This window comes from Vulpes lagopus, chromosome 16 (assembly GCF_018345385.1).
Source record: "Vulpes lagopus strain Blue_001 chromosome 16, ASM1834538v1, whole genome shotgun sequence".
NCBI lineage: Eukaryota > Metazoa > Chordata > Mammalia > Carnivora > Canidae > Vulpes > Vulpes lagopus.
This window is the reverse complement of record NC_054839.1, coordinates 33,205,068-33,277,156: the sequence shown is the minus strand read 5'-3', so window position 1 is coordinate 33,277,156 and position 72,089 is coordinate 33,205,068. Positions and strand designations below refer to the sequence as shown.

At 36.0% G+C, this 72,089-nt stretch overlaps 1 long non-coding RNA gene across 1 annotated transcript; it reads left to right on the top strand.

Annotated features, from left to right (window-relative positions):
- The first annotated feature begins 21,360 nt into the window (after positions 1-21,360).
- Positions 21,361-60,374, top strand: LOC121476830. Its single transcript, XR_005984044.1, has 5 exons — positions 21,361-21,589; positions 37,429-37,487; positions 50,614-50,745; positions 55,768-55,822; positions 59,582-60,374. It is a non-coding gene; the product is annotated as an uncharacterized LOC121476830 (long non-coding RNA).
- The last annotated feature ends 11,715 nt before the right edge of the window (positions 60,375-72,089 follow it).

Genomic DNA, 72,089 nt, shown 5'->3' with positions numbered 1-72,089 from the left:
GCACCTCACCTCTATCCCTGTAACTAGGAATTAATGCCATAATAGATTGTTTCAACCAAGTTCTGATAAGAAAAACAACTTAGCCTTTTATGATATACTATGGTTTACAAAGTGCCTTCTGAACTATTATCTCACAGCAACTAGATAATATTTAGAACTGGTATCTCTCATAATCGTAAAAATTATTATGTATGGAGAAAAAAGCAAATAAGCATTTTTAAAAACAGTAATGTCATGGTGTCCTAAATATTTATCATATCTTGGTTTATTTGTATTGTCTATAAGAACTCTCAAATCCAATTTACAATTCTTGAATGAAATAATACTGATGTTTTCTATTTTTAAAAATATTTCACAGCATATTTTTCCTTTGCCTTCACTTCATTTAGCTTTAAGAAAAATCAAGAGCTAAGCACAATTATCTGAAGTCATCCAATGGCTGAGCAATCATTCACCCCAAATCCTTGACTGCCATTTTATAACAGCAAGCTTTGTCCTTACATTTGTTTTATTTATTATTTTTTTAAATTTTTTTTAAATTTATTTATGATAGTCACAGAGAGAGAGAGAGGCAGAGACACAGGCAGAGCAGGCTCCAGGCACGGGGAGCCCGATGTGGGACTCGATCCCCAGTCTCCAGGATCGCGCCTTGGGCCAAAGGCAGGCGCTAAACCGCTGCGCCACCCAGGGATCCCCCTTACATTTGTTTTAAAATATGACACTCAATATGCTTTGATCTGGGACCTAACTGAGATCTATAAGTGAAGGTGGAAAGATGCAAAATAACTGAAAAATAATGAAGGTATGGTTGATACTTGGAGTGGGAGAGAAAGGAGGAATGTGCTCCCCACCCTCCATGGTTTCATATGCATCAGTTCTCCCACAGATATTTTTCAAAATATTAAGAAACAGGCTATATCAAAGAGACAAGAGATGTAGGAACTATAATTTAAAAACCCAAACAAAATGTTACAACTTTTGGAAACTTGTTTAACCTCTTGGGCCTCATTTTCCTAACTTGTAAAATAGTGATAATTATGGTATCTATTAGAACAGATAATTATAGTGTCTACTGCAGAGGATTATGGGAACGCTTCAATAAACATTACGTGACTCACTTTTGGATGCTAGCACAAAATAAGAGTTAAATAAATCTTGCCTCTTCTTCTTTTTACGATTAATATTATAATTCATTATTCCTTAATAAAAGCTACAATTAGGCACATGATAAGCTTGATCATTTGCTGCCTAATAATCCAAGTACTGGTATGTTCTGCTGGATTTATCATTGTCAGCCACCCTCTCCCTCAGAATTAGTTTCCTTTAAAGGAATGAAACAATTACAAACATTCAGTAGCCATTTTTTAGGCTTTTTTTTTTTTTTTTTCAAAAGAAACCAACACTTCCATCAGCTGTTTAAATAGATGTCCTGTGAAATTTTTAGGGATCTCATTTTAAGTCTATCATTTATGATTAACATGTTTATAGTCGTTTTAACTCAACAATAATTGAAGACAAGACACTACTCAACTATACAACCTTCTTGTTACTTTAACTGATAAGATAACCACCTTTATGTTTAATGTTTTCATGTTCACGTTAAGAACAAAAAAAAATGAATGCTTTTTTATTTGATGCTATCAGTACAGAGCTGTTTTGTACTATCTTTTGTTGAGTTATCTTCCACCATTGACCTGTTTTACTTTTTAAAAAGGGTAAAGGAGTATTTTTTTGAAATTGTAATTGGAGATTCTGAATTTAAATTCATAATAATAGCAAGCAAGTAATTTCTAAATATTATATGGAGACAATTCTAAGTACTATGTACACAACATAGTGACTAATTATGGAGGTTGTAAATTAAGGGGTCATTTGGTGGAAGCTGGAATGAGAAATCCATTTAGTGGTTGCAGGTCACTAATTGATACCTTTGTAGAAAACTTACTGCCAGGGAGGAACTTGGAGCACGAGCAAATGTCCCTATTTCAAACACTATTCTGAGTGTCTATTAATTTAGTGCTTGGAAAGCTGTGTTAACTTGGACAGGGCTTAAGACCATCATTTTTGGTCACTAGGGCAGCACTGACTTGAAAGCGTTAATTTAATTTCCTAACACGTTCTTCAGGAAGCTGAATGGTTAAACCTGCATTATATTTCATGCCTCAGAGAACAAGAAGGTAAAGCTGATTCAGGTAATTTTTAGGGTACCTGATTAATATTATAATTAAAACAACAACCTGAAGAGCATCTGGCAGTGTTCAGTTTTAAAGAATGCCAAATAATATCACCCCTGTCCTGGTAGCAGCCACACTCTGGGTTTTTTTCTGGTCCTTTGCACATTCACCTCTTCTGAAGCATCTGGCCCAACTCACTGCCTTCTCTGTCCCCAAGCTCTTTTCCTGTGGTATTTTTCACACCTCACTCTTGCACTGCTCTGGTGCAGTTTCTTCTCTGATTGATTCTTCTTAGTCCTCAGCTTCTTCTCTCTGCCATCCCCATCCCCATCCCCATATGCATCCTGAAGATTTGTTGTTGTGGGTATTTTCTCATGACCTATACTTCATTCCAGGGAAAGTGTTATGGGCTGAATGTCTGTGTATCCCTCTCCCTCAATTTCATATGTTGAAGCCCAATGTGATAGTTTTGGAGGTGGGGCACTTGAGAGATAATTAAGTTTAGATGAGGTCATGAGGATGGTGGGATCCTCTCACACGAAGGGATTAGCACCCTTCTGAAAAAAGGAAGACAGAGATTTCTCTCCAGCCATGCAAGAAGAAGTCAAGTAAGCATATAGTGAGGCGGTGGCCATCTGGAAACTGAGAAATAGTCCATCTCATGAGGCAGATATGGGAGTGTAGACTCATTGGTGGAAGAGAATCTGTGCCATCTTGATCATCTTGAATTCCCAGACTCTAAAACTGAGAAATATGTTGTTTAAGCCACCCGGTCTATAGTGTTTTGTTATAACAGTGTGAGCTAAGACAGTAAGTAAATAGCATTTATTTCCAGCTTCAGTATTTCGTCTGATGGGATGACTCCCCAGAGAGAACACCATCCAGACCCCTAGTTCCAGGTGCCTGCTGGGCCACACTGGTACTTTAGAGTCAACAGCCCTAAACGGGTCCTATTAATCCCACTTCTCTACCTGGTTCCTGTAACTTAATTACTGGGCTCCTTGTAACCCAGGTTCAAAGGTCTGGGTGCTGCTGCAAATTTTATTCTTCTGACTTCTTATCCTTTATTCTTATTACCCCATCTAATCAGTTATCAAATACTACTGATTATGTAGGGGACTGATAATGTGCAATGAACATGTAACTTTATATTCTATATCTTTGTAATATCACTTTTGAGCTCACAACTTACTTATTCTGGTATGGTAGCAGGTGAGAGGGAGGTGTTGCCAATACTTGAAATTGTCAATTTAAGGTGTATAATCTTTTCCTGTTTAAAGCAGTCCCCTCAAGTTCACAACAGTGTCTTGCAAAAGTTAGCAGCCTTTCCAGATTTCATTCCTTTTCTCTTTTGTAAGAAGTAGTCTTGATGTGATAGAGCTAGTCTCTAAGAATACCATTTAAAATTCTCTTTTAATGTTTAAGGGCTCAATGTTGCCTTTTTATTTCTCTTTCATTCCTACTATTATAATTCTGATAATTCCTAAGTCAAATGTCTGCCTCTGGCTGTATAGGGGGAAAAGTCATGTAAAAGGAAGGTGAAGAGAAGAAAGCATGTTAACATATCTCATAACATAACCCTGTTGAAATGGCGTGCCTGTGATGCCTCTGGAAGGCATCCTCCTTTCCCTTCCTGCTCCTCTTCTCTTGGGCTTCATTGAAATTCCCCAAACTCTACTGTGGCTCCATCCTCTCCCTTCAAAATTCATCGTTCACACTTGTACCCAGGTAATAGCCACCTTCTGTCACTACCCAAGTGGGTTCCAGAACTTGAATGTTATCTACACAGTACACCCAGGCTCCTGTGCACCAAAGCCAAGCCTTCCACAACCATACCTTATACTCTCATGCTTGAGAAATACCCTTGTCCCAGACTTTCAATAATGGAGAATATTCACTATTTCATAAATGCGCAATCTTCATTCTTACCCTGTACATATTGATGCTGCTGCCCGGAATGAGTCTGCACTCCCATATCTGCCTCATGAAATTCTGTAAATCCTTAACTTTTCTGCTCAAATGGCACTTTCTACATTACTTCCAGATTCCCGGCTCAGAAACTAATTTCTCCCTCTTCTACCCTGCCCATGTTACTTTCTGTAGACTTCTTTTGTGCTCTTTTTCCCATTACACATTGCACTGCAATTAGTAGTGTTTGTATCTCCTTCTTTAAGTTTTGATATTTAACTTCCTTCAGAGTAGAAGTCAGGACATATTTATACTTTGTATCACACAGAGTACCTAGAAATATCAGGTCCTGAATGTGAGCTGAATTGAACAATAAAAATGTTGGAGATAATAAAAGTCAAATAGTTGCATTTTATTATCCCTACTACATTGAATCTATACCCGGGAGACTACATTGTTGGCACATTTTGTATTCCTTAAAATTATGCTTTGGTTGCCAGGAGTTTCTTAGATAAATAGAAAAATATTTATTTTTTTCCCTTAATGGAATAAATATAATTCCTTTATCAGTGAGATTAAGAATGCCATTTCAGATTCCAAAGAAACAACTTTGAAAACCTTGCCAAAATCTATCATGATTTCTTTTTTCTCATTGAGCTTAAAAATTGGTCTCTTGCTTAAAAAGCTAAAAGCAAATAATTTTCCCCCTCAGATAGATTTTGGGAATAAAGTAAAATTCAGATAGCTAGCCAAAACAAACTAGCTGAAAGCACAGAAGAAGTCCCAGACAGAGAGGTTATTTCATTTTAGAGTTCAAGTGGCAGAGCAGTTACTGTATTATGTGAATCCTAAATTGGCATTTGGCAGCAAACAAGAATCGCTTGCAGGAAATAATATCCTTCATTTTCCTAAATGCCAGTCACCTCTGGGATTCAGTCTAAGTCCCTACTTTTATCACTCCATGTGCAGGCCCCTCCCCCTTTCTTTTTCTAGGGCATAATAATGATGCTATGTATTATGCATTATGCCTTAAGGAAACTCAGACTAGCAACACAGGCTATCATTAGCTCTCACCACTTTAGGATTGTCCCCAATAAAGTCTATAATCACCTGGGATGCAGCTGAACCAGGTAAGGTAGGAAAAATGGCTACTATAAAGCTGAAAATTATGATGCTCTTTGAGGAGACACATAAAGCACCCACCTATTTTATCAACTTATTTTTCAAAGCCTCTCTTTAGATGTTCAGTGACTATCTTAAAAGAGTGATTTGCTCTCATCGGGGAAAAAAAAAGTTTCCAAGCCTTCTGGTTGCAAAGATAGGCCCTTTTACTGTAAATCAATGTGTTGCTGTCTTGTTTGCTTTCGTGCAAGAAAGATGGGCACAGCCCAGAACCAATGGTGCTGCTTCCTCGCCTCATTTATCTTGTGGCTTTGTTACCAGAGCAGCCTAGTCTTAACCATGTCACCTCCCCTTTACTGCCATTGTTACAGGGCTCTGAATACAGATACTTAAAGGTATGGAAGGAGGTTATCTTATTTTTCTTAGTTTTCGGGATGTCAGGTGTAAAAGTTGGATTACTTAGAGTTCTGTTTATGGCACTCTGTTTTTATTTGTCCATGCCACACTCCTTCCTTGTTATTTAGTTACATTTTAATGTATTGATTTCCCTTTGGCCCTATTTCTCATACTACTCCTTCCCCTCCTCTAGGCACATTAGACACCATTCAACAGGTTGATTACATAGCTTTCTGTTTTTGGATGTTCTTGTAAAGCATGTATGATTATTTTGTGCACATGAAACTTAACATAAATGATAATGCAGTAAAAATTTTCTTCTGTTAATTTTTCAATCAGAATTATGCTTCTAAGATATTAACGTGTGTACATTCACTTGTTACTTCTAAAGTTGCTTTGTATTCTACTGGTGCCAACTAATCCCCACTGAAAGATACTTTAATTGACTCCAATTCCCTGTCTACACAAGATACTCCGCATTAAAATTGCTACAAGAGCTCATTATGCATGAGGATATATACAAGAGAAATTCCTTAGTACCGAGATCCCTGGGTCATGAGTATGCATATACGTAATTCATCAGCAATTTATCAAAGATTCTGTGTATTTTTACTGAATTAATTATTTGTTGTTTTATAGCTTTATGGTGGATGATGTACTTTTAAATCTATTTTCTAGATTATTTCTAGAATGAAGAAATGCTATTAGTTTTTGTTAGTTTATCTTTGCTGAGCTCTTATTATTTCAAATATTTTGTTCATTATGGTTTCTTTCATTTAAAAATAATGATAGCTTCACTAGTTTATGTGATTCCTTACATCTCATTTATTTTCTTTTTTCTTTTTGTGCTGGCTAGAATCTTCAATACCATGTCAAACAGTAGTACTGAAAGAGAATCTTGTCTCTTCCAGTCTAATGTTTTACATTAAAAATATTTGTAATAGGTTTTTGTTATATAATCTTTATGAACTTTGGAAAATTCTATTTTATTTCATAATTTTCATGGGTTTGTGTTTTTTAGAAATTGTGAATCAGTGTTCAATTTTACTATCTGCATTTTCTGCTGTGATAAATTTGTGATTCACTGTGATAAATATGTATTTTTCTTCTCTAGTTATTATCATGGCAGATTAATAAAATTTCTATTGAACTATCCTTGTATTTTAGGATTAATTAATTCTGATCATATGCATTTCAAATCTGCCTTATAAAATCAGTGTTTTATTTAATGTTTGCATATGTGTTTGTAAGTAAAATGGGGCTATAATTTTATTTTCTTTGATTTCCCTTATCTCCTTTTAGAATCAAGATTTCATTAGTGCCTCACTTAGTGAGGCATCTCCAATTCCTTTTAATTCTTTTTTCCCCTAATTTCTGAAGTAATTTGCATATGATAAGAATCAAATATACCTTAAGACGTTGGCAGAATTATCTACAAAACAATAAGGGTTTGGTGTTTTACACTATCTTTGCCAATCATTTGATTTATTTAATGCTTATTGGCTTATTCAATTTTGCTATTTTTTTTCTTGCTTCAGTCTTTTTTTTAATCCATTTCATCTGCTTTTTAAAATATAGTTGTTTAGGGGCACCTGGGTCACTCAGTGGTTTAGTGTCTGCCTTGGCTCAAGTCGTGATCCCAAAGTCCTGGGATTGAGTCCCACATCAGGCTCCCCACTGGGAGCCTGCTTCTCCCTCTGCCTATGTCTCTGCCTCTCTCTATGTCTCTAATGAATAAATAAATAAAGTCTTTCAAATAAATAAAAAAAATATAATTGTTTACATTATTCTCTCACTAATTTTCTACCTGTTAGTAGTTATTTCAGTATTATCCTATACTTTCATTTGTAAATTTTCATTTTTATATCACTTCTTTAAGAACTTTCTGTTATTACAATATCCAAGAACCAGTCACTGATTTTGCTAATATTCTTTTGTTTGTTCTATATTCTATTAATATGTCATGTTTATTACTATCTGTTTTTTTGGTTGAGTTTACTGTCTTGCTCAATTTCTATCCATTTTTTCTTATTTACTGATAAATTTATTTGGAATTAAACTTTGTTTTAATTAAAGCTTTAACATAATTTTTGCCTCACAATTTGTGTCCTTCAGCATTTTTATTGATATTAAGTTCTAAGTGTTTTTTAATTTCCTTTATAATTTTCTTTTTAATCCAGTGGTAATTAAATGAAATATTATCTAGTTTTCAATTATATAGTTTTGTTGATAATATTTAATATCATTTAATTATAATCAGAGAACATAGTTTGCATGACACTGATCCCTTGGAATACATAGAAGCTTTCTCTACAGTTTAGAACATGGACTTTTTACTTTATTTTCTCCATGAGTGCATAAAATATGTATATTCTATATTCTCTCTTTTTTTTAATTGAACAGGTTTATGTTGTCCAATAGTTTTGTGTATTAATTGATTTGCTCAGATCTTTGATATTGCTGCTTATTTTTTGCCTGCTTGATCTATGGATTTCAGAGTCAATATTAAAATCTAAATTTATAACTAGTCAATTCCCCCCTGAAATTCCCCAATTTATCTCTTTACAGTTTAAAATGATATTATTTACATGCATACCTATAAGGATTATATCTACCTGCTCTGTCTTTTCCTTTATCAGTGTATAATCTCTCTTTCTGTTTCTTAAAACAATTTTCCTTTTAACTATCATGTTTACCACAAAAGATCTCTTTGGTTCCTATTTATTTGACATATTTGCTTCCAAATTTGCATTTTCAACCTTTCTTTGCCTTTTCATTTTCAGTATGTCAACTACAGAAAATACTATAGAATCTTAAAGAAAAAAAAAAAACCCTGTGGTCTTTTAACTAATGATTATAAATCATTTATATAAAAAAATTTATCTTAAGACTCATTATTTGCAATTTTTTGTATTATCTACTGTTGCACATTTTTTCTTCTCTCTTTTCATTGGGTCAATCAAGTTTTCTTTTTAAAGAATTATACATTAAACTTTCATTTTATTGTAATTGCCCTTAAGTCCCACAGTCATGTTTATCCACACATTAATTTTATAAACATATGAATGTTTACATATCCCCACTTATAAAACATACATTTTAGCATAAACTCCCCTACATTTGTTTTCTGTCTGCCCCCATTGCTGTTTTCTAGAGTTTTGATCCTGAGTTTTTAAGAATTTCTATTATCTTATTTTTGTTTTCCTCCACTTTGACAACAATGTTTGCATTGGGATTTGATGGTATTTTACCACCTTAATTTCTGCTGTCTCTTACAACATCCAACATTTATTTCCCTTCTTATTTCATTATTTGCTGCAAGAGTGTTTTTTAAAGTGAGCCTTTTTGTGGCAAATCTTTTGAAGACTACTTTGCCAGATTAGATTTTATCATACCTTCCCATTGAAATGATAATTTGGCTACCTGTCGAGTTCTAGTTTCTTAATTATTACTCTAAAATATTACTACCTTGCCTTTTTAATCTACAATTCTTATTGAAATGCATGATATCAGTATAATTCTTATTCTTGTTTGAGAATCTACTCTTTCTCTTTGGAACTTAAAAAATGTTCACTTTGATATTTTTTAACATCACTGTCTTGGATCTAAGTGTGAGGTGGGTATTTTTTTTTTTTTTTTTGGCACTTTATGAGCACTTCCAAACTCAGGTCTTTCATTCTTTAATCTAGGAATTTCTGAAAACGTTTCATTCTATCCATTCTTTTATTCTCCTAGGGGGTATCTAATTTCTAGATCTGGCAATTTGATATCTTCCATGATTCTTCTAATTTTTTTCACTTTTTTTCTTTGCTCCTGCCATCAGAGGGTTTCTCATTTTGATATATTCCAGCTTGCTAGTTGTTCTACTTGTGGGTTCATCCTAGTATTTTCCCATTAATGGCAAACATGTTTTATCATTTTCCTATTCTCTTTTTTATACTTAATCCTAATACATGGTTCTCTTTTAAAATTAACTTCTCTGATTTATTAATTTATTAATTTATGTATATTTTATTTATTTATTTATATTTTATTTATTTATTCATGACAGACACGGGGGGGGGGGCGGGGGGGGAGGTGCAGAGACACAGGCAGAGGAAGAAGCAGGCTCCATGCAGGGAACCTGATGTGGGACTTGATCCCGGGTCTCCAGGATCAGGCCCTGGGCCGAAGGCAGCACTAAACCGCTGGGCCACTGGGGCTGCCCCTCTCTGTTTTATATATTATATATATTATACATGTTACTATATCATTATATTTTACATGTCTGTTGAATATCTTCCCATATCTTTTAAGTAGATTTACCACACTTCAGTATACTGTACCTTGTATGTTTGAGGAGGGGCAAGGGATGAGTTCCAGCACAGAGAATCCAAATGCCACAGAATCACCTTTAGAGTCTGTTTTGCTCATTTTTGGTCAGGTAATATCTCTTGAAAATGAGTAGCAATATATGGAAGTGCCCTTTGGTTGTGTTCTACCAAACCTGGGTTGTGGGTACTTGGGATGGCTAGGGAAGGGGTTCATATGGAGCTGGTACTGGATGTATGAGGACAGCTGGTCAGTCCGCACCAGTTTGAATCAACTCTATATCCCAGTGGGGCTTCTGAGCCGCCAGGATGTTACACCTCCAGTGATTCGCCCAGGCCAGCAAGACAGATACAAGAGCAGAAAAAGAAGTAAAAGCTGTGATTTCATGTAATGAAATAAACCTCAGACAGTAAAGTATAAAAGGACTTTAGGAATGATGGTCACAGAAAGCTTCTCTGACAAGGTAGCTTTTGAAATGAAGCCACAGGAAAAAAGGGAAAGCCAACAATGTGAATATCATGAAGAAACAAGTTCTGTGCTGCAGGAAAAACAAAAGCGAAGTCCCTGTGATGAGAAGAAACTTTTCACATTTAAGCAATGTTGGAGCACAGTTAGTAAGCAGGAGATTCATAGAACAGTTTTCTATGGGAGCCATTTGGGAGCAAGACAGAGATAGGGTTTTAAGTGTCAGGGTATAAAGTTTGACTTTTTTTTATGGGCACTGAGGGGGACACTTGATGAGATGAGCACTGGGTGTTATACTGTATGTTGGCAAATCGAACTCCAATAAAAAATACACACACAAAAATAAAGTTTGACTTCTATTCAAAGTGCAAAATGGAAGCCATTGAAGGGTTTTAGGTCTGAAGTAGACCATCTGAAGTAGGGCAGCTACCGTGAAGACCAAAGAAAGGGCAGCAATTTAAAATATAATTGACGAATATAGTTTCTAGCAAAAACGTTCATTTGCGTCATCTTTCATGATTTCTTTTTTTCAGCTTCATTTTATCCTTGAAAATTAAATCAATGTCTTCAGCATTTCAAAATGCTGATGTTTAATCTACATGTTCTTTCATTATTGTCTGCCTGTCTTTAAAAATCTTTAAATATCACACCACCTGATGATAAATGATTTACATTGAATTCTCAATTTTTCTCAACTTAATGTATACATTCAGGCATAGAACATAAATATTTTAAGCAAATAAAAGACTGAATTTCTTCAAGTTCAGAATGTTTTCCCTTGGGATCCCTGGGTGGCGCAGTGGTTTGGCGCCTGCCTTTGGCCCAGGGCGCAATCCTGGAGACCCAGATCGAATCCCATGTCGGGCTCCCAGTGCGTGGAGCCTGCTTCTCCCTCTGCCTGTGTCTCTGCCTCTCTCTCTCTCTGTGTGTGTGACTATCATAAATAAATAAAAATTTTTAAAAAAGCTAAAATCTTAAAAAAAAAGAATGTTTTCCCTTAATTCATTATGGACCTCCTTGTAGTTCACATTGTCACATGGTTTTCACCATTGCTCTCAATCCTATACCACCTTTCTCAACTCTACGTCACCTCAAAAAATGGACATAATGCTTCCTTTTGCAGAGCATAGCATAAAAAGCCTTTTTTTTTTTATCATAAAAGAATTATGACACCACAGTGGCATCATAGTTACAGGCACATCAGACATCAGTTCTTCTAAAGTCAGTAACCACACTCTATCGCAGAGAATCCCCAAAGAGTAGTTTCTCAAGATCTGTGGGCTAGACAATGATGAGGGTCATTTTCCATAATGAGTAAAATTAAATGGCCATTCTTGTGTCCTTTCCAAAACAGAGTCATGTTCCATAGAAGTGTACTGCTATTTCTACTAGCAGCAACTAATGGCTAGCAACTTTTAAACACAGTCATTTTGCTAAAATAATTTAAAGTTCTTCACTGGGCACCATGGTACACTGAGTTTTTACAAAAATGTGACTAAACAATATGTTCTTTTATCTCCTGCTTTATGAAACAGGACAATGTTGAACCTTTTAAGAATTCCAGTAAATATATTCTTAAACTATTATTTTAAATAATAAATGCTAATATTAACAATAATGGTTTTTGGACTTTTTTCTAAGTCCTTTACATTATTTAATTCTCATAATTTTATGATGTAGGCATTGTTGTTACATCCAAAGTTTTATGATAAAAATACCCACATTTATAATTTCTAATAATAATAGCTAACTAACATTTACAAAATGCTTACACTGTGCTGGTCACAATGATGATTGTTTAATATAAATTATTTTATCTTTTTCCTGGTAAGTTTATGAATTTGTCTCATGTGTTAAATGGGAAAACTATTCATAGGGGCAAAGTAACTTGACCAAGCCAATTAGCAGATGTATAACTTAAACCCAGGTCAAAAAAGGTGAGTCTTTACAAAATGTTACAGTAAATCATTTCAGTGCCCAAGTGCCAGGAGATCTGATCCTAACCAGAACCCAAGGTATAATTTGCTATCTGGTATTTGGGAATTTTCTGGAATGTGAAGAATCAGTGTGGTCAAAACCCAGAAAAATAGCAGAATGATTTCCTGGTCGTTGTGCTTTTTCCTACCTCTCACAGATCCATTCTCTTCCCTTCCCTGAGCCTGAAGTTTGCCCACCTGGTTTTTCCTTGCGGTTGGTCAATGGAAGAAAGCAGCACAAGATGGAGGAAGGAAGAGAAGAAAATCAAAGCATTTCTTTCTTTCCCTTCCTTTATGATAGGTCCTGGGTAATCACTGTGTCCTCTTGCACTCACAGCTCTGACCTGGCATTTCCACCAAGTCGCCTTTCTCACTGATTTCAGGAAATGATTTTTCTTTCTCTGTCCTTTCAACCCTAATTGGTGCAATTGCATCCCGCCCTTGCTAGTCCCTGGAAGCCTCCTCATCCGTTATTGTTCCCTTTTAACCCTGCTCACCCCTCTGTGTAAGTAGTCCCTTCATTAGGGTCTGTTTATAGGAACTTTCAAGGGTGGGTTCTGTTTCCTACTTGGGCCTTAACCAATTAAAACGAAAAAAAAAAAGGGAACTGGGTTGATGGATAGATTACATTTTCTAGTAACAAAGAGAATGAGGGCAGCATATTTCGACAATGGTTCTTGGGAGTTATGCCAGCAGCCAAAATGAGAAGTGTCTGTGCAGAAAGAACAAAAGAAAAACATTTAGTCAGATATTCCAAGGATTCACTTACTAGCAGTGGCAACCATAAGGCATGGAACTTTCACTTTTACTAAGAAACTGTCAAGCAGGGTCTAGGCACTATAAAAATATGGATCCAAGAAAATGGAAATGTTGGTTAATAAAGATGCTGTGAGATACACCACAGAGACATTCCCTACCCTTTGAGCCAGAGGAAATGATGGATTTTGCAATATAGCTGGGAGAGATGAACTATGGATCTACAAATCCTACTTTACCCCCCTTCCCCCAGGCTAGCAGGAGGGAGTGGGAATCTCCTATAGCATGTTAAGACAGCACTATTGTGTTGCTGTGGTAGGAGAAAAGCAAAACTGTCATTTTTATTTAAACTCTCAGGAGAATTCAATCTAAGTTTTATTGGGGCTTCCTTCCTAAGCAACAAATTTGGGAATTCATATCATTTTGTTTTGAAAAAGGTTTCTTCGATAACTGACTATATTACAGAAAGTGTTTTCTATTCCACTTGAGTTTAATTTTTATATTTCTTCATAGCCTTGTGCAACAAAAGAAAATTGGTTGGTTGGGTACTATAGTACCAGGAGTCAGGTTGTTGACTCCTACGTGATTTTGCTTAAACTTATGGAAACATCCTATTTTCTCCATACCACCCCAGGCAACCTATCTAGCAGATTGCCTAGATATTGCTCCTTTCAAGATACTGCTCAATGACTAACTCTGGCATGAAGTCATTCTGAAGTTCCCCTTCTATATCTCCCTAGGTAAAATTCATCACTTTTTCTGTTGTTGCTACCCTCCACTGTACAAAGTCCCTGTAGAAAAGACAAAACTACTTCTAGCCATCTTAGGTTTGCAGCAAGGACTCTTTAACAAAAAGATTAAGAGAAAAAACAAATAGTTTATTAGAGTGGGTAGTACACGTCAGATGGGTGAAATCTAAACCAAAAGTAATTCAAAATGGTGGCTTATAATTCCAGCTCATATATCACCTTCAACAAAGAACAATACATTTATAGAGAAATGGCAGGACAAAGAAAAGCAGTTTTAGACTTCCAAGGACAGCAAACTATGGGAAGGAAACTAAGAGAGTAAGGTTTGTTTGCAGATCCTCTGGTGCTGGCTCTAGGTTGATAAAGGGTCTGTCTCCAGTAAAAGAATTTCTATCCTGCCCTTAGGCAGAAAGGAGGGAGGTTTTTCTGTTTGCTGCTGTTTAATTGACTTGAGCTCAAAATAATTCTTGTTAAAAGGCATATTTTGGGATGATATATTCTATGTTCCTTTACCCCTTCTACCATTTTGTTGTTGTTGCTATTGTTATTTTAAATAGTCTCTCTCATCCACCAGATTGTAAACTCCTTGAGAGCAGGTTTATATCTTACATATCTGCTTAACATTTAATACAGTGCCTAGTCAGAATTTGCATATAATAATGATCTTTGAGTGAATAAATAAATATCTTTTTAGTCCAATATACAATGTGAAGAGCAAGTACATTTTTGGTTCAACTTTTCTAGAATTTATACACTTTCTCCCTTTTAACATTACAGGAAAATCTAAGAATAATTGAGCGGATTCTCTTAATTGCCCACCTACTATCCATTTTTCCTTTACTTTTAAACAGAATCCTAAATTTTGGAAGGAAGCAATGTATTGTGCTTAAAATATTCCTTTCCCTATTCATGCTTTCTGATCTAGCTAATGTGATGGATATGCAGGTATTCATGGAAAAATTTTTGGTAACTTAGGTAGTAAGTATGAGTATCTCTCTCTCTCTCTCTCTCTTTCTCTCTCTGACACACACACATACATACACAAAATTGGTGTAAAATTTTGCCACTCCATTTTGATCCTTTTTCCTTCTTTTAAACATAGATGTGATGCCCAGAAGTATAATAGCCTTTCTATCTTCTGTGTCCAGAGATAGAAGTAGCCTGGTTCTTTGTTCATCAGTCCTACATAGCTTTCAACTTTATTCCTTGTTATATGAGATTAAAAAAATATCCGTACTTGTCTGAGCCATTGTTTGTCAGATTTCTGTAATATGCAGCTGAATACAATCCTGAACAATTCAGCAATGTAAGTCTCCTGGTACCTTTTATTAACTTTTCACTTGTCATTGATTCTGTGGACAGGAAAATGGCTATGGGCCAAGATGCAGGAGGTTAACACAGACTCCCAGTTACTCTAAAATAATTTCAAGTTTTGAGTCAGTTGCTCCGCTCCCTCCCCCTTTTTTAAATTATACCTTAATGATCTGATTGCTTTTTTAGATAAACTTTATATGTAAGCACCTCTAGTGATGACCGCTTTAACAGCAAGAACCAAGAATGGCCTGAAGAGATAAATGATTCTACTATCTAAGGGCTGTGAGAAAAGAGGTGCTCAGTAGGAGAAAACTAAAAGCATATTCTGCAGCAGACATTCCCTAATGTTGAATGGATCACTTTTAAATAACTCTACATATTTAGACAATTTATTTGGTTACCTAGATAGTAGATATCATGGGTCAATAAGCCATCTGGCCTTCGCATTGGTAGTTCTGGCTCTTAGCTTCAATTCCTCACAAGGATGTTACCAAGATTACCCTATGGCTATGGCACTATTACAGTAACTCATCCTCGGAAAATGATTCAGGAAAACATACTGTCCTGTTCCTCAGTGTGGAAGTTTATGGACTCCATCAAGCAATTATGCCAAGAGCTTACTCACAGAGGCATTCTTAGGTAGACACTGGTTGTCTCTGCAGGAACTCCTATGGACTGTTTCTGTTTGGAAGTAATGTGGTCTTTCCCCTGGTGAGATGGCTTGAGAATCCATACATCTGGTCTCCCTTCCTTTAAACTTGTTTCATACTTATGCTTATGGATCTACCAATTCAGAATACTACCAGCATCAGTTCTCTGCCAAAGAAGAAGCCTAAAATAGTCTGCAGCAATAAAGTGACTCCAGTGTCTAGAGAAGTGTTTATTAATATAATTAGAAAGTGCTATTTAGGCAGGCTTATTTATATCACCTGAAAGTTTGTCCTCTTTCCTGTTTCCTGTGTTGATGGATCTTGTAGAAGAGTGGTTCCTTCTGCCTCTCTCATTTTTGCTTCCTAACGTCTTGAATCTATATTATAGAATGCCAACAGTTGACCAGTGCAAAGTTTAATTTGGGTTAGAAAACTCCAGTCAAAGGGAAGTGCTTCCAACATATTCATTCAGGAATTCTCAGTTCAATCTCACTTGGATAAAGTTGAATAACCAGCTGCATATTTGAATCTTATTAGCCTTGGCCGAGATGTCTTTTCATATGAGTGCCTGACTTCTAACAAAGATGAACGAGAAATGGTCACATAAAATCCATCTTGGTGACTGCAGTAAAGCTGATGACAAGGACATTTTCCATTAAATTGTTGAAATAGTCATTGTGGGCTGCTTATAACGGAATCCATCCTCCTTCCTTTTTTCTAACAGAAGTCAGTTTGTTATGGTATTCAGCTATGCTCCATGGAGTAGAAAATATTAGGGTAGGAGTCCTCCTCCTTTTCCAGGTACTTACTGATATAAGGAAAACACTTCTATTTGGACCAATGGGACATGAAGAGAGGTTTCCTAGAGGATTCTGGAAATGGTCTTATTGTTGATGCTAATCCAAGTTGGGGTTTTTTTTTTTTTTTAGCACCTGTAGCTGAAGGGATTCCAACTGATAAAGTCACTGTTTATTTTCTAATAAATTTCTTCCTCAATATAGTAGCAGGAAACACCTTGTATTTTAGAAAGTTTATATTTAGAAAGTTTCTTTCTAGAGCTACATAGTTTATCTAGTTTTTTTTTTTCCTCCAGGAAGACTAGAACCAACTTTATTGGCAATGACAACAACTATGTTAACATTTGGTACAAGCATATATTCTTTCATTCTTGAACTTGGATTATTCAATTTTTTCTTTTTTATTTAAATGATCATATTTTGTGTTTTTGTAATCCATATTTATGAAATAATAACAATGTATAATCTTATAAAGATTTAATGTATGAGAGAGAATTCTAATTAAAAGACTTTTATTCTCTAAGTAGTTTTTAAACTGTTTTATGGGCTGCCCATCCTGTTCTATAAAGAAAATCTTTCACTGAATGCCAATTTATACAATGAAGTATAATTATTCTGGTCAAAGCTTAGGCAATAGGCCCGGAGTTTCACCCAATGAGCACCACACACCATACCTCCCTACTTACACATAACCTGCTCAATCCTTCTGGAAATTTTAGAAAATCCTTATATTTTCTGTTTCTTTCCTTTGTATTGATGTACCATTTCCCAAAGATATTAGATTGTAATCAAACTCTATGAATCAACTTTTAATGTTCATTTTGAAATCATTACAGATGATCCCTATGTAAGTATCCCCTTAAAATGCCATACTATTTGTGCTCCACATAAAGAGAACTGATGGACCTGAATTTTATAGTTCAAATGGATGCAGAGTCTCTGCTATTAAGGCATTAAAATAGTAGTTATAAATAGATTTTACCTATTGAGCCTATATATGAGCATTCCATGTGAGATTATCAACAAATCTAGACTTTATTTCTATCTTCTTCACCCTGTCCAAAACTCCACTCTGTGGATATCAACCTTTATTTCTAAATTTTAAAGTTTATTCTTTCATTCTTTGCTTTTATTAAAATATTAGAATACATACAAACATGATTGTGTGTGTGTGCGTGTGTGTATACAGCTTCTCTTTGTTAGGTAAGGGCTTACTAGCTGGCATACTTCAGAGACTTTTTTTTTTTCACTGAACAATACATCTTGGAGATTACTTCATAGAAATATATATGTGTCCCATTCTTTTTTACAGATACAAGCTACAAGATTCTCCACTACATGGATATTTAATGGACATTTAGTTTATTTCATCCTTTTGCTTTTACAAATAATCTGGCAATTATTATATATGTATATGGTGTGTATGTGTCTTCTGTATATATCTGTTAAAATTTCCAGTGTATTTATCAGGTAGAAGTAAAATTTCTGGGACAAAGGATAAATGTATATACAATTTTGGTAGATATTGTCAAATTTCCCTCCATGCATCTTTCTGCAGTGTATCAGCAATATATGAGAGTGCTCATTTTCTTACAGCCTTTATGAGAAAATATGTTGTTGAGTTTTGGATATTTGTCAATAAAATTATGTGAAAAATGGTAACTTTAGGTAGTTTCAATACGCATTTTTCTTTTATGAGCAATACTGAGGATAACTTTTTATGGTTTAAGGCTAGTTGCATTTCTTTCATTGTGAACTATTCCTCTAGTTCAGTTTTCTATAGTTGTCAGTGCCTTTCTTGTATATCTTTAGAAACTCTTTATGTACTAGCAATATTAACCTTTTATATGTGATATAAGTTATAAATATTTTCCCATGAATATCACTGCCTTTTATTTTGCTTATTTCTTATCTCTGGATTTTGTGCCAAACTATAAAACACTTTCATAACACATATTACAGAGAAATTTACCCAGGTTTTTTTGTATTGCTTGCATTAACTGATTTCTACAGTGAAATCTTTAATTCATTTGAAGTTTATCCAGGTACTTTTTCGCACCACTTAAAAAAAATTATATCTTTTCCTACTAAAAATGCTGCCTTTATTGTCGGCCAAGTTTACATATAGAGTCGAGTTTATTTCTAAGTTTTCTCTTCTGTTTTGTTGGATGTCTTCACTAATACTAGACTGTGTTTTTATAGCCATTAATTTTATCTTTTCCCTCTACTACCTGTCTTCCAGTATGTAATTGGAAGTAAGAATCCCTTTATGAAGAGTAGCCCTTTTTTTTTTTACACTTTTATACTATTTTGTATACTTCATTTGCCTTCTGCCTCACTTTGATGATTGTTCCATTTATACATTGTCAGAGTATACAGCCATTATATATTATAATTTCTTCCTTATTACCATTGTTAATCGAGCGTATAGGTAAACATGTTTTTAGTATTTATCATGAGTTCTTAAACTGATGTTTCTCCAGTGTTTTTGGTTATTGGAAACTGATTTTCTCGTAGATTCCTCCACAGGGGTTCAAAAGAACATGAACAATATTCACAGCCATATTTTCTATGGCCTTTATATCTGGACAGTCTGGCTGAATATAAAATAAATCCTCAACTTTAATCTCTTTTCTAAAGTGGCTAAATAAATTATACTATTATCATTTGGTATAAGATGATACTATTAGAAATATGATGCAAATCTACTTTTGTTTCCCTTATAAATGATTTGATCTTTCATGGATATCCTTACATTTTAAAAATTTATTTCTTCTTCCTTTAATTTTTGGTAAGACCAGTAATCTTACAGAATATGTTTAGCGTTTGACATTTTAAATATTAATTTTTCCCATCTATATGGTATGTCATTTTAGTATATTGTCTAAATTATATTTTACTTAAGAAAAAGTTTTTCACTAAGAAATTTTGTTTTTTTTAGAAATTTTTTTTAATGTTTCTGTTTCATCGCTTTGGTTTTCTTCTCTGGAGAGACTTCTGTCTACGGCCATACCACCCTGAACATGCCCGATCTCATCTGGGGACACTTCTATTATGCATGCGTTAGATTTCTTTTTTCTGAAATCCTTTAATCTATTTTCTTTATTTTTAAACTTTCTTTTTCTAAAAAAACTTTCTGCTTCTCTTAAGCCATTATCTATTGTGTTCATTTGTTCATTGTCCCTTCTAGTTTAGTCTTCACTTCTGAAACTATTTATTTTCTAATGCTCTACTGAGTTCTATCACATCATTTCTATTTTTTTCCTGATTCTAAGTCGTTTTTTTTTTTTTAAATTGAGGTATAGTTGACACATATAGTTACACTAGTGTTAGGTGTATAGCACAGTGATTTGACAAGTCTGCACATTCTGCTATATTCGCCACAGGTGTAGCTACCATCTGTTACCATATAACACTATCACAATACCATTGACTGGATTCCTTGTGCTGTACCTTTTATACCCATGACTTATTCATTCCCTAGCTGAGAGCCTGTATCTCCCAGTCCCCTTCACCCATGTTGCTCATCCCCTCCCTCACCATCTTACCCTCTTAGTTTGTTCTTTATATTAATGGGTCTGTTTCTGCTGTTTGTCTGTTCATCCTTTGTTTTGTTTTTTAGGTTCCACATGTAAGTGAAATGTTGTTCTTTTATATCTTTATAACTTTCTTAATTTCTTTGAGTTTGATTTAAATTCTTTTCTGATCATATTTTCCCTGTGGCCTGCGATATGGTTAATTTGTGGGAATATCCTCTGTGCCCTGGAAATGAAGATGTATTTTATTAACAGAGGTCAGTGTTTGAATAAAGCTATAAGATCTACTTGATTGGATAAATTGGTAAGGATGTCTCTTTATTCTGCAAAAATAGAATTTCTCTTTTTTTCTTGCTTTATTTTTTTTGTAATAACTTTGTATGGAATTTGACTATGATTCTTTTCTTTTACTCACTTTCCTAAAAAAATATTTTCTAATAATTTATAGGGGTAAGAGATGGGTTCATATATCTGCCTTAGCTTATTTGTGCTGCTATAACAAATACCACAGATTGGGTGCCTACACACAGCAGAAATTTATTGCTGACAGTTCTGGCACCTAGAAATCTAAGATCAGGGTGTCAGCATACTTGAGTAAGGGCCCTCTTCTTGGTTGTAGACTTCTTATGGTATCCTCACATGGGACAGTGGGCTAGGTCTCTTCTATAATAAAAGCACTTCTTCCATTCCTGAAGGCTTTACTCTTAGGACCTAATAACCTCCTGAATGCCTCACCTTCTAATACTATCGCATTGGATATTAAATTTCAACATGGGATTTGGGGTAGAGGGGACATACATTTATTTGGATCATAGCCTTTTTTGACTTTTTAACTTACACAGTTCTTTTTAGTAGTTTTCATGAAGTGTTCAAAAATGTGATCTCTTATTTTCCAAGTTTTTGTCTGTATTCCTTCCCCTTGCATTTGTCTGGACCTTTTAATTGTTATTATTATTTGAACTCTATTCTCAACAGCTTCTTCTGACTAGGGAATGTTTATAGAAGGAAAGTTGGCTGATTATTCTGAGATTTCACAGAACAGAATGATCCAAATTCTCCGGAACCTATGATGAATACTTCTCACTCACAAATTGGATCCTTCATAAGCTCAGCTCAGTTTCAGCTTCTATTTTTAAAAATATTTTATTTGTTTATTCATTACAGACACACAGAGAGAGGCAGAGACATAGGCAGAAGGAGAAACAGGCTCCCTGAGGAGACCCCAGTGTGGAACTCGATCCCAGGACTCTGGGATCATGACCCAAGCCAAAGGCAGATGTTCAACTACTGAGCCACTCAGGTGCCCCCACAGTTTCTATTTTTAAATTGGCTTGCCACACCTTCCAGGGATTCTGTTGGCAATTTGGGGTTTCCCTTTAGGATCCATCAAACCTTTTGTTGCTTCTATTTCTTCCTGCACAGATGCTAATATAAGGTATGTATTTTAGCTGATTTGTCTCCATACATTTTTATTTTGGAATTCACAGTGATAACATATTTCCTACTTTTGATGTAACTGGTGACTATGGTTTTCTTTTAAAATTCTTGTCAGTCTATCTATTTTGCGGGGGTAGGGCAAGAGATTTGGAGACATTATTAACTATACTGTCACTATGTTTTCAGAATTCCTCAAGTAATTTTTCAATCCTGTGAGTTCTCAAATGTTCAGTATTTCAGTCAGTGTAAATTTCTGGCCTCAAGTAGAGAGCTTTTCTTATCAGAGCAAATTGGGTATATCTACCCAAATACATGTATTTCATGTCAGACTTCACTGAAAAGCCATAGGGCACCCAATACATGTCAATATTTTATTTCTTACCCACTTTCCTTAATGCTATACTCTTGATTAGTATATAATCTTCTTATAATAACTCATTATTAAAAAGCTTACAAATATATATTTTTTTCCGATGGAATATTTCTGGTTACAAGCTTTCCAGCCTGTTAACATCTGTGTCCTTTCTGCTGACTACTAGATCACAGAGCTGAAACCCCATACTGTGGCTTCTCTAAGAAACAGTCCCACTCTTTATACTAAATTAGTGCTAGTTAGAAGGAAGTTTTAAGGCTATAGCAGTAGGGAAAGGGGGCAGAAAATTTAAAAATTCATGTACACACGAGGGAAAGAAACTAGATGTAAAAACCAGTTCCAACACTGACAAGCTCTGTAAACTTAGTTTTTAAATTTACAATAAAGATACACTATAACTTATAGTATTACTCTGATGAGCATATTAGTTAATATACTTAGAATCTAGACTGAAGTCTTGCATCATTTTATGAAGCATGCAGTTAATGAAGGTGATAATGATTACTGTGTGACACTTCAGAATTCATATTATGTTGAAAGAGGTGTTTTTATGAGAAATTACCAGATAGTTAACTGAGTTTAAGATAACATTTTAAATGATCTGTTTATTCACTAACTCACAAACTTGGTTCATATTTTGTAACTTCACAAAGATTTTAAAAGCTTTCATATTATTTGCTTTTCAGATTTAAGCACTGCTTTTAGTCAAAAGAACTGTTGTCATATATTGACCTTTCTGCTCATTAGCATGTTTACATAGTGACATTATTAACAGAAAGATCTCTGCAAACAGTAAACATCAACAAACATAAATCCTAAGTTGATGGCTACATGAATGCTTTCTGAATATAGAAAATGACTTAGAGCTTTGCAAAGGCAATTGCATTGTAAGCAGTTTTAGTAAAAAGATAGCGAATAATGATGGAAAGATATTCCATGCTCATGGATTGGAAGAATTAATGTTGCTAAAATGTCCATGCCTTTCAAAGCAATCTATAGATTCAATGAAATCCCTACCAAAACACCAACAGTATTTTTCACAGAAATAGAATAAATAATATTAAAATTTATATGAAATCATAAAAGACCTCAAACAGTCAAAGCAATCTTCAGAAAAAAAAAAACAAAAACAAAATGGAAGATTTCACAATCCCATATTTCAAGATAAGCTACAAAGCCATAGTAATCAAAACAGTATGTTATTGGCATGAAAACTACATAAACCAATGTAAAAGTACAGAGAGCCCAGAAATAAACCCACAATAATATGGTCAATTGATCCATAACAAAAGAGGGAAGAATATAACAATGATATATTAATATAACAATGGATAGTTTCTTCAACAAATGGTGTTGGGAATATTGCACAGCTTCATGCACAAGAATGAAACTGGGCCCCTTTCTCACACAACACACAAAGATAAACACGAAATGGACCTAGATAAGAGACATGAAATCATAAAACTCCTAGAAAAAAGCATTGGCAGTAATTTCTTTGACATCAATTCTTACAACATCTTTCTAGATGTGTCTCCTGAGGCAAGGCAAGCAAAAGCAAAGATAAACTATTAGATTTACATCAAAATAAAAAGCATTTGCACAGTGAAGGAAAACTGACAGGATGAAAAGGCAACCAACTGAATGGGAGAAGATAATTACAAGTGATATATCCAGCAAGGGGTTAATATCCAAAATATATACAGAATTTATACAACTCAACATAAAAAAAAAAAAAAATCTCCCAAATAATCTAATTAAAACATAGGAAGGAGACCTGAATAGATATTTTCCCAAAGAAGACATTCAGACGGCCAACAGACACATAAAAAAGATGGTCATCATCACTAATCATTCAGGAAATACGAATCAAAACCACGGTGAGATATCACCTGTCAGAATGGCTAGACAAGAAAAGATAAGAAATAACATGTTGACAAGAATGTGGAGAAATAGGAGAAATGAAAATTGGTGCAGCCACAGCAGAAAATAGAGTAGAGTTTCCTCAAAAAATTAAAAATAGAAATATCATACAATCTAGTAATTCCACTACTGGATATTTACCCAAAGAAAATAAAAACATTAATTTGAAAAGGTATATGCACCCCTATGTTTATTGCAGCACTAACAATAGCTAATTTATGGAAGCAACCCAGGTATCCATTGATAGATAAATGGATACAGAAAATGTGGCATATATATGCAATAGATATTTCTCAGCCATAAGAAAGAATAAGATATTGCCATTTGTGACATGGGTGAATCTGGAAGGTATTATGCTAAGAGAAATAATTCAGACAGAGAAAGACAATACCATATAATTTCACATATATGTGGAATCTAAAAAACAAACAAATAAAAAAAAAAGTAGAAGCAGACTCATAAACACAAAGAACAAACTGATGGTTGCCAGAGAGGAGTGATGTGGGGATATGGGCAAAATGGGTGAAGGAGAGTAGGAGATACAGTCTCCCAGTTGTGGAATGAATAAGTCATGGGGATAAAAGGTACAGCATAGGGAATATAGTCAATGATTTTGTAATAGCATTATATGGTGACAGATGGTACTACATACACTTTTAGTGAGCATAGCATAGCATATGGACTTGTCGAATCACTATGTTGTACACCTGAAACTAATGTGACATGGTGTGTAAACTATACTTGAATAAAGAAAAAAGTGGGTCAAGTAAAAGATAGCTAATAATGTAATGTTGATTTTCTAGTTTCGGATAAATAAGAATACAGAATATGATTATTGTATATTTTGTAAAGCTCATAAAAAAGACTTTTTATTTTTCTCTGCAAAGAAAAATTAACAAATCAAGTATTGCTAAGTAATTAATATGTGCCAAAATTTGTGCTAAAAATGTACATATGGAAATAATCAAAACATTCTGCAATGGTTAAGTTGTTCTGAAATATGTAGTCAGCTATTTATTTATTTATTTATTAGTCATTTATTTATTGACTAGCAAGGTTCAATAACATAGATCAAAATGTAAGTTAATCAGAAGTATTGGTAATAATCTAATGTTTTGTGTCCATTTTCAGTGTAAAAATCACTAGAGCAAACAAATGATCTTCATATTTATCTACAACTCTCATAGACTACATATTTCATACACAATATACTACATATATATAAGATATATATATTGAAGAGACCTGTTGTACTTGGGACAGAATTTGTGAAATGACTGCCTTCCCATACCTTTGGTCAGAAGTGCCAAAGAATCCGTGTTTTAGAGGATTGGGAGATATAATTTCAGCTTATAAGTGCTATAAGAATAGCAGTTATTCTTTCTATCAAAAGCTGGGAAGGTATAAAATTCCCATATCTACTAATGTGCAAGACAGACACTATGCTGAGAGCCAAGATAGCAAAATAAAACAGTGTCCTTAAAACACAGTGAGGTAAGAATCATCAGGGTCTCACAAATAATTAAAAGAAGTCCTTCTAAAAGTAATAAAATAGGAGGACTTGACATTTTGGGGGGGATTGATTATTGGCACACAATGTACTTGACGTTCTTTCACTCATTTAATCCTAACAAGACCTCTTCAAGTATCTCCTCTTATTGTCCTCATTTACTGATGAGAAGACTAAGAGGTCAGAATTTCAGTGACTTGTCCAGTGTCACAAGTTGATGTATAAGTAGCAGAGCTGATATTTGAACAGTTCTTTATGTTTTGGGTACAAATATAAAAAGTAATGTGTCATTACTTTAATTATGATTGAAAGTCACCAAAAAGGCACATTTTGTCTGAATCATGTCAGGGTGTCAATTAGTGATTTTCATTTGCAAATTTAGTTTTTATTTTAGTTCAAGATTTGTAGATAAATAATATAATTTTTAATAAAACATGTATTTGAGTAAAATTTCTTTTTGAACAAAAATAGAATAGTAAAAAAGGAAAAAAATAATAAGCTAGGCCACAAAAATCCCTTCACTCAAAAGCAAAAATTGAGATCACATTCAATGATCATAATATAATTAGTAATAACAAAATTTAAGAAATAAGAAGGAAAACTAAAAATTCAGAACCTTAATTATTATATCAAAGAAATATCTAGAATAATATCACATTATATAGAATATAATTAAAATGATACTACTATTCATTAATAGTCCAATTCATTCCTTAATACTTTAAAACTTCAATGAGAAAAAAAGGAAAAAATATATTACTTGAACAAAAAATTAGAGAAGTTAAAGAAAAAGCCCAAAATAAGAATCAATAAAGATAACATTAAGTTACTAAATCAAAATACAGAAAAGCAGGGACGCCTGGGTGGCTCAGGAGTTGTGTCTGCCTTTGACTCAGGGCGTGATCCTGGAGCCCCGGGATTGAGTCCCATTACAGGCTCCCTGCATGGAGTCTACTTCTCCCTCTGCCTGTGTCTCTGCCTTTCTCTCTCTGTGTCTCTCATGAATAAATAAATAAAATCTTTTAAAAAAATTACAGAAAAGCAGAAAAAGTGACATTTTCTCATAGCTTGAAAAAAATGCAGACAAAATTATAAAAAATATAACCCAGGAACATTAGAATTCATCTAGATACATAAAATAAGCAATAATAAGGAAAACTAACAGACAATAACATGTAAAAAAGCTCTGTCAATATTTTAAAAATATCAGCAAAATGCTTATTTTCTGTGTTAGAAAGTAAAAATCCCCCTTAAAATGGGAAGACAAGAAGTTATTAAGGAAACACTCAGTTTAAAGGATAAGTTCTTTCAAACTATCAAGGGGATAAATCCCATTCCATGTATATTGTTTCTAAGTTTTGGAATTTAGACTAAATAATTCGTTTAAATTAAGTAAATATAAAAAAAACGATAAAGGATAATTATCCATTTTGTTTTATGCAGTTAATACAATCCTAATATCAAAGTAAAATGTCTGCCCACCCTATCAAAAATTATACATCAATTCCTACTAATAAAAGATCTACAAATGCTATTTTACACAGTACATATACAAAAGAGTTTTCTGAATAGTACTGGTTCCGGGAATGTAAGAATGGCTTATATTGGGAAATCTATGACACTGTAAGTTCTGAAAGGCACTGCCTTACAAAAGGGAGCACAGTTATAGACAATTTTAAAACAATAATAAAATTGAATAAAAGTTCCTCTCCTTTTCACTGTAACCATGAACTGGCCAATTAAGCGTTAATATTCAAATATATAATAAGGTCCTAAAAATAGTAACTGGAAATCTTCGCATGTCAAAAAAGAAAAAAAGAAAAACAAAGGCAAGGAATATGGGCTTATGATTCTTATAATTCACAAAAGCTAAACTACAGCCAGCCACTTTCCAGAGCTATCAGCATCTGAACCAGGGATAAGAAGCACACATGAGTTCCTGTCCAATTAGCAATCATAAAAGATGGCCTAAAGTGACCCTAATGTACAAATAAGCACTTTGGAAGTATTTGATATACCATAGTGTATGAATATATACACATTTATGCAAAGTGTCAAAATATTTACCTATTATTTTAGATTTTAACCATTAAATATTTTTTGGTATTTTCAATGGTCTTCAGCAGGCACTTACAATTTAAAAAATATATAAAGATTACAAAAATGATTTTATAGATGTGCATATGTGTGTATATATATATATAGTGTATATATACATCATATATGTGTATGTGTATATTATATACACATATATACATACATATAATGTGTATATATATGCATGTGTGTGTGTGTGTGTGTGTGTGTGTATAAAACTTATATGGGTGAGGCAAAAGGAATGTTAGAAATACTAGTTGCAAACCACATGATCTAAAGATAACAATGAACATCCCCAATAGCCTCCTATTTAGGAAGCTGGTTGAATGACATGATCTGTAAAAGGCTCTGAACTCCTGGTAGAGTTACTTGTAAAAAATTATGACTTTTATGATACGAATATTTTTGAAGGACAGCTGAAGTCTTTATTAAAAATGTGTTTGCCCCTATGAGATTCCTCCATCCCTAAGACTAATATATTTGAGGAAGATTGAGTATTCTTCTGACTTGTAATCTTATGTGAAGAATTATTTTGTGCAGTGCCACAGGTTAAATGCATATCATGAAATTCACTTTCCTCTCTACTGCCATTTCTATCCCTTAATTCAATGAAAGTCCACAAAAAGACAGTATGACTCAGAATATTGAAGCTGTGGCTAAGCAAGAAAAGTTCATTCAAAATTGATTTTCTTTCAGGAATCCTTGATATTCCTCATTCCAATTGTTCACCTCTACTGTAGGGCTCGGTAAACACTTAAGGAAGTTGCCATGCACTGCAGCCTGCTGGAGACATGAAGGAATGTAGGGCGGGATAATCACAACATCATCAACCCAATTCTCCAAGGTAGCTGGCCAATAATGCTGTTCTAATTGAATAACTTATCCACAGCTATTTCCCCTGGGAGAGCCGAAGGCTCAGGCTCGGCAAAGAGGCAGATGGTGCCGCATATACAATGAAACCTGTAATTTTCTCTTGCCATTGGACACGTTAACAGTGGGCTGTTTCTGCTTATTCTTTAATATTTTATTTTAATAGTCCCTTCCCAAATTATAATGTACCATGAAGCAGCCAAAGATGGATTGAGTGATACATATCATGTTTAATTTATCATACCTCTAGCTCACTGAACAACTCACTTGGTAATCAGCAGCAGTATATGTCAGTCAGGTGCAAACTGATATGAAAGCAACAGAAAAGAACCCAATTAAACCCAAAAGGAGAGATGAGTCTTCAGGGTGGCATGGCATTAACTAGCAGCAAGGTATGGAACACCAAATGCATTCTAATTCTGATTTTTTTTTTTTTTTTAGTGGTAATTTGCAGTGGAATATGCAAACCCTATGTATTTGGTAAGACAATGGAAGGATTGTGTTTTTCACTTCTCAACTGATTCAACCACTAGGCTCTAAAGAAGGGTGAAGGGCTGTGTGGCTGCTTGATTTTTATCTTCTAGTAGCAGCCAAAATTGGAAGAGGAAAGTGCAGTCTTACAGGGTAAGCAGTGACAGCCCATCAGCGGTCCAACAACACGACAAATGACAGGCCCAGAGGCAAACCCAGCACCGCCAACCCATCAGCTTTGAAGGCTGCCAAATGGCAGCTACAGAGATGGAAGGTCATTCAAACTTGAATGTTTGGGCTTGCTGGAATCTTTTTACCCTGGAAACATTCCTCCATTCAGAGAGCTCCTCCTGGAAGAGAGTAGAAAGGAACCCAAATGGAATGGGCACAAAGCAAGACTTGTCACTCTGGTACAATACTTCCTAAGAAAAAGCTATGTCAGGAAAAAGGCCCCAGTTAGCAAAGCTCTGTCTCTGCAGTTTACCTAAGAGGAGGAATGCTTTCATAGCTATAGTGAGTAAGGACACCATTGTCAATGTTTGTCAGAAATACCAAGACCCAGGAAGAAAGCTCTTGGGGTCACAGGGCAGTGCAGATCTGCCTGTGGTAATTGAAAACAGTGATGAGACTGGGTTGATTTTTTTTTTTTGAAAAGGTAAATCAGTGCTACAGCACTATGACATGGATAATTCATGAAGTTTCTGGTTTGTACTAGACACTCAACATGCCTTTCAGAAAGAAATGACACAACAATTAATGTGTCAGATAGTAATGTGCCACTTGGAGAAAGATAATTGTAGCTAGTGTTAGATAGTTATTAGGTCAGAACGCATGCTTATCCTTTCAAAGGCAGCAGTCTATTCGTGCTGGCATTCTACTGTAAGTAAAGCATTGTGCTCATAAGCACACAGGCTGTAGCCAGGGACACTGGGTTTTATCTGATTTTTCTCCACTTGCAATAATACTCTGATGATTCCTTAAACAGCACACTTGGTCATGTGAAACAGGTGAGGGTGATGAAAGAGATGGAGAGACAAAGGGGGGGCTTTGCATTTTACATAAAATAAAGTATGAGCGATGTTCCCAAGAAGGTTTGAGCATATGTGACAAAAACTATCAAATCTGAGTTTACTCACATGTAAATGATAGTCTGTCCTTCTGATGATTTAATGTATAAGGATATCAATCAGTCACGACAAGGCCTCTGAAGTCATTTCACCTCAATGAGGTTCCATTTCTTCATTTGAATAATGTAAATAGGGAAATATGCTATATATTTAACTCCAAGATCTACTGAGGAGGTCAAGGTGAAAGAATATGAGAAAATATTTAGCAAATATAAAGGGCTGTGTCAATATAATTAATATAATTAATGTGCTTACTGGAGATCAAATGTATTATTTTTTCAACAGAGAGAATTTTAAGAAAAATTGAGCAAAGTCATAGGTTCTTAAAATTAGAAGAACGTATAATGAATAGGAATTCTCTCAAGACTATCTAACCTAGACTGAACTAAAAACATTTCATCCAATCAATAAGGAGAAACTAAAATACATGATTATTATGTATGCACATACTTCTGCTTTATTCACTCAAGCATGGTTGTGGTGAGATACGAAAAATAATATTTAGCCATTGTTGGAAGGAGAGAAATGCTGTTTGGGGATATTTTATCTGCAGAATCCATTGAATTAGTTATTGTCATAAAGGTATTTAAAATAAATGTGATGTGTATGTGAAATACTCAAGGTGTTCAACAGTACCTCATGGACAAGAATGGGACAACACCTTGTTCTTTGCAAGGATTCATCTCCAACTGACATCCTTGTCGACAGACCACAAACTGTAACAGAAAAAATTTACAGTGTGGTCCTTGACCTTGAGTAGATTACAACAGACATTCTTACCCAAAAGATTTTGTTAGGGGAAATCAAGCTAATATCTAACCAACAGGTAATTAAAGCAGGCAGTGCTGAGAGAGAGGGAGGAATTGTAAATAAACTTGCTGAAGGTAAATACTGTACTAATTCAGATGATAGAATGCAGGAATGTCAAACACCATGTAAGTGTTCCTAGAAATTTTTTTTTCTTTTCTGTAAAAAAAAAAAAAAAAAGTGCCTAAATATTAACAGAGCTTATAGGCAGGACAGGGCTGGGACCAATCATTCAAAAACTATAGACCTGGGATCCCTGGGTGGCGCAGCGGTTTAAGCCCTGCCTTTGGCCCAGGGCGCGATCCTGGAGACCCGGGATCGAATCCCATGTCGGGCTCCCGGTGCATGGAGCCTGCTTCTCTCTTTGCCTGTGTCTCTGCCTCTCTCTCTCTCTCTCTCTCTCTGTGTGACTATCATAAATAAATAAAAATTAGAAAAAAAAAAACTATAGACCTATAAGCAGAGCACCAAAGACAAAACAAAAACTGAAAGCAATCAACTTACCTGTTCATTGTCATTTGCACACAGAAACACTATCAGTCTACCCTTTGGAGTCTTAAACCTGAGGCCATGTAGTTCCTCCTTCAAAACTTAGGACACTGAGGAACTTTGATCAAAATTAAAAATCTAGATTCCTTCAATTCCTCCAAGATACAGCAGCCCCATTCCTGCTACCTTCCCCCTTACACTAAAACAATAGCAACAACAAAACTCTAGACAGAGTAGAAGCATAGAAAGTCTCTGAAAGGTGAAAGAAGGTTGATAGCTGAGGACTTCGGGACTTGAAAAACAACATGGTAGAGAGCTCCCTGGGTTTCCTTATTACTGCCCTATATATCCCAGGAAGTGCATTTCAGAAGCCACTAACCCATAACCACCAACACATAAAAAAGCTCCAAGAAAATCCTGGTATCCTCTTGCCAAAGGCCTGGGGAAACAGCAGTCTAATAACAGAAAAATGTTTTGGCAATACCCACCCTACTCCAGCCAGCCAAAACCGAACAGAAGAACTCTTGAACCTCCATATCCACCTGGCTGGCATGAATGAGGTTGAATGGTGGTGCTGAGGGTTCGTTGGCACTCTGCTCCCCTTGTGCCCTCCTGGTGGCAGTGGGGCCACAGGAGAGCTGACCTTATACCTTCTGTGGGGTTGGTGCTCTACTGTCACTGGGAAGTTATCCACTGGACAAAGGAGGAACTGAACTTCAACCTCACCCATGGGCTATGAGGTAATGTGTGAGTCAATGCCTCACTTGAAGTCTTTTATAAATAATCCTGCCTTAAAGTGGTATCACTCTGTCTTGATATTCGATAGAAGTCACTAAGTCCAGCCTATCTCAAAGGGAAGGGATTAAGCTCTGCCTCTTGAGAGGAGGCATAGTGCGGGATTTGTGTATTATATTTTAAGTCACCACAGAGGCTCTTCTAGGGGTGAGGAGTATTCAAGGAAGAGGATGCAACATATGTGGAGAAGCCCAAGATTTAGAGTTGGAAATCCATAAACATATAGTTCATCTGATTATCTGATATTGGTAGCCACTGACCACTGAGGCAGTGGAAAGCAAAAATGGAATGGTTCCCTTAGGAAACTAATGCAACCCTTGTCTCAAAACTATAATCCCTCCGCTTCCTCCTCCCCCACCTGTGGATACCTCGTCTTGTATCTTATTAATAAAATAGATGCAATCAAATGAAAACAATCTCATCCTTCCACCAAGCCCATGAATCTACTGGTATCTATACACATAGTCGGCCCTGTCTTAGGGTCCTTCTTCCTATCAGGCCATCTCTTCACTACTCTACCATACCCAATTTACTCTCCCAATTATCCCCTTTTATATTCTGTAATATCATCAGTTTCTACTGGATCATTTCCATTTGCTTAAAAACAAGCCTTGACATAAATGTTTTTTTTTTCCCTTGGCTTATACCCCTCCTCAAATACTGGATATTTTTTCTGCTTCCCCAACAGTTAATCTTAGAAGAGCTGTCAGTATACAGTTCCACTTTCTTACTTCCCCTTTGTTGCCTTACTTATTTTAATCAAGTTTTTCTTTCCACAATTCCACTGAAACACCTCCTCAAAGTCACTAATGTCTTACATTTTGCCAAACCCAATAGCTAATTCTCTGTCTTCATTTTACCCACCTTGCAGCAGTTGATGTGGTTTACCACTCCCTTCTACCTGCCACTTCCAGCTTTAGGCATCTGTAGGTCTTATCCCACCATCATTTCTATGACAGGTTGAAATTATTTGGGGAATGACATCTGCAAGTAGATATTAATTTTCAGCCTTTGTGTGTGCATATGCATGCTGGGGTATGTCTTTTTAAATCTTGCTAGAAGGTTTGGAATTAATCATTTCATTTTATTTTTATTATAGTCATAGACATGGGCCAAATGTTCTAAGGACTGAAAGACATTTAGAGGTAACCTTAAAAGCCATAATCTATGGCCACAAAAATTTTAAGCAAAAATGGACTCTGTGTTAGGGTTCACAGACAAAACATAAATACAAATTAAGATTGCAAATACCATAAGCAAGCAGATTCTAAATGTTTTACGCATCTGTTATACTTGTTTTTCTGCCTTAGTGGTAGATAGATAAAGTAGATAGATGTGCATGGTTTCCAGAATAAGATTCTAAGTTGAGAACACAGTTCAGTACCTAGAGTGTGTCTGGGTTGCAGATAAGCTTATGATGCCAGATATGAGACATGGGAGAGAATCATGTTTAACATGAATATTTCTAAGTATTATCCCAGATATGAGAAATGAAGACTAAGCAGAAATCCAGATTAGTACTCTAGGGAAGTAGGACTAGAGTGAAGCATGAGGGTGATGGTGTCTTTGCTCATATTTATTCATTTTCCCCAGGGATATGTGGTCTAAGCTGAAAGAAATAATGAGAGAAAAGGAAAGGATGAGAGAGAATGAGAGAAAGAGAGAGAGAGAGGGAGAGAGAAATAGAAGGGAACTGAGGACAAATGGAGATGGAGAGAGGAAGGACACAGGAGCCACTAACCAATGGTAGACAGAGACATTGGTGTTTAAATACTCTTGCTCCCTTATCTCTCTCGAGGAATAGCTCTGCTTTCTATCCCCCCCGCTCTCTCTCATAGGATTAATAAGGCTTTCCCAGTCTCCTCCACTGTGGCAGCTGACTTAAGTTGCATCCTTCTCAATTTCATTTCTTTACTCTCTTGTTCATTTTCATATACTTCCCAACTATCTGCTTGCATTCAAAGTCTTGCCTCACGATTTGTTTGTGGAGGAATGAAAAACAAAATGCCACCTAAATTGTTGGAAGGCCTGGTCCAAAGAAGGGTACACACATGTTATGGGTTGAATTGTATTCCCTCCCATATTCAAATAATCAAGTCTCTAGTACTTCAGAATGTGACATCATTCAGAAACAGAGTTGTAGCAGATGTGACTCATTAACATTAAAGTGGACCCCTATTCTAATACAACTGAGGAAAAATTTGGACACAGAGATAGATATGCATACAAAGAGAATACCATATGAACAAGAGGGCAGAGATTGGGGTTGCCATGGACTGAATTTGTCTATCCCAAAATCATGGAGATAGGGTCTATAAAGAATTAATGTTAAATGAAATCATAAGGATGGGGGAGTAATCTGATAGGATTAGTGTTTTTTTTTTAAATATTTATTTGAGAGACAGAAAGAGTGTGAGAAGAGAGTGGGGAGGGACAGAGGAAGAGGGAGAGGGAGAGAATTTCAAGCTGACTCTGCATTGAGTGTGGATCCTGATGTGGGGCTCATCCCAGGACCTTGAGATCATGACCTGAGCTGAAATTAACAGTCAGATGCTTAACTGACTGAACCATCTAGGCACCCTAGGATTAGTGTTTTTATAAGAAGAAATACCAGAGTGCTCTATTTCCATCATGCAAGGACATAGCAAGAAGGTGGCTGTCTCTAAGCCAGGAAGAGAGCTCTCACCAGAAACCAAATCAGTCGACATTTTTTACCTAGAACCTATAACCTTTAGAACTGTGAGAAATAAATCCAAATACAGAGGTGATGCATCTACAAGCCCCAAAAACCAAATATTGTCACAAAACCATCAGAAGCCAGGAAGCATGGTATAGAGGGAGCTCACAGCCCTTAGGAGGAACCAACCCCTGCCAACACCTTGATCTCAGACATCTAGTCTCCAGAACTGTGAGACAATAAATTTCTGTTATTTGAGGCATCTAGTTAGCAGTGCTTTGTTACAGTAGCCCCAGAAAATTAACACAATGCATAAGTAAAAGATCAGGGCAGTGGATACAACCTTAGCACTCTCTGAGGTACAATGGCTTGGCTGAGCCGGACCTCTATTTTGGTCTGGAAAGCCAGAAACTGAGTCAGACATTGGACTTATTCCCAAGGGTAGGACATGTATCTGTCACAGACTACTGTTCAGTGGTTGATTTTCTTATAAGTCACCCCTGTCTCTAACAGAATTAAGCTTTTACCTTATTGCTAATTGTTTCCTCAGCAGTCCTTTAGCAATATGGTCTAGACACCTAATGGTACTCAGTAAATTGTAACCAACTGCTATAAAATGACCTTTGCTTTTTTAAAAAAAGCAAATAAATAAATTTAGTGCTCAAGAGTCTCAAGGACTCCTCAAGGAAAATCAAGGACTATCACAAACTAAGTTTTTAAGGAAAACTCATAGGCACAGAAAAATGAAGTAAAAAAGTTTATTAAAACTTAATAAAAATAAAAGAATATATACATAAATCAATAACTTAGTCCTAGTAAAGAATCTTGGAATCAGGCCCAGAATATCTGAATTCTAAGATGGGTTTTGCTGCTACTGGTTAAGCAAATTTGGAAAAGTCCATCTCTCCTTTTGAAACTGCCATTTCTTCCTCTTCAAGATGAGGAGATTGGACTAAGTTCCCTCTAAAGCACATAGGCCTTTACTATGTCCATATTCCTGTGATATCTGTGATTCATCCTCACCTGTGCCAGACTCTGCTCCTGGCAGGATTAGGGACCATGAGAGTGATGGAGCCATGGAATAAAACCAGGTGGGTATGGAAGGCTCTGGCTCTCCTACATAGTTTGAGTGCCAGACCCAACCAACAAAAATGCATTTGCCAGCAATGACCTTGTGGGGAATTTTCAAATACTGAACACTTATGCCCACAGATTTTCCCATTATTTTTAGCCTCACTGCATGTTTTGTTTCATTTTGTCTTGTAAAATGATTTTGGAACACTGTCTATTATAGAAACTTTAACAGTATTGGCAATCATGGTAACTGTTTCCCCCACACTGTGATTTAGTGTGGAGTCAGCCTTTTTCCAGAAAATTTACCTACTGCAGAGGCTGAGCTCTGTTTTTCTCTTATTCCAAACCCATTTTCTTCCCCATAGATATAATAGCCCAAAGGACTGGCTGGGGATAGAACTTTCCTCTAAGATTTTTTTGGTTCTAATTAACATTGAAATAATAAATTGTGAATATAGGATTTCCTGTATTCAATATAATCCTAACAAAGAGCATAATCTTTCATTAGTATAAAATGTGTCAAAGCTTGAATTCAGATAGAATATCAACTCAATTTATGGCATTGTTGTTGAGACTTCATGAATAAGGTAGAATTTGCTTTGGACTTTAAATGAGTTTTATAATATAAAGGCAATAATTGGGAAAGGCATTACTAGAGAAGGACCAATGTGAGCAAGGGAGGGAGTAGGAAATGCATTGGCCATATTTAGAGGGACATCTAATTTCTCATTTTGGGCCAGACTATAAAGGATCTTAATGTAACCCCCTAATGGGTATGAGGTTTCCTTCTGGGGTGATGAAATGCCAGGAGTATTTCTGGCACAACACTGTGCATGTACTAAATGTCACTAAATTGTTTACTTTAAAATGGTTAACTTTATGTTATGTGAATTTCACTTCTATTTAAAAAAAGAAAAAGAACCTTAAATGGCAGGCCCTATGAGTGGTTGCTGAACCTGACAAACAATATGGGGCAATTGGAATCTACTGAAGTGGAGAAGTCATATGATTAAAAAAAAACCCAACATGGTGATAGTTTTGGAAATGAATCAAATGAGGATGTATATAAAGTGGGGAGACCACTTACATGGTTATCAAAGTAGTCTACCTTATAATCTAAAACCAAGGAGGAATCTTTTCTTTGATCATCCTTTTGTGGAAATTCCCAAACACACATAAAGTTAGAGAATAAAGGTTAATGAGTTGCATAAACATATCATCCAGCTTCAATAATTTTCAACATTTCACTGAGCTATTTACATCTGTTCCCCTTCCCACTGTACCAACTCATCTCCATACATTATTCCATATTCATTAGTATTTTAAGGGAAACTCTAGATATATCTTTTCACCAGAAACAAACTTCAGAGTACATCTTCAACTTATAAGGACATTTTTCTTTCTCCTTCTTCCTACCAAACAGTATACCTAACTGAATTAAGAGCAAATTCTTAAAACCATCCAATGTTTTTCTGATTATACTGAAGGTAAGTTTGAACAGCTGAGTCATTTTAATGAGGTCTAAATTTACTATGTTTCTTAAATGTCTTTTATCCTACAATGGCACCCTTTTCTTTTTTTAACATGCCATTGATTTGTTAGAGAAAATGTGTTACTTGTCTTGCAGAATACTACCTCTTATATCTGGAATTAGCTGCCAAACAGCTGCCAAAGCTCCCATATTGGGTGAGTAAAAACCACTTCAAGTTGGTTTCTATTTCCTATTGATATAAAGATGATATTGAGAGACAATAATCAAAGAACTGGAATGCACACTGTCATTGCTTCTAGGAATTTTAGAGGACAGAGCTAAATTGCATGTTTACCAAAAAAGGGGGCAGGAGCTGATAGTCATATTTACAATCAAATATAAGATAACATGGTTTTATTTAATTCCCTTGGTTGAATTTTTCTATTGTTAACCTTAAAATTGTCAGTTATTTTACCAGCAAAAATGGGTTTATTTGGGAATAGCTGAGAGTTACAATTTGGGAAATGCAAGCTATGGTAAAACTATAAGCAAGTTTAGAGAACAGAGAGGAATGCTTTTTTTTTAAGGGAGTGGCAGAGGGAGAGAGAGAATGTTAAGCAGGCTCCACACCCAGTGCAGAGCCCAACATGGGCCTCAATTTCACAACCCTGAGTTCATAACTACAGCTGAAATCAAGAATCAGACACTTAACCAACGGAGTCACCTAGGATCCTCATAATGCTGTTTTATACAGGAAAGAGGGAGGGAGTTCGGGAGGAGCTGTTACAAATAGAAAGTCCACTGGAGTAAACTAGGAGTTGGAAGTGTAGTGGCTTTTCATTGGCTGAGTTGTGACAGTCTCTAATTGGCTAAGCTGTTGCCAGGGAAGGGGAAAATCTTTCTTCTTCCTGTTCTAGTAGCAAAGTATAGGATTCTTCCTGCTGGGGATGCAAGGTACCTCTTTTTATGTTGGAGTCTATAACTGATGATGAGTATAGACAGCTCACTGATGATGAGCCCCCCATTCTGGCCTCCCAAACCCATTTTAAATGAAGTGTCCTTTGTTCAGTTTCATAGTATTATCTTATGCTGAAAACATTAGTTTTTACCTTAACAAAATTATTTATTTTTAATATAGTTTTGAAGTAATAGTCTACTATTCCCACTGACAATTAGACTATTGAAAGCAGCTTTGCATTTTCTTTGCCAAGAGATCTTTGAGATCACTTTTTTCAACATTATTCAAATTGGTGGTATGCCAATTTCTTTTGGCTTTATTTGCAAACACCTGTCATAACTGTCTCTCTATTTCCATTCCTACTGCCATTGCCCTAATTCATTTAATCAATCCTCCTAAACCAGATTATATTGTAGTCTTATAATCTGTTTCTCGCCTTCTCAACCTTTACTTTTCCAAGATCTATATGTTTCTATCAAAAATATACTTCTAAGACACAGAGCTTATTTTAAAAATAAGCAAAAGAAGCCAAACTTCAGTGGCTCCTCATCATCTGCTTACTGAAATCGACTCTTTGCCCTGAAGGCAAAGTCTGCCTCCAAAGGACAATGCAATATTGTCAAATATCATCAGACCTCATGGGCTATAGCTTGCAGACATCCTATTAAGAGTTCTGCCCCTGTGAGTATAGAACTCAGCATTCCTGTGCCTCTGCTTTAGAATGTACTATATATGAGAAAGACAAAGGGACTGACATCCCAAGGCCTTCAGAAAACAATTGAAACATGTCTCATTATATCTAATGTCTCTTTTTAAAAAAAATCTCTCTTTGGCTGATCTTCAACTATTCTATTTTTTTTCTTTGACCTTTTCTTCTGAACAGTATCTAATCTGAATCTTCTTCTTGGATTTTTTTCCCCAGAAACTTTGTTTTTATTTGTTCCTCCATATAGAATAATTAATTCTCCCCTAGTTCTCATTGTGAAATTTCTATCTGCAAAAGTAGCCATGAATGTAATAAAACAATGGTATCTCCTAGTAATAGGACACATTTTCCTTACAGTTAGAGACCATATATCATAAGTTAAATACATCTTTTGTTTCTCACCTATCCTTCAGTATCAGTGTTTCATATAACCAGTTGTTCAGATATCCAAATTTCCTTTTTTTGATATAAGGTTTATCCCAAACTGCCTTACCCATGTTAAATTGCAAGAATGCTCTATATTCAATGAGACAAAAACTCACTTGTCTCTCTTTTTACTTCTATGATATTAAAGTGTCTCTAGTAATGATTTAGTTAAATAATATGAAATGTTCAGTAATGAAGTTCAGTAATGATTTAGTTAAATAATATGAAAGATAGGATAGTAGACTTTGCTGATAATTTAGTGAATTTTATAGCATCTCTCCCAAGAAAAACAGCATATCTCTCAAAATTTTCGGTCATCTGCATGGTTACACTTGATTCCTTTTGCTGCCTTAGTGGATCTAGAGAACTACTGTTTCCCTTGTTATTTCTATTTTCACGTCTGGGCTATTTAACTCTTCCCCATGTTCTATTTAATTGTTTCTTAATTTGAAATTAGTGTGATTAGTGACAGTTCTTGAAAATAATTCTGTTACAAGAGAAGAGTTTATGTTTTGGAAAATGTGTTCCACCCAACAAACTACAGATACTCATTATGAAACTGAATCTTATTGAATACTCACTGAAGTGTGTGTGTGTGTGTTGGGGGAGGTGCATTGCTGGGTATTATCATTCATGTCAGTTACTCAGAGACAAATAAAGGAAAACAGAACCAGTTGGTACCTGAGAAAGTGTGGGCTGCTTACAGATGTGCAAAAAAATTCACGCATAAAATAAATTGTTAATAAATGTAATTATTCCACTGCTTTTCCTTGTAAGTCCTTTCCTTAGGGAACTATGAAAAAGCCAGATGCCGATCTGGGAAATGTCCCAGAAATATTCTTTTGAAAAATATTAACTCCACTATGAAAGGTCTTGTCTAGAATTATATTGAAACTCAGCTCCCAATGACTATCAATGTTTAAAAGTAGCAACAAATTGGAGTAAATTGATTGTAGGGTGAGCATTTTACAATGGATTAGGAATAATGTGAGCTTTAGAGTTATCTTTTAATATTACCCCATTTCTAATGGCATAGATAGATCTCTTCTGGTGATTAGTGGTATAAATGCCTTCTGAGACCTCCTTCTCACTAGTTAAACATAACAGAGTGCTAATTGCATAGTTCTTGGCATTGAATGGCATTGTGCTACACTGCTTCTACTGGGGCAGCTGGTGTGGTTGGGAGGGAATGTCACCATTGCTGAACCCCTCAGATCCCCTGTGAATTGTCAACACCATCTTCTCTATCTGCTGGGGATTAGTGGAATTTGTAAATTTGATTTAAATTAAAGGGTGGAAAAAAAGAGGATATAATTTCTCCTCTCTTGCTAAATGGAGAAGGATTTTTGTGAGCACACTGCTACAATGGTGAATGTGGGTCAGAGGTAACCCTGAAACAAGCCTGCCATTTTATGGTAACTCAGAACTCAGTGGTTTTTTTTTTTATGGCAATTATAATATCAGGTTTAGTACTCTGACATAGTAAGAACTCATGTGTGTTTTTTGTGGATTAGGCTATTTTGAATTTTGAAAGAAGACAACGAGCTTACAAAATGGAATAAAATGGTAACATCAAACATGAGTGCCAGTGGAGCTTTTGGAGTGGGACTTTTAATCTAACAAGACTTAAGACTTTTGGTGACAGTGGATCTATGAACATTGAGACCAGATCTGTAGTGTTCACTATAGAAATTTAGTGTGTCTTAACTTTACACTAAAGGATAAAAATATAAAGAGTAGGCATGATGATATGTCTATAATATGGGGAATGATGATATGTCTAACTTTTTTTTCCATTATGCAAGAGAAACATTATGGCAAAGACCTTATGAAAACACTGAGAAAATTAGAGTAATGTTCACATAAAGTAAACCACCTGGTCCTTATTAAGAACTATCCACCCAGTAAATTATCTTTGGTTCTCTGTATTATAGTTGGTTAATGAAACAAAAGAGTTAATTAAATACATTTATAAAAGTGGCATTTGGATGATGAAGAAAGTTATATGTTCACATGTAATGAGTGATCTGAATCTGAAGAACACAGAGGATATTTTCACCATGTGGTGATTTAAACTATATCTGAATCCAGAACCCTGCTTAAAAGTATGCAGTGATAAAAAAAAAAAAAGCATGCAGTGAGTAATTTTAGTGATGGATGTCAATCCTGCTTAGTTAAGTAATCTATAACAACAGAAAATAATTGCGTATACTCAAAAGAGGTTCAAGCTTAGAGGGAGAGATTTTTAAACTACTGTACAACTACTCATACTTAGCAAGTAGGAAGGGGTTTAACATCAGGTGAATAAGCACTAGATGCTTCAATGACCTCGTGCAAATTGCTTGGTGGATAAACTGGAGCTAAGGGAGGGGATACATAAATTATGCTTCCTCTGAATTATCAGCCCAAATTGCAAAATATTTGTATACTGTAGAGATATTGGGCTAAGATTCCCAGAGTCTGCCCTTTCTGTGTTTCTATAGAACTTGCCATTGTAGACTTTGCCACAGAGAAATATTCTCAAACTGCTCACAGATCTTTATTCCCTAATGAGCCAGCACATGGTTCAAAGAAGGGTTTTTCTTGAATTTAATTGTATTCTCTACACTGGGCTCAGTGATTGATGTTTACAACATACACAATAGATGGCAGAAGGCCCAAATCCCTTCAAGCACTAAGATCTGTAATTCTAATGGAGAACTGATTTTGAACAATTCTGAAATACTTCAATTAATTATATGATTTGCAAAATTCTAATTTGAGATCAATCATTCTGAGAAAATTTATTAGGTCTCTAATGTGGATGAACCGAAGTATCTTTACTATCTGAAGTAGGAAGAACATTTAAATGCTGGTCCACAGATTGCACAGGTGGTGGAAGATTAAGATTATCATGTCATTAGGAGGGCCTGAGTGGGAAGAGCCACTTCTAGGAGCCTGGCAGAGTGCATGATAACATCAACTATTAGTTTATCTTAGGCAGATTATGTTTGAGATTTTGGCGTTACATCTAGGAAACAATTGAGAGCAGTTAGATTTATGGTACTTGATATTAGGGGGGAGGGGAGATACATTTAGCAATGTAAATAGAAGATCTATCCATGTATGTGTTTTACTTAAGGGCAGAAGAGACTAGAGTCACCCAAAAAAAAAGAATGTTTAAAAAAATGAAAAGAAGGAAAAAACTATAAAATAAGCAAAATTTCCCTTGCTGTTGAGAAACACTATGCGTATGAAATGGAGGGAAGGGATATGGAGAATGAGGTGCACACCACAGAGGTGGAAAGGTGTTTGCTACTGAGGGATGATGATGATGGTGGTGGTGGTGGTGAAGGAGACACTTGACTGTAGAAGAGACATCGTTTGACAAAAAACTGTTCTCGCATGCCACTCCCATGAACTCACTGCATCTCAGAGCAAATACAAGCAAACAGTGCTATTACTCATATTTTACAGATGAGGGACCATGGCTTGCTCAGAGTACCACCAATCAATAGTGGAGGATGCAGGATACAAATTCCAGCAGCCTGACTAGAGCCTAGAGAAAGAGAACTTGGGATAGAACTGCAGGGAAATTGGCTCTTTCCAGGATACAAGAGGTCACCAAATGCTCACATCAGGGCTTGTCATGGTATATCTTCTCTACATTCCTTCCAGCAGTCTCATCAGATCTAGTGGGCTGGCCCAAGGGGAGACAAGAGAACAAGAGTAGTAACTTCTCTCAGCACACACTGAGTGGGGTACATGGTGACTTAGGGAATCAGTCTCCCACCCAGAAACCATGGGGTGTTCAGTCCTGGGCCCAGCATGTTATTTATTCAGCACTTGGAAACGACTATAATTTTCTACCCAGAATTATTAAGTTTACTAAAAAAACTGACCATTTGTTTTCCTTCCCTAAACTGAACACTGAAAATATATTTAAAAACTGTTTCATTAGCAAAAGAAAAATGAGAAGAAGAGAAAAAGGAGAGCTAGATCCCCTTTTGCCTCTCTCCTTACCTTTGGCTAATAAGAGAACAGACTACATACATGCTAAATGTATTGCTACACTGAATCTTCCAGGCAAATGAGTAGGTGAGCACCAAAATGGACCTATGTACAAAAGAGCCACATGTTAATGCTGAGTGTAACCCAATGAAACCCTCAGGGGAAAGCAATAAAGGACAAAGGCTGATCACTACTTGTGAAATTGAAGCTCACTATGTAGATTGTCTACTCTGAGGGGTAAAGAGCTACATTTAAATTACCTTTATATTCATGACATCTACCAGCCTACCACAATTCTTAAAAAAAAAAAAAAAAGGAAACTGCCCCCAAAATCCCAAAGCTTACAAAAGAAGCTTGTTTTCCAGCGGGATCCCCTGTAATGCCAAAATTCTTCAGAGTACACTCAATGCAGCTGAGGAGAGAGATAGGATGCCCTGCAGGCCTTGCTTAGCCTCTGGCTTCAAACCCAGAAGCTCCACTTTTCTATCTTAACAGTTTACACTTAAATGACTAAAAATAATGATTATTGTCTTAGTTTGGGCTGTTATAATAGAGTACTATAAACTGGTGGCTCATAAAGAACAGAGATTTATTTCTCACAGTTCAGAAAGCTAGAAGTCTGAGATCAGGGTCCCACCACGGTTGTTGTGATGAAAGCCCTTTTCTGAGATACCCACTGCCAAAGTCTCATTGTTCATGTATGGAGGAAGGGGCCAGGGAGCTCTGTGGGGTCCTTTAATAAGGGTACTTAACCCATTCATTAAGAGTCTACCCTTATGACCTAATTACCTCCCAAAGGCCCCACCTCCTAATACCATCACATTGAGGGTTAGGATTTTAATATTTGAATTTGGGAGAAATATAAACATCCAGTCCATTGCAATCATGATGATGATAATGGCAATGATGATGATGATAATTAAAATCCAGTGCCTTCAAGCATCATATATCTTTGAAGACGCTTTTATCGTCTATTTTCATTACCTTGTAGAAGTAGTTGACAGAAATATTTACTAATCAGTGCTGTTCAATCAGATCATCTGAAGGTTGATGACAAATATCAGCTTAGATCACTTAGATTTGATTCAGATCTTTAGAAATAACTGAAGGTAATATTTTTACCTGGGACTTTCAAAAGACAACTGAAGGAATTATGGAGAAAAAATAAAATATTTCATAGTATGAACTTCAAAATTTACTTGCAGTTATTTTTTTAATTTAAATTTGATTTAATTAACATATACCGTGTTATTAGTTTCAGAGGTAGAATTTAGTGATTCATCAGTTGCATATAACACCCAGTGCTCATTACATCAAGTGCCCTCCTTAATGCCCATCACCCAATTACCCCATCCCCCCACCCACTTCCCCTTCAGCAACCCTGTTTGTTTCCTGTAGTTAAGATTCTCTTATAGTTTGCCTCCCTCTCTGCTTTCTTCTTTTTTTTTTTTTTAAGATTTTATTTATTTATTCATGAGAGACACACACAGAGAGAGAGAGAGAGAGAGAGGCAGAGACACAGGCAGAGGGAGAAGCAGGCTCCATGCAGGGAGCCTGACATGGGACTGGATCCCGAGTCTCCAGGATAACGCCCTGGACTGAAGGTGGCACTAAACCACTGAGCCACCAGGGCTGCCCACACTCTTTGTTTTCATCTTATTTTATTTTTCCTTCCCTTTCCCTTTGTTCATCTGTTTGTTTTTTAAATTCCACATATGAGTGAAATCATGGTATTTGTCTTTCTCTGAATGACTTATTTTGCTTAGCATAATACATTCTAGTTCCATCCACATTGTTGCAAATGGCAAGATTTCAGTTATTTTTTTTAAAGATTTTATTTATTTATTAAACACATGCACACACACACAGAGGCAGAGACATAGGCAGAGGGAGAAGCAGGCTCCTCACAAAGAGCCCAATATGGGACTTGATCCAGAACCCCGGAATCATGCCCTGAGCCAAAGGCAAATGCTCAACTGCTGAGCCACTCAGGTGTCCCAAGATTTCAGTTATTTTAAGTGTATTAGAATAAAAATGAGAAAAAGAAACTATACAAAAGGAAGGGTATGGTATAAGGCATCTGCCTTTAAAGATACCCAAATCCTATTTCTTGTTCAACTATTTAATAGATGAACCATGGGTCAGTTTAATAACCTCCATTTCTTTCTCTTTAAAAATGTTGACATGGGGTGCCTGAGTGGCTCAGTCAGTTACATGTCTGACTCTCAGGTTCTGCCGAGGTCATGATCTCTGAGTTGTGGGACTGAGCTCCCCATTAGGCTCCAAGTTCAGTGCAGTCTACTTGTCCTTTTCCCTGTGCTCTCTCTCTCTAAAATAAATAAATAAAATCGTTAAAAAAATAAAATGGTGACAATATTTATTTTCTGAAGTTGTGGGGATTAAATGAGGCATGCAGTTATCTCACATGATAGGCCTTCTCATTAGCTGTCATCACTTCCCACCTGTGGGCAGAGGTAGACAGGGTCATGTTTCTGTTCTGTTATGGCTTCTTTGTTGTGGTTCAGTGTCTATGATCTGCATCGGTCACTTCAACATGCTGGCTGCTACCTAAGTTGTACCAGTTCATGGCAACAATGTTAATATGCCAACATCGGGAAGCTTTCCTACTGGACAAATTTTGTCTGCAATTGGGCAATGTACTGGTTTCAAAATTCAGTTTTTCTACCTCTGTTATATAGAGTCCATCAATTATACAGCTCTTGCTCTTTTTGTCCCTAGTTCCCATTACACATATCCCAGTTTTCCTTCATATGCATTAGTATTTTATGCAACTCTTTCCAAGACTAATGGACATCATGCTCTCACCACTTTTGTTCAACATATTACTGGAAGTCCTAGCCACAGCAATCAGACAACAAAAAGAAATTTAAAAACTCCAAATTGCTAAGGAAGAAATAAAACTTTCACTATTTGCAGATGACATGATGCTATATACAAAAAACACTAAAAGACACCAAAACTACAAGAATAAATGAATTCAGTAATGTTGCACAATACAAAATTATTATACAGAAATCTGTTGCATTTCTATACATTAAGTGAAGTAACAGAAAGAGAAATTAAGAAAACCATCCCACTTACAATTGCATCAAAACTAATAAAATATCTAGAAATAGACTTAACCAAGGAGGTGAAAGATCTAGACTCTGAAAACTGTAAAACACTGATGAAAGCAATTGAAGACAACACAAATAAGTGGAAATATCTTCCATGTTCATGGACTGGAAGAACAAACATTGTTAAAATGTCCATCCTACCCAAAGCAATCTATAGATGTAATATATTTTTATCAAAATACCAACAGCATTTTTCACAAAGCTAGAAAAAATAATCCTAAAATATGTATGAAACCACAAAAGACCCCGTATAGCCAAAGCAATCTTGAAAAAGAAGAACAAAACTGGAGGTATCACAATTCCAGATTTCAAGATATACTACAAAGCTGTAGCAATCAAAACAATATGGTATTATCAGAAAAACAGACACAGATCAATAGAACAGAATAGAGAGCCCAGAAATAAACCACAATAATATGGTCAATTAATCTTTGACAAAGGAGGTAAGATTATGCACAGGGAAAAGACAGTCTGTTCAACAAATGGTGCTGAGAAAATGGGACAGTTACATGTGAAAGAATGAAACTGGACCACTTTCTTTCACGACATGCAAAAATGAACTAAATAATTGAATAAAGACCTAAATGTGAGGCCTGAAACCATAAAAATCTTAGAAGAGAGCACAGGCAGTAATTTCTTTGACATTTACTGTAGGAACATTTTTCTAGATATGTCCCCCGAGGCAAGAGAAACAAAAGCAAAATTAAACTATTGGGACTACATCAAAATAAAAGGTTTCTGAGGAGCAAAGGAAATAACAAAATTAAAAGACAGCCTAATGAATAGGATAAGATATTTGCAAATGAAATATCCAATATAGGATTAGTATCCAAAATATATAAAGAACTTATACAACTTAACACCAAAAGAATAACCCAAATTTAAAAATGGGCAGAAGACATGAATAGACATTTCTCCAAAGAAGATATACAGATGGCCAACAGATACATGAAAAGACACTGAACATCACTCATTATCAGGGAAATGGAAATCAAAACCATAATGAGATATCACCTCACACCTGTCAGAATAGGTAAGATCAAAAACACAAGAACGAAGAAGTGATGGCGAGGATGTGGAAAACAGGAACCCTTGTACGCCGTTGGTTGTAATGCAAACCAGTACAGCTACTGGGGAAAACAGTATACATGTTCCCCCCAAAATTAAAAATAGAACTATCATATGTTCTATTAATTCCGTTACTGGGTTTTACCTTACCCAAAGAATACAAAAACATTAATTCAAAAGATACAAGAACCCCTAAATTTAGTGCAGTGTTATTTATAATAGCCAAATTATGGAAGTGGCCCAAGTATACATTGATAGATCAGCAGATAAACAGAGGTGGCATATAGATATGTGTGTGTGTGTGTATATATACACACACACACACATATCTGCTTATCTATCAATGTATACTTGGGCAATATGTATATATATATATGCATATATATGCATATATATATATATTACTTACCTATAAAAAAGAATGAAATTTTTCCATTTGCAACAACCTGGATAGGTCCAGAGGGTATAATGCTAAGTTAAATAAGCCAGTCAGAGAAAAACAAATACCATATGATTTCACTAATGTGTGGAATTTAAGAAACAAAACAAAGAAAAAAAAAGAAACAACAAAAAATCAGACTCTAACTATAGAGAACAAACTGATAGATATCAGAGGGAAGGTGGCTGGGTAGATGGGTGAAATAGTTAAAGAGGATTAGAAATATACTTATCATGATGAGCACTGAGTAATGCACAGAATTGTTGAATCACTATATTGTATACCTGAAACTAATATAATGCCGTACGTTAACTATACTGGAATTAAAATTAAAAGAAAGAAAAAATTGCTTAGGCATTACTAACTTTCATACTAGAAGCCAAATTAGGGGGGATCCCTGGGTGGCTCAGCGGTTTGGTGCCTGCCTTTGTCCCAGGGTGCGATCCTGGAGGCCCGAGATTGAGTTCTGCGTAAGGCTCCCTGCATGGAGCCTGCTTCTCCCTCTGTCTCTGTCTGTGTCTCTGCCTCTCTCTCTCCCTCTCTCTCTCTCTCTCTCTCTAAGTCTATCATGAATAAATAAATAAAATCTTAAAAAAAAAAGAAGGCAAATTAGGTCATATCCTACTAAGGTTATACTGCTATATGGAAAAGACTTTCTCTACAGAAATACAATAAAATAATCTCAATGAGGCTGAAATATATATTTATTGAGCACCCTCATACTCATAGTGCCTGCCACTAATAAACACTTTCAGATACATTTAATCTAATTTATTAATCTCATCATTTAATCTAATCTATTCTTAGATTAGACTCACCAATCTTTACAACCATTTCAGACTGTGTACATTGTCTTCCATGAGCTAATTCTTACGCGTGTAAGAGCCACATATGTTGAAGACACAGCATTAGCTGGGCGGGGGTATTCTAGCTCAGAAAGGACTGTGGCTTATTTTTATGAAAGACAGTAAAGTTGTTACCAGTTTTTTGCTCTTTTGAAATTTTCTTTCATATGCTCAATGGAGAAATATATTTAGAAATCAAGAGGAAAGCCTGGTAATTCATTCCATATTCACATAATTTGTTCAAATTGTCTCCTCAAAAATCAACAACAAAAATGTTTTAATATCAGGCCTCTGCAATTTTTCACCCTTAAAGTCATTAGCGTGGTTCAAAGATTCCCAAGGTAAAGCTATCCAGGCAAAAAACAGATTTTTTTTTTCATTTGTTTTTCCTTGACTTTCCCCCCAAGTCCTTCCTACAGAATTCAAGCTCTCAATGAACAATTCTCCTTGTCAAAAACAGGCAGTCCTCCTCCCCACTTGCCTATCTTCATTTGGGGACCTCCAACAGCCTTATTGTTAAAGGCTACGTAATTTGGTCCTACTGGGCATTCTCTGCATGAGATTTAAGAGAAGCAGAAAGATCTAGCCTGTCATGAATCACCTTACCCTAAAATCCAGCCCAGAAGCCAGATTCCCTTGCTCCAGGCAAAGTGGCCTTCCTCCATCAGTACAGTTCAGAGGGAGAAGCTCCTGAGAGTAAGGGAGACATAAAGACGGCAAACAAATCCTAGAAGCATAATTATTGAAAGGTTAAATGAAATTCTCTCTTCTTTTCACCCTTAATCCTATAAGAAGTTGCATTTGGACCTGAACAAGTGTTTCTACTCTTCCAAAACACAGCGTACTAAAGGAGCCTTTGTTTCATCCATGTCAACCTGTGCTTGGTGAGAAGGTTGCTTGTGTGACCACTCAAGCTCTATTTAAAAGAATCTTGAATAGCCAGAAACTCGGAAGTTCCTAGAGTAATTGGGGCTGCAAGAAACAGGATGATGAAAAAAAATTGCCTTCAAAGTTCTCAGCTGCTTCTCGCAGAAGATGAATGTAGTTTTAAACTTGCCTCTTTCTTATTTCTTAGCTAGAATGGGCCAGCAAGGGACCTGGAGATACTCTGGGGGACAAGAAGGCATCTGCTTACCCCCCACTTCTTGGGGGATTTAGCTTAAGATTCAGAAAGCATTTGTTTCTCTCACTTCAAATACTGTATTTTTTTTTTTTAACTTTTAAAACAGTGATCTTGACTTGGCTTGTTTAAGAAGGTTCTTTTTCCATTTAGTTTGCTACCTAAGAGATTGGAAGAGGCAGCTGTTTTGATGAAAATTAGAAGAAAACCTTTTCCCCAAATAGAAGAAGCCAAGAGGAAAAAATAGGACTTCTTGACATTCCATGCTGTAATTGTTACATGGTATAACCGGAAGAGGAAATGGCCCTATAAATACTTGTAGCTTATTCAAGCCCAGAATACATCACAAACCTGTACAAAAGAGGTAATAACATATTAGGAAACAGGCAACCAGTAAAATTTGCTCTGTTTATTGGGGTTTAAAGAAAGCAGGATTAGAAACAGGAGGGGATAGGAGTTTAGGCCTGAAGCAATAGTGTTTATACCAGTGACAAAAATCAAACTTTACCTTTGCACTGGGATTTGCACCTCACTAAATCCATATAAACCTTCTCTCAGGGGCCCCAGCCCAATGTGTATTTCACATCCACAACTAGACTGATGGATGGCAGGCAAACAGGCAATATTTTGTGAATTTACTGTCTCTCACCAGGATGCTGGAAAGACTTGTTTTTTGGCTTCTTTTTCAAGAGAAGGATGATAATTCTTGGGACCTGGAATGGAGACTTCAGGGCAGCCTGATCAACATTCTTCATTTCCTGATCTGGATCCAGAATATCTTCAGGTACGTTTAACTGTATACCTGGCACCTACTACATGCCTTATACATCTCACATCATTGAATCCTCTCCACAATCCTGAGGAATAGTTACAAATTTCTACAGATTTACAGATGAGAGAATTTACGAGCAGAGAAATTAATTTAGCCTACCCAGGGGCATTCAACTAGAATGCAAAGGACGGAAAGCAATCCCGAGTTGGCTTGATGCATGCTCTTCTTCCCACACTCTGAGTTTAAAGTCACCCACAAGATAGGATTTGAGGGTCTCCAAGAGGTTTTTCTCAGGAATACCTGCATCATGCTTGATTTTCAGTAGTGTGTACTCTGGTTTTCCCTCTCAGCATTGCGATGAGCCCAGCTGTTTTCCCTTCCAGCTGGTGGTGATCTGGTCACGCTGTGCGTGACCAACTCCAGGGGGCACCGTCTGCACAGCCTGTAGCAGCCTTGTTGGTCACACTAAATCCTTCCTATGCTTCTCTTTTAAATGGCTCCAATTTGTGGCTGTTGTGATTTTCTCTTTCCTATGTCAAATCTGAAGCTACTTTGGCACGTGACCTTGGCCTGCTTTTCAGCGCTATCAGTTTCTATTATTGTAGTTCAACTCCTGGAGGGGAGCTGTAACATAGATCAGTAGTTCTTGATACAAGAGGGTAAATGTGCCTATAGGACAATGTGGTGGGGAAGGAAGCTGTTTTTCGCAATGATCTTTTCCTTTTTTCCTTTCCTTTCTTTTCTTTCTTCTTTGAGACTCTTTTCATAGTTCTTCCACTCCCCAGTGACACTGGAAACTTTTTTGCCTACCCCTCTGCCTACCCACAGGCTTGTTTTGAGAATTAAACAAGATAACAGATGCGTAAAGACTCTGAATCAAAAAACCACTCAAAACTATCTTAAACATAGCCATTATCTGCATCTTTCAGAAGCACAGTTCTGATCATGTCCATCTCTCTGCTTACAGACCTTTGAAGATTACCTATCACCTGCTAATAAGTTTAATGCCCGAGCCTCAAATTTGGTAGCCTGCATCCTCTGGTCCCCTGATTTCTGATTGCTTCCACTGTTCCAGTCACTTATTCATCTGCTTATCCAGTCCAGGATAAGAGCATTCCTTTTCTTATCCTGAGTTTTTCTACTCCCGTGTTTTTGTTTATGCTGTTCTCTGACTTGAGAACAATACCATCCAAGAGCACTTTCTGCAATAACAAAAATGATATGTACTACCCAACATGGTAGCCACTAGCCCCCTGTGGCTGTTGAGTACTTATGTATATTGGCTAGGGTTACTGAAGAATTCATTTAAAAAAATTAATTAATTTAAACCTAAATTTAAGTAGCTATATGTGACAAGTGGTTGCCATGCTGGACAGCTGGACCTAAATGTTCTCTATCATTTCTCACCCAAATAATATTCGTTTATCAATATCTAGCTCATAAGCTGCTTCATCCTCAAAGCCTCCATTTGTACCCTTACCTGTCATCTTCCTTTTCTCCTTCAATCTAACTCCACTGAGGCCTGAGCTTGTCATTTGAATTCTGGATTTTTCTCTTATCTCATCTTCCCTACTATGTGGATAGGCTCCTCCTAGTAGGACCCAGTTTTGTTCAGCGTTGTTCCTAGAACACTGACTGCTAGAGCCAACAAACATTTGCTGAGAGGCTGACACTGCCCACCCGGAATGAGAGTCACTCAGTCACCGCAGCGACCAGCCAGGTGGGAGGCCCACCCATCTTCGCTGAGTGCATGCTGCCTATCAGGCTCTGTGCTCAGCACAGGATCCATGTGAAGTCTCAGAGTTTGAATAATTAACCAAAGAATCGCTGAGACCACCTGATCCTTGGCCTATGAACGCATTCTTTTGTTTTTCTAATCCTATTTTTCAGTACTTAAAAAAAAAAAAAAAAAAAAAACCCAACAAAAAACCCTCTGCTCACTGATCTCATTGTGACCAACATTCTGGAGTCCCAGCTCCCTGTTTGCTAGGCACAGGGCATGGTGTTGGCAGAGCTCCCAGAATTCAGGGGAGAGGGACCAGGGAGACAACTCCAGACATCACATGCAAAACAAAGGTGGCACATCCGCCTTGTCCCTGTGCCTCCTCAGACACAGAAAGCCCTCCCAGCCCTTTCCAGCAAGTCGGCCTCCCCAGGAGCTACAGGGTGGAGCCCCCCAGGAGCCCGCAAAGGAGGGGAAGACGATGAACAGTCTGACTTGTAAATGTCCTGCCTTCCTGGCAGCAACGTCTGAAAGCATAGACCTTCCGCAGATGGGGCGCATTTGGCAAATGTTCAGGCGCGCGGCATTTCAATTGCTGAAATTTCTTTTTGGAACTCTGTAACTCTGTTCCCCAGGGCAGGGGAAATGGGGCGGGGGTGAACAATTAGATGCTGGCACAACCCCCAGCGGCTCACCGACGCCTGGCCGCGCGCCCCTGTGGACTGTCAGAGCCTGCGGCGCGAGGTGCTCCTGTCACCGTCGTCCCTGGGGCGGGGGCCCTGCCAGCGCCCAGCCCCGCGGGGCCCGGGGCGCGCGAGGGGGAGGCGCGGAGCCGGGCTGCAGCGAGGCGGCCAGCGCAGGGGAGGGCCGGGCAGCAATGAAGTCAGAGGCACAGCAGCGACTGCAGCTGAATCAATTTGGAGATAAAAATAGTGCCTGCCGCCCCTGCTTCTGCAGTGATTTCATAAAGGTCTCAGCTGCGTTGGAGAGAAAGCCAGCATGTGTGTCCCTACCTCCTCTCCAAAGTGGCGAGAGGAGCAAAATAGCAACCACAACCCCAAAGCTGTTTGCCTTCATCTTCTCCCCCTTTCTCTGTTTCCCTGTCTCCCATTCTCTCCCTGAGCCCCCAGAAGTGCCTCTTGGCTCACCTGTTCTCCTTATTAGATAATTAAAGCCAGGCACAAAGAGAGGAGATCTTCAGAGGGTGAAAAAGATATAGGGCTCCCAGACATTCATCATGAATCCAGATGGCACTACCCACCCCACCCCCCCTTTCCGGGACTTTCACTCTTCCCTCCCCCCAGACATCAATTGAGATGACTGACCACTCTAAAGAATGAAGCTCTTTATCAGACAGGAGGTTAAAATCCTTTTTTAAAAATGGGTACCACGAAATCAAACCTACCTAATATTTCCATAGGTGAACTTTCCTTCCTGAGCATTCAGAGAAAACAAAACCTGGGATTGCCAATTAGTGTGACTGTCCCAGGAGATGCAGATTTAGGGATCAGTTTCTGTGACTGATGTGAGAAACCTCTCTGGAATTAGATCTGAAAGGAACGTGGAGTGAATAGAGCTTCGGCACTTTGCAGAGTGATTATCCCTGCAGTGCGGGGAGGTAACCTTTCTGCTGCTACATTCTGACATTTTCATCGAGGCAAATGCATCATTGGTAATTGCACCTGAGTGTCAAAGCCACTTGATGTGTGTGTTCCAACTAAGGTATGAATGAGGACTTTAGCATTAAGGGATGGGAGGCAAAGAAGAAGTGCAGACAAATTATAGGAGAGGAGATAATGGAATTGGCCATGAAAAGTAACGGCTTGGATTGATGTTTCTTCCTTCACACTCCTGCAAAACGAGTGTGTTCGGATTAAATAACACATTGCTTCTGAAAGTGCCTAAACTAGTGTCTTGCTCTTAAAGACATTACTTAATAACTACCATCTTATATGCTTTCAAATTGAATATGCTTATATGTCCCTCAAGAGGAAATGTAAAACTAGTAATATTTTAATGAAGCCAAGAAAATCAATGGTGTCACGTATAGGCAAAATGTTCAAAGGAGAATCCTCACATACTCCTATTTTCCTCTGATTCTTTTATGTCAGGCAAACTTGAGCCATAGTCATTTAACTCAGTAGGTATTAAATACCTGATCTAGAGTCATAATAAAGACACAGGACCCAAACTGTGAAGCCAAAAGTGAATATCAGGTTGTTGATCTTACACATAACTCAGAAATAATTTCATCATTCTGTTAGAAGGAAAAAATAGCTCCTGTCAGAGAGAGGAATATAATATTGCCAAACTCTTCAATTTGGCAAATACAGCAAACTATTAGTCAACCACACGGGGAATCTGGCTTTCTCATAGGGACCTATTGTTTATAGAAATATCACAGCTGAAAAATAAGCAAACATTCTCCCTGAACTACTGTGATATAATTCACATGGGTGTTTAAGGATTTTTACAACCATTGAGGGAAAATCTATGGAAAATTTAAAATAATTACAAAGATCCCTTTTGGTGCTTCTGAAAATTTTGATGCCCTTTGAATATCCTGATGACTGTTTTCCCACTGACAAACAAAGACATCTGAAGCAAAGCCAGTTTGTGCTGTGTCGGGTCCCTAATACAAATTAGTGAAAATAGAACAAGCTTAGATTGAATGAAATGTACTTGATAAAAATAAATCAAGATTTGAAATATAATTGCACCTTGCTTATTTTCTTATAAATAAATATTTTAAAATCTGAAATACTGAATTTTATGACTATTCAAAATACAGCTGACAGTTTTACAGACCATTTTAGGAGTACTCTGGGACCTCCTGCTTCTGGTTGCATTAGGACACAGCCAAAGCTACTTGACTTGCAATGTGTTTGTTTGTTGCTAAGTACAGTTAGAGGAGGCTGGAACATGCCAAAAGATTCAATATGAGCAGTAAAGTTGTGTTAGTCGCTGTTATGGATCTGTCTTCTAAACTTGCAAAAGAAAAGATGTAAGCATGTTCTTTTCAGTCCCCATTATTAACCAGGGCCTTCACTATAAGGCTTATATAGTGATACAAATGCCCAGGTTTACCTGACAAAGGTTAGAAGTGAAAAGAACCAAGGAAAACAGTTGAGAACAGAAATACTCCAGATATCTTGTTCTGGCACTATGGCAAGATGGGATAAAGTAGACCGTTCTAACACACAGATAGGCTACAAAGTATATCCTCATTTCTCTCTCTTTCTCTGACACATTATCTATCTATCTATCTATCTATCTATCTATCTATCTATCTATCTATCCAATCTCAAAAGAAATGAAAGAAATCTTCAGATGCCAGAAGCAAGGAGGAAACCCAAAGCTAAAGAGGTAAGTCCTACACTGCAGTAGCTTTGGGGATATGAGATCCAAACAGATTTTATTGTCCAAGTAGGGTCAAAGGCATAGCAATAGACATGGGCAAAGAAAGAGGATGGAAATCATGTTACTGCATAAGACCAAGATTTTGGCAGTGGTTGCCTTTTCCATGAAAGGGGATTAGAGAGACTGTCCCCTCTGGACCAAGGAAAGTACCTGGAGTGAGACGTTGAAATAACAAGGCTCGATAGAATCATCAAAGCTTTTATATTACCTCCAAGCCATTTGATGTAGTACTTTTGATTTATGAAATTAACAAACAAAAAATACTGATTGATAATACCCCTACTGTAGTACAAAACAAAACATAGCTCCATAGGAATGCTATGTAAGGATTTTTCTATGGACCTTCTTTGGAAAATACATCTGCAGGAGATAAGAATCTACCTGTCAATGAGTTGGAAGATACAGAAATTACAAGAAGGAAAAAAATAGGATAAATATCATAAATCATGGACAGATTACCATAAAAAATACACAGAATTTTAAAAATAACTCCAAGAAATGGAAGTCATTGAAATGATAGCAAGGAATGTGTTCACATGTTTCACACAGCTAAACTGAAAAACAGACTTGAAAAACTAAATAGAATTTAGTACACAGATAAAGAAATAGAACATTTAAGATGTCAAAAGTCATGGGAGACAGAATAACTAAAATTGGGGTTCTAAAAGGAGAGAAGAGAGAAAATGTGGTAAAGACAGTATTCTGTGACGTAATGGTAAGAAGTTTTCCAGAATTAATGAGACATGAATTATCATATTGATGAAGCTCTCTTAATTTATCTGAAAGATAAATTAAAACAAATGCATACCTAGACTTCTATTAGTAAAACTTCCAAACAATAAAAAAAGACAAATAAAACAAATCTTATGAGCAGTTCCTACACTCCCTTCTCCCCATCCAGAAGTATACATTACAGAACATGGGTAGGGCAATGTAAGAAAGGAAAATTGTGGACCAATATCATTTATAATCATAGATACAAAAATAATAAAATATTAGCACACCAAATATAACTGAAATATTTACCCAATGAATGAAAGAATAGTTTAATGTCTATCTATTAATATAATTCATCACAGAGATAATATTAACTGAGTAAAAAAGAAATAGAAAATTAAATAGTTGTAGAAAAAGTACATGTAAAACTCCATCCCAATTCATGATATAAATTCCAAGTACCTTCCTTAACCTTCCAAGTACCTTCCAATACATTCATTACAAGGAACATTATATTTAATGATGAAAGGTTAAAAGCACTTCATTTAAAGTAAGGGCTGTGACAAGGATACCTGTTTTTTCTCCTATTCTCCTATTTTCTCCGTTCAACATTTTATTGGAGATTATAAACTGTGCAATAAGACAAAAAAATAAAGGAATAAAAAAAGAAAAAAGGAGTATTATAAGAACTGTAAAGAATAAAATAAAATAATTTGTTACAGATAAGATTATCCATAAATAAAGTCAATATAAGAAAATATTTCAATCCATGCTAATAATAGTGTTCAGAAAGTTTGTTGAAGTAAATCTCAAGATGGAAATTTGGTACATAGCATTCTATTAAAGAATTTAATGATCTCATCCTTAATAACAACAAAAACATCTAAGGTACTCAGGAATAAATGTAACAAAACACATGCAAAATTTTTATGAAAAATGTTCTCAAACTTGAGAGGTAAATGTATATATCCACACATACAGATACACACTCAGTCAATATTATAGAGAAGTCATTTCCACTGATTTAATCTACAGATTTAATTTACTTCCAATATAAATTCCAACAAGATTTTATTTTTTGAAAATTTGGTCAGTTTATTGTAATATTCACATAGAAAAATAAATGGCCAAAAATTGTGAAAAACAATTTAAGGAAAAATAAAATGGAAGAGCTCCTGCTCTCCTGTAGAGATGAAAAATCTTTGCCACTAGAATGATTTATACTCATTGATATTGGCACAGTGTCAGATAAATATAAAAGTAGAATGAAATATGAGCATAGAAACAGACTAAGGCACATAAGAAACTTATTAAATGACAAATGTGTCATTACAATTCAATGAGGAATGAATAGGCTATTAATTGGAATATGTTGGGACAATTGGCTATCCATATGGATGATAATAACATTGTATCAACATACTATAAACAAAAATAAACTCCAGATGCATAAGATACATAAAAGGAAAAAAAAATTTTAATTAAAAAAATTGGAGGATGATTTAATGATACAGAAGTATGGAAGATTTCCTAAGCAAGCCAAAAACCAGGAAAACATAAATATTGATTAATTAGACTTCATTCAAAACATTCTGCACTAAAAAGATAGCAAAGTTATTTTTTAAGCCACAGACAGAAAATGTATTTGCAACACCCATAAATGACACAGTATTAGTTTTTAGAGCATACACATAAGTTCTACAAATCAGTTAGAGAAGGATAAACAATCCAATGAGATACAGACAATAAAAATGAAAAGATAATTCCCTGAGGAAAAAATCTAAATAGCCAACATATATGAGAAAAGATGCTCTACTTCTCATCAGGGAATTCAAATTAATATAATCATGGGTTTTTATTTCACATGCATCCAGTTGGCAAAAATGAAGAAATCTGTTAATATCAAATATTGGTAAGGATGAAATAGGAATTCTCCAGTATTATATATAAATGGAAAACCATTGTATGGTCAGGCTCACAGCAGGAAACAGATGGCACACTCTGAAGAAATAATTAAAGAGGAGTTCGGTGAAGGACTAGGACTATTTACAAAGTTGAAAGTAAGGGTTAAGAGACGTTGACAAGGGATGGTGAAGCACTATGGGGTTAGTAATGGTAGGAAGCTGTTACTACCTTTAGGCCTGAAGGATAATGACGGGGACAGCTGTCTTTTTAGTAATGAGTCACCCAGCTAAAGCAGACATTGATAACCATGAACCTATGGTCATGGAAACCAAGTTGATACTGCTCATAATGGTTAGTATTCTGGTCACAGAGCAGTGTGGGAAAGAAAGGACATTGTTAGGGAGGGGAGATAGAAAATATCCAGCACAACCACAGTGTAGAGAAATGTGGTAATATTTAGTAGCTTTGAATATATGCACATCCTATAAGCTACAGTACTATTTCTAGGTATGTACTCAAGAGATTCTCTAGGTATATACTCAAGAGACTCTCATATGGACAAGAAAACATGATCATTCTTGCACGCTGAAAAATAGTTTATAATAGAAAAGAATTTTGCAACAATCCTATTGTGCATTAACAGAAAATTGGGTACGTATTTTATATATATAAATATATATTTGTATATAATGTTTATAAATATATATTTACATAATATATAAAAATATTTATATATTATATATATAGCAGAACACTATATAGTTATAAGCATGAGGGAACTAGAGTTACATTGTAAACATAGGTAAATCTAAAATAATGCTCACTTGAATAAAGCAAATTGCAAAAGGGTACAACTTAAAATTATACAATTTAGATACATTTTCCTGAAAAAGCACTAAAAAACCCTTTTCCTTTTTCATGGAAACATGTAGGGGTAGTAAAAGAGTAAACTCCCATGTAAGAAGGGAACACACCAACTTTGGGATAGTAGTTACCTCTGGCAAGGGAATGGAAACAGAAGCATGTAGGGGAATTATCTCCATTTGCATCTAATAATGTGTTTGTTTGTTTTTTTTTTTTTAGATAAAGAGATATGGAGAAAACTGCTACAAACTTCCAAGTACAAGTCTATCTGTAGATATGTTTTCAGTTCTTTTCTCAGGAGTAGGATTGCCAAGTTTTATAATAAGGTTAACTTTATAAAGAATGCTGATTTTTTTCAAAGTGTACACTTTTACCTTCCTGCTAGCCTTGCTATAGTTGCTGCATATAAATGTAACACTTGGTATTGTCAGACTTTTTTTAATTTAGACATTCTATCAGTAGGAGAATGTATGTAGAGTGGTATCTTATGGTTTTAATAGCTATGTGCCTATACTAATGATGCTGAGTATCTTTTCATTTTCAGTTTGTGAATCTTCTTTGGGAAAGTTTATTCAAACTGTTTGCTCATTCCCCTCTCCCCATATCCCCACCATGAGTTGTCTTTTTCAGTTATGTTTTTTTTACATTTTAGGTAAAAATCATTTATTAGATATATATTTGCAAATATTTTCTTCTAGCCCATGACTTAAGAAGACCAATGATAGCTAGGAGCTAGGGAGGTAGGAGAGAATGGCCTGTAAAAAGCATTAAGGAAACATTTGTAAGGGGACTGGAAATGTTCCATATTGGATTATGGTGGTGATTGCATGATGGTATATATTTGTTCACACTTATCTAAATGAATACTTAATATTTATTAATTCAAATATATATAAATTATGCTTTAATGAAGTCACCAAATAAAAGTCTTAGCATGTTATACATTAGTGTTATATTGACCTTTGTACTTTTTTTTTTACAAGTTTGAATTATTTTGTAATTTCTAAGTATGGGAAAAAATAAAAAAAAATATCTCATTATAACTTGGTAAATCTGGCTTCTTTGATGAACCATTGATTCACTGGGAAAACTAATCTGGAGTGAAAATTATCAGTGAAGATTACTAAAATGAGAAGCAGACCCATCCTTTCAATATATGAAAAGCGTACTTGTTCTATTCAGATTCTGGAATCTACAAGCTTCTGGACATTAATTTATCAATTAATTACACATGAACTAAGAGGAAGTTTTGCTTCACTGAAGGGATGGCAAAGCTACAAAACATCATGTACAAAGTGCTATATGAACCTTCATAGACATTTCCACTTGGTGAGAACATTTTAGGCTTCCTGGCTGCTTTGGTTAAGGAAGTTCTTTAAACATATTAAACTGATTATCTGATTTGCAAAGAGGAATGAGAAGCATTGGGTGGACATTCCCATTCCAAAAGGAAGAAATAGAAAATAAGAAAGGAATGGTGATTCCCAAGCAAGTCCAAAACCTCACAAGGCAAAGTATCTTAGTTTTTAATGCTTAAGAATAGTCTTTGGTTTCTTGTCCCAGCTTCCAGACCCAAGAGTAGGAGTGGGAGAGGGGTCATTCTCAACACACTGCTGGAGGTAGCAGTTGTACCTCCAAGACCGTAGCACAGCACTACATCCAAGTATCAGGCATAGACCATCTATCCCTGTTGAAACTTAGGCAATAGCCCCACCCTTTGAAACTGAGGAGGTGGTCCTCATGATCTCTGAATCATCTTTGGAGTCATTCTTCTCTTTTCTTGAAAAACCATGTATATTTGCAACAAAATGGTTCTATGGTCTCAGAACTCTACCCATTAAACAGTTCCAAAGCTGCCTCACATATTTAGGTCTTTGTTACAGCACTCGACTCTCAGTATCAAAATCTCTTAGTCAGCTTGGGCTATCATAACAAATACCATAAATAAACAATTGACTTAAGCAGCAGAGTTCTGGAGGCTAGAAGTCTGAGGTCAAGGTGTTGTTAATGTATGTTTTCTGCTGAGGGCTCTCTTCCTGACTTACAAGTGGCTGCCTTCTTGGTGTGTTCTCACATAGCAGAGAGAGAGTGTGCAAAGTCTCCAGTGTATCTTCCATAAGGACACTAATCCTATCAGGATCCTGAAGGTATCATCTAATTACTTCTTTATTCCAAGTACAGTCTCATTGTGGGTTAGGACTTGGATATATCAATTTTTTGTAGGGGTGGAGTGGGGGGAGGGACACAATTCAGTCAATGACACTAAGGTTTTATAAGATTTAAAGAGAGCTCAGTTGGATAAGCATCTGACTCTTGGTTTGGCTCTGGTCATGATCTCAGGGTTGTCAGATTCAACCCCACATTAGGCTCTGTGCTGGGTGTGGAGCCTGATCAAGATTCTATCTCTCCCTCTCCCTCTGCCCCTTCCCTCATTCACACGAGTGTGCACTCTCTCTCTCCCTAAAATAAATAAATCTTTTTTTTAAAATAGAGCCTATCTTTATGTTATAGGCTCTATTTAAGTGGATTTTACTTGGTTAACATACAGTGCAATATTGGTTTCTGGAGTAGAATTCAGTGATTCATCACTTACATACAACACCCAGTGCTCATCACAAAAAAATGCCCTCTTTAATACCCTTCAGCCATCTATCCCATCCCCCCACCCACTTTCCTCCATGAACTCTAAGTTTGTTCCCTATCATTGAGTCTCTTATAGTTTATTCCCTTCTTTCCCTTTCCCCCACCGTTTTCATATTTTGTCTGTTTTCTTTCTTAAATTACACATACGAATGAGATCATAATATTTTTGTTTTTCTAACTGACTTATTTCACTTACATAATTTACTCTAGCTCCATCAAGGTTGTTACAAATGGCAAGATTTCGTTCTTTTTTATTCCATTATATGCATTATACATATATAATGCACATCTTTGAACATATATATAGCACATCTTCTTTATCCATTCATCAGTTGATGGACATTTAGGCTCTCTCCATAGTCTGGCTATTGTTGATAACACTGCTATAAGTATTGTCTTGATGAAGTCCCAATAGTTCATTTATGCCTTTATTTCCCTTGCCTCCAGTGATATTTCTAGTAAGAAGTTGCTACAGCTGAGATCAAAGAGGTTTCTGCATGGGTTCTCCTCTAGGATTCTAGGATTTTTATAGTTTCCTGCCATAAATTTAGGTCTTTCATCCATTTTGAATTTATTTTTGTGTATGGTGCAAGAAAGTGGTCCAGTTTCATTCTTTTGCATGTTGGTTTCCAGTTCTCCTAACACCATTTGTTGAGGAGACCTTTTTCCCCCTGGATAGTATCGCCTACTTTATTGAAGATTAGTTGACCATATAGTTGTGGGTCCAACTCTGGGTTCTCTGTTCTGTTCCATAGATCTATGTGTCTATTTTTGTGCCAGTATCATACAATCTTGGTGACTACAGGTTTCTAATATAGCTTAAAATCTGGAATTGTGATGCCTCCAGTTTTGCTTTTCTTTTTCAGGATTGCTTTGGCTATTTGGGGTCTTTTGTGGTTCCTTACAAATTTTAGGATTGTTTGTTCTAGCTCTGTGAAGAAAGTTGGTGTTTTTTTGATAGAGATTGCATTAAATGTGTAGGTTGGTTAGGGTAGTATAGATATTTTAACAATGTTTGTTCTTCCAACCCATGACCATGGGTTGCTTTTCCTTTTCTTTGTGTCTTCAATTTCTTCAAGTGTTCTATAGTTTTCAGAGTGTAGATCTTTTACCTTTTTAGTTAGGTTTATTCCTAAATATCTTATTGTTTTTGGTGCAATTGCAAATGGGATTGATTCCTTGATTTCTTTTTCTGTTGCTTCATTATTGGTGTACAGATTTCTGTACATTGATTTTATATCCTGTAATTTTGCTAAATTCATCAATTAGTTCCAGCAATTTTTTGTGGAGTCCTTGGGTTTTCTAAATAGAGTATCATGTTGTCTACAAATAGTGAAAGTTTGACTTCTTCTTGTCCATTTGGATGCCTTTTATTTCTTTTTGTTGTCTGATCACTAAGACTAAGACTTCTTTTTTTTAATGATGACACACAGTTATCCCTTGTTTTTCTTCTTTTATTAGCATTTTTTCTCCATCTTTTATTTTATTTTTTTTATTTTAAAGATTTTATTTATTCACGAGAGAGGGAGAGAGAGAGAGAGAGAGAGAGTGAGGGGCAGAGACACAGGCAGAGGGAGAAGCAGGCTCCATACAAGGAGCCTGACGTGGGACTCGATCCCGGGTCTCCAGGATCAGGCCCTGGGCCGAAGGTGGTGCTAAACCACTGAGCCACCTGGGCTGCCGAGGCTAAGACTTCTAATACTATGTCAGATAGTAATGGTGAGAGTGGACATCCTTGTATTGTTCCTGATTATAGTGGAAAGGCTCTCGATTTTTCCTCATTGAAAATAATTTTATCTGTGGGTCTTTCATATATGGCCTTTATGATGCTGAGGTATGTTCAATTTATCCCACTTTGTTGACAGTTTTTATCAAGAAAAGATGCCATATTTTGTCAAATGCTTTTTCTGCATTGATTGACAGGATCATATGGTTCTTATCCTTTCTTTTATTAATGTGGAATATCACGTTGGTTGATCTGCAGATGTTGAGCCATCCCTGCAGCCCAGGAATAAATCCCACTTGGTTGTGGTGAATAATCCTTTTAATGTACTGTTGGATCCAATTAGCCAGTATCTTGTTGAGAATTTTGGCATCCACGTTCATCAGGGATATTGGTCTGTAATTCTCCTTTTTAGTAAGGTCTTTGTCTGGTTTTGAGAACAGTTAATGCTGGCCTCGTAGAATGAGTTAGGAAGATTTCCTTCCATTTTTATTTTTTGGAACAGTTTCAGAAGAATAGATATTCTTCTTTAAATGCTTGGTAGAATTCCCTTGGGAAGCCATCCAGCCCTGGACTCTTGTTTATTGGGGAGATTTTTGATTAGTGATTCAATTTCTTTGCTGGTTATGAGTCTGTTCAGATTTTCTATTTCTTGCTATTTCAGTTTTGGTAGTTTATATGTTTCTAAGAATTTACTCATTTCTTCTAGATTGCCTAATTTGTTGGCATATAATTGCTCATAATATTCTCTTGTATTTCTATGGTGTTGGTTGTGATCTCTTTCATTCATGATTTTATTTATTTGGATCCTTTCTCTTTTCTTTTTGATAAATCTGGCTAGGGTTTTATCAAATTCGTTAATTCTTTCAAAGAACCAGTTGCTTGTTTCATTGACATGTTCTGTTTTTTTTTTTTTTTTAATTTCTATATCATTGATTTCTTCTCTAATCTTTATTATTTCCCTTCTCCTGCTAGATTTAGGCTTTATTTGCTGTTCTTTTCCAGTTCCTTTAGGTATAAGGTCAGGTTGTATGTTTGAGATTTTTCTTGCTTCTTGAGGTAGGCCCTGGATTGCAATATACTTCCCTCTTAGGACTACCTCTACTGTATCCTAAAGGTTCTAGGCTGATATGTTTTCATTTGCATTTGCATCCATGTATTTTTTTTTATTTCTTCTTTAATTTCCTGGTTAACCCATTGATTCTTTAGTAGGATGTTCTCTAATCTCCATGTATTTGAGGTCTTTCCAACAAAATTTTTTCTTGTGGTTGACTTCAAGTTTCATAGCATTGTGGTCTGGAAATATATGATGATCTCAGTGTTTTTGTACAAGTTGATTCCTGATTTGTAACCTAATATGTGATCTATTCTAGAGAAGTTCCACATGCACTCAAAAAGAATGTGTACTCTGCTGCTTTAGGATGAAATGTTCTGAATATATTTCTTAAGTCTATCCAGTTCAGTGTGTCATTCAATGCCATTGTTTCCTTGATGATTATATGCTTAGATTATCTGTACATTGCTGTAAGTGAGGTCATAAAGTCCCCTATTATTGCATTATTATCAATGTCTTTATGTTTATTATTCATTGATTTACATGTTTGGGTGCTCCCATGCTGGGGCATAAATATTTACAATTGTTAGATCATCTTGATATATAGATCCCTTAATTATAATATAATGCTCTTCTTCATCTCTTGTTACCATCTTTGTTTTAAAATCTAGTTTATCTGATATAAGTATGGCTACTTCAGCTTTCTTTTAATATCAATTGCATGATAGATGGTTTTCCATCCCCTCACATTCAATGTGTAGGTGTCTAAAATGAGTGTATTGTAGGCAGCATATAGAGGATCTTTGTTTTAATCCATTCTGCTACCCTATGTCTTTTGATTATAGCATTTAGTCCATTTTACATTCAGAGTGATTACTGAAAGATGAATTTAGTGTCATTGTATTATCTGTAGAGTTGGTGTTTCTGGTGATGTTCTCTGGTCCTTTCTAGTCTTTGTTGCTTTAGGCCTTTTTTTTTCCCACTCACATAGTCCCCTTTAATATTTCTTGCAGGGATGCTTTAGTCATGAACTCTTTTATTTTTTGTTTGTCTGGGACACTTTTTATCTCTCCTTCTATTCTGAATGACAACCTTCCTGGATAAGCAATTCTTGGTTGCATATTTTTACCATTCATCATGTTGAGTAATTCCTGCCACTGTCTTCTGGCCTGTCAAGTTTCTGCAGGCAGATCTGCTATAATCTGATCTGTTTTTCCCTTGTAGGTTAAGAACTTTTTCCCCCCTTGCTGCTTTTAGGATTCTTTCCTTGTCTGTGTATTTTGTGAATTTGACTATGATATGCCTTGGAGATGGTCAGTTTTTGTTGAATTTAATGGGAGTTTTGGTGCTTCTTAGATTTTGATGCCTGTATCTTTCTCCAGATTAGAGAAGTTTTCAGCTATAATTTGCTTGAATAAAACTTCTGCCTCTTTTTCCATCTCTTTATCTTCTGGGATTCCTATGATATGAACATTATTCCATTTGAATAAGTTACTGATTACCTTAAGTCTACCTTTGTGATCCATTACCTTTGTTTCCCTCTTCTTTTAGCTTCATTATTTTCCATAATTTTATCTTCTATATTGCTGATTCATCCACCCTCATTTTTATGGTCCCCATTTGTGTTTGCAACTCAGTTATAGCATTTTTTATTTCAGACTGACTAGATATTTTAGTTCTTTTATCTGTGCAGTAAGGGATTCTCTAATGTAGTCTATGTTTTTTTCAAGCTCAGCTAGTATCATTATATTTGTTTTAAATTCTAGTTCATGCATTTTACTTATATCTGCATTGACTAAATCTCTGGTTGTCATTTCTTCTTGTTCTTTCTTTTGGGGTAATTTCCTCTGTCTTGTCATTTTGGAGGGAAAAAAGAAAGAAAAAAAAGAAAAAAAGAAGAATAAAAATTAAAATTAAAAATTAAAAAAGAATATAAGATAAAATACATACAGAAAGCTAGATCCGAGGTGTGCCGTGGTCTGCTTGTTATAAAAAACTTGTTAGGAAAAGGGTAGAAAGAAAAGAAAAAGAGGAAAAAATTAAAAATATCTATATATATAATACAAATAAAAAATGCTTTCTGTATTCTAAAAACAAAACAAGAAAAAAACCAGACAAACAAAAAACAAAAAGAAACAAAGAAAAAGAAAAAGAAAAAGAAACCCAGAGGACTCTAGATCTTATTTTCTGTAGAGCTAAAGCTTTGTAGCATTCTATAATCAGTAGACTTAGTGTGGGAGAGGCGTTTGTGCTGATCTTCTGAGGAGAGAACTGCTCCTCTGTTTCTCAGGTAAAACTGCCCTAGTGGAGATGTGCCTACTGGGTGTGGGGGCACAGGGGCTGGGCTTGATGCAGTGGCTCTGTTTTCTACTTGGCACTGTACCGTTTAGCTCACTGAAGTGGATCAAGCTGGTAGGTGCAGGGAGAAAATGCCTTCACCCTTTCTCTCCTCTTGAGCAGGAAATGCACATCACCTCTCTTTAGTGAGTCCTCACAGATGCACAAACAGTGACCCCTGTTGTGTCCCTGGTTTCTGTCAGATACCTGTCTTCACCTTGCCTATGTCAGAACTGTCTACCTGCTGAACATCAGCACTTCTGTGGTTTATCTCAGGCACTGCTATGTTTCAAAACCCCACACTTCAAAGACCCTGGGGGCAGACCAGCACAGATCCTCTGGGGAAGAGTTCTCATGCATTGTGGCTGGTGCTGGCTTATAGCAGAAGACAGTGGCACCACCATGCAAGCAGTTTGGAGTTTATGGTGAATTGCAGCACATAGCTTGCACCAGGCTTTGTAGCCCTCAGCCAGTGTCTTTGTTTCTATTCTGGTGGGTTGGGACAAGAGAATCTATTTTTAAATCCCATAACTTCACATGGAATAGTACCTATTATGAAAGGTATTCCCTATCTAATATTAAGTAATATATTTTTAAAAATAAGATAATCAGGTTAGTGACACTGAAGTGATTTTTAATCAACAGAGAAATAACTGGGTATAGTCAATAGCCTGTGTAGCTTTGGGGGTAATTATTTCCTTAATCTTCTTGAAATATTAAAAATGGTATAGTAGAATTCAGTCAAGAAACTAAGTTGTGATTTATTGCCTATATTTAGATGTCTTATCTCTGATGAGGTTTTAACAGCATTTTCCCTTTAGAACATTATCATGTGAAGCACACACTAAGTTACTGGTTGATTCTATATTAGATAAAACAACATTTAAAAAACTTTTTATTACAGATAATATCCAACATATATAAAAGTGAATGAAATAATGAAATAATGAATGATCATGAATCCCTCATATAATACCTATGCCTCAGCTCCAACGATCATCCCCACATAGCCAGTAATATTTCACCTATACTTCTACCTTCTCCCTAAAAAGTCACTGGATTTCTTTCTTTTTCTTTCTTTCTTTCTTTCTTTCTTTCTTTCTTTCTTTCTTTCTTTCTTTCTTTCTTATCTTCTTTCTTCTTTCTTTCAGATTTTATTTATTTATTCATGAGAGAAGGCAGAGACATAGGTAGAGGGGGAAGTAGGTTCCTTGCAGGGAGGCTGATGTGGGACTTAATCCCTGGACCTGGGATCATGCCCTGACCAAAGGCAGACAGTCAACCACTAAGCCACCCAGGCATCCCTGGATTTATTTTTTGAAAAAAGTATCATAAATCATATTATTTCACCTACAAAAATTTAAGTATGTATCTCTTAAAAAATGACTTAAAATTTCCCAAAAGTCCATGATCACATCTAAAGTAATTCATAATCTATAATATCAAATATTCCATCAATATTTTCATAGTTTCTGGGATGCCTGTGTGGTTCAGTAGAGTAGTTGAGTGCCTGCCTTTGGCTCAAGTTGTGATCCCAGGGTCCTGGGATTGAGTCCCCTATCGGGCTCCCTGCATGGAGCCTGCTTCTCCCTCTCCCATGTCTCTGCCTCTCTCTCTCTATGTGTGTCCCTCATGAATAAATAAATAGAATCTTAAAAAAAATATTTTCTTAGTTTCTTTTAAAATTCAATTAGTATTTAAATAAGGTCTCTACATTGCAACTGATTGGTCTCTTTTAATATACAAGTTTTCTCATCATTTCTTTCTTCTTCTTATAATATATTCATTAAAGAAACCAGGTCTTTTGTTCTGTAGAGTATCTTGCATTCTGTATTTTGCTGATTGTATCCTATTTTTCATTTAACATGAATCTCTATCCTTTACATTTCTTAACACTGTTAGGTAGATACAGAGATTTGATCAAATCCAATTTCATTTTTGACAAGAGTGTTTTAAAAGTTTTGTGTTTTTATTGGAAGCCACTAATATCTAGTTGTCTTTGTTTTTTAAAGAAAGTAACAGTAATGATGCAAATTTTATTAGGGCTGATTGCAGTAATTTTGAAAATCAAAGGCCTAAGTATGGATATTAAAAGGGAGTGCGTGGTAACAAATCAAAGAGTTAAGTGTCTAACCTCATGATACCAGTGACTATAGCTGCCTGTCTCTTTACTTTCAAAGATGTAATTGAAAACCAAATGCTTTCTTCCTCTTTCTTTGGCAAATTTTGGTCAGAGTTCTGATTTCTTTTCATTATGCTGGTTCTTCTGAGATTATAGATCTTGGAGTTCCCTGATTCTACTCAGAAAATAATATTTTCTACTGGAAAGGTATTTTCATGCCATTGACTCAAGTGGTCACTTAATCATTCTCCTACTTACTCAAAGGGAAAATATAAACTTATCACTGTCTATATGCAATTCATCAGTGAGAGGCTCTACAGCATGATAGAATATATATAAGAATAAAAAAGATTAGAGTTAAAATCCTCTTAGTCACCAATTAGCCCTGATGCATGGGGCAGGGCAGTTACCTTATCTATGCCTTAGTTTCTTTTCTTTTTTCTTTTTTTTCTTAAAGATTTTATTTATTTATTTATTTATGAGAGATACACAGAGAGAGAGAGCGTGCGAGAGATGCAGAGACATAGGCAGAAGGAGAAGCAGGCTTCCCTCAGGGAGCCCTATTGGAGACTCAATCCCAGGACCCTGGGATCATGACCTGAGCCAAAGGCAGATGTTCAACCACTGAGCCACCCAGGTGCCCCCATGCCTTAGTTTCTTATCCTACAAAATGGAGTTCATAATTCCTACCTTGTAAGTTTCTTGTATTAAATATCAGGTACATGAGGCAATGCATTGTTCTTGTCACATGGTAGATGATAATAAATGGAAGTGTTTGTATTATTAATGTAATGAATATTTATTCAATACATAGTTGTTCCCTACCTTTCTTTACCTCCCTAACTCCCCACACAGTCTTTTATCACCTATAAATATAGTAAAGGAGTACAGTAGGCTAGTTCCACATTAATGCTTGGTAAAACTGTTAAGAAGAAAGTTTTATTTTTTATTTTTTTTAATTTTAATTTTTATTTTTTTTTAAGAAGAAAGTTTTAAACATAGAAAAGACATGAAGTAATTGAGAAGACTCAAAAGATTTGAGATTAGAAAAAAAAGGATTTAAAAAAGATTTTATTTATTTATGAAATAAATTATTTATTTCAATATTTATTGAAAGAGAGAGCGAGCACACGTGAGTGGGGGGTGGGGAGAGGGAGAAACAGGCTCCCTGCTGAGTAGGGAGCCTGATGTGAGGCTCGATCCTAGGACCGTGGGATAATGTCCGAGCTGAAGGCAGATGCTTAGCCAACTGAGCCATTCAGGCACCTCCAAAATAGATGTTTTAAAGTCAAGGATACTGGACTATTCCTATTTTATTAATGTATTTTTAAAAGTGTAGCCCAGACTAAATGATTTATGACAGCACTTTGTAGTATATTAGTAGTGCCCTGTAGTATATTTTGTAAATACAGTGACATTTTAGCGATAAGAGCTCTCATCACATGTCTATGTTATTAAATCATTCCTCCAAAGACAGGTTAAACTGCCAGGTTTGGGGTAAGAATTATAGGGTTTATAGATTCATGAAGTGAAAATCAGTATGCTTGAGCTATGTAATGTATATTCACTGTGAAGGTGGGACATAGCAGTACAAGAAATGATTACAATACTAAGGACACAAAAAACTGAGCAAAAGAATTTGTGTGTGTGTGTAATCCCCTCCTAGAGTGACTTTCACTGTCACCCTTTGTTTAAATGAGAATAACATGTCACTATCAGCATTATCATTTTCATTTGGCTTAATAAAAAAATTGTGATCATCTTGGCAGTTATTTTCATTAACGACTCTAACTCAGATTTAGATTAGGACACCCTGCTGGCCTGGTTGACAGGGGGCTGACTGCTGTGCTTGAGCTGAAATTCTGGCAGTTCTTAAAAGAGATGAAAATAAAATCAATCAAGTATACATTTTGATGAAATAGTACTGACTCCAATATAGTAATTGCCATATTTTCATTTATTAGAAAATTGAACCAAAGAAGTCCATAGAATGCCAATGTGGCAATGTGGTCTGATCTGACACGTCTACTCAATGTAAGTCAGAACTGTACACCTAATCCTTAAGGGTGGTGTGGACCAATTGTACTTCCCAGGAGAGTCCGACTCAGTTCCACCAAAGGAGTACTTCTTCATCAAAAAAAATAAATAAGCATGTAGATCTTTTATAACGAGATGAGTAATTATTATTGAGTTTTATATTCAGGACAACCATAACAAAAGTTGTTACTTTATATCATTCTTGTTCTATAGAACCTTGTTTATAGAACTGGGGCTATAGAACGCCAAGACTAGGTTTCAAGAACAGTAAAAGAATTTAGGCTACATGATCTCTTAGCAAAGGCATAAATTATTTTTGGAATGGTATGTATCAATGGTTTTTGATCTTCAGCTTGCATCAGAATGACTTGGAGAACTTGTTAAAACACTAATTGTTGGCCCTTCAACTCTAGAGATTTTTGATTCAATAGGTCTAGAGAGTGGGTTCTGTGAATTTGCATTTCTAACAGTTCCCAGGTGATAGAGTCACTGCTGGACTGACCATCATTTTTGAGATGTTCATTTTTGAGATGTATATGTTATGGATGTCCATAAGTCAATTTCCCATTTCCTAGCATCTGGGAAAGTATAAGGGTCTGTTTGAGATATCTCAAACAGTTATCTTTCATTTATTCATTTATTCAATAAATACTCAATGTTCATTTAGTCTTGCTAGGTCTTAAACATATAGTTATGAATAAAACTTACATCATCATTACTTTCAATATGCCTAAAAATTAAATATTGTATTCTTATAAAGTGTGTGATGATTATGAGTATCTTATGAAACAAAAGAGAGGGACACTGTCCA